Source organism: Crassostrea angulata, chromosome 2 (genome assembly GCF_025612915.1).
Source record: "Crassostrea angulata isolate pt1a10 chromosome 2, ASM2561291v2, whole genome shotgun sequence".
Taxonomy (NCBI): Eukaryota; Metazoa; Mollusca; class Bivalvia; order Ostreida; family Ostreidae; genus Magallana; species Magallana angulata.
In genome coordinates, this window is record NC_069112.1 from 16,174,711 (window position 1) to 16,233,171 (window position 58,461).

General features: G+C 32.3%; 1 protein-coding gene and 1 long non-coding RNA gene across 7 annotated transcripts; both read right to left on the bottom strand.

Annotated features, from left to right (window-relative positions):
- Nucleotides 1–5,388: 5,388 nt before the first annotated feature.
- On the bottom strand, nt 5,389–27,756 carry LOC128173851 (uncharacterized). Of its 6 annotated transcripts, none has more exons than XM_052839530.1 (9): nt 27,569–27,756; nt 27,124–27,189; nt 26,676–26,744; nt 24,858–24,926; nt 24,208–24,527; nt 23,723–24,102; nt 23,237–23,415; nt 20,846–21,763; nt 5,389–6,147 (listed from the first exon to the last, which is right to left on the bottom strand). In XM_052839530.1, the coding sequence occupies exons 1-9, from the start codon at nt 27,612–27,614 to the stop codon at nt 5,753–5,755; spliced, it is 2,442 nt and encodes an 813-aa protein (XP_052695490.1). In that variant the 5' UTR covers nt 27,615–27,756; the 3' UTR covers nt 5,389–5,752. The 6 variants fall into 6 exon arrangements, with proteins under 6 accessions (XP_052695490.1, XP_052695489.1, XP_052695488.1 ...); XM_052839529.1 differs by having other exon boundaries at nt 24,858–24,923; nt 27,124–27,192; XM_052839528.1 differs by having other exon boundaries at nt 27,124–27,192.
- A 6,065-nt stretch (nt 27,757–33,821) lies between these two features.
- LOC128173828 (uncharacterized) lies at nt 33,822–55,453 on the bottom strand. Its single transcript, XR_008242576.1, has 4 exons — nt 55,175–55,453; nt 48,246–48,427; nt 43,626–43,807; nt 33,822–34,382 (listed from the first exon to the last, which is right to left on the bottom strand). It is a non-coding gene; the product is annotated as an uncharacterized LOC128173828 (long non-coding RNA).
- Nucleotides 55,454–58,461: the final 3,008 nt, after the last annotated feature.

The window sequence follows — 58,461 nt, forward strand, 5'->3', positions numbered from 1 at the left end:
AAATTTAAAAGTCTATGGCTTTTTTTTTCTTCACTAAATAATAATTCATTAGTAAACAAATCATATTAAAAAAGGTATTGTTTGATCTGATGGGTCATTTATTGACCATCGAGTCTCCTTAAATTGATAATTTTACCAACTCGGTTTAAAGTGAGACACCCCTGCGAATGTACATGTAAATTCAGAGGTGCTCGCAGGAAAGTTAACAAGACTTCGCCGAGATTTGCTCAGTTCCTCTGACATTTCGAGCGGAAGTATAAGTGGTCGGATAATATTCTCAAAATACGTAAGTACTGGTAATTTTTTCATATCATATCCTACTTTGATTTATGTTAAAACATGAAAGTCTATAAAGATATATGTCTCATATCATCATCTAGAGATTTTTCAAACTAAACGATGATATTCAGAACAGACTTATCGTTCTTCTTCAAACACTCTACAAGTGGTTGAAGGTATATACATTGTATTGCTTAAAAAAATTCTTGAGGCTTTTGGCATGCAATGCCATGCTTTAAAAATTATGGGTGTCTGTTTTGTATGAAAACTAAGTATATCGAGCTATTCTGCATAAAATATTATAGTCTGTTTCACTACTGATGTTATAACGAAGTCAGGCGCGGACCAAAAATTAATCCTAAAAGGACCACCGCTACTAAGCACGTTAATTTTTGCAAAAGCAAAAAAACCTATACATGTAGTTTCTATTGTCATTTTTATTCCTAGAACCCATTTTATCTTCCAATTTATTGAGATAAAAATTAGATTCAATAAACGTCTGGATTTTTTTTTTGACTACAAGTACCTATAGATAATATGAAATAGACTATAACCACGAGGCACGAGTTTAACTGCGAAAGTGAAAGGGTCAAATAAAACCACGTGACTGTTCTAAATTTAAATGACAATAACATTCGCAGGGGTGTGAGAGATTATTCCGAAACACTGTAAGATTATTCTGCATAAGCTTGATTACATTGATTAGTGTTTAGTGTTTCAATGCTGTTGAAGAATGGATTTACCATTTTTTAAAATCATTTTTTCTTTGTAATACAAATGCATCAAAATTTAATATTTTTTTTAATTTTTTTTCTTTTTTTCTTTACGGGTCCAATGGGCCACATTGCTAACGTAAACAATTGTTTTTGTACCATTATATTGCGACATGTTTAAATGTGAAACTCTTCAAACAAATAATCCAAGATATAACAATGCAATAATCATACGTTTCAAGTGTGCTTAAACTTTATTTCAAGTTAATAATTAGCTGTAGATTTATTGTACATTCCAACACAAATTTTCGCTTACATTTGACCTTAATTAAGAGATATTGAACAATTTTGTGTCATTTTAGAATAGTTAAATGTGTATTGCTAGATAACAATGAAACTAAATTCAACCAAATTTACTTGATTGACAACATCGACGGCTATTTTGCACCTTTAAGGTTGACGTTTACTCAGAATGAAGAAAAGATCCATCGATGATAATGAAAAACCACCAATTGTATGTTATAGACCATGGATTGTAGAATTATTTTCACCTTCAAAAAAGTAGGTCAATGTCCTATTTTTTGAGTTAATGGCCATTGAATATTTGTTTGAAAAATCAAAAAAAAAAATCCCATTACACTACGATTGCAAAAATAGACCTAACCATTAGTCATATAGCATCATAGAAGGTTCTGACCACCCACTTTTTCTCGCACTAAAGATATTTATTTCTAAATTTACCTTGAAAAGATGGATATATTGAGAAGTTGGAGTCATAGGTATACTAGCACCCCCCCCCCCCCCCCCGCGCAGATTAGGAATTTTATGAAATTGGGAATAATATTATATGGGTTTTTTTTCTTTTGGCTTGTCAAGATTTCTGAGGATTATTCTAGCCCCCCCCCCCCCCCCCGCCCTCACTTTCAATTTGCTTCAGACGCCCCTGTGCCGTAAGATTATTTTAATGAATAAGTGAGGTAAAACCGACTGAAAAAATGCAAAATTAAATAGACTAAAAAATAAAATCTTAACTTTTAATATTAGAGTACTGCCAGAAATGTCTTAGCGGAAAACAAAATCTGCAAAATTTAGTCCGAATTATCTCTGTTTGCGTAAAAGTCTTTTTTGTTCTAGCCTTATTCCATAATAAAGTAAAAATATCGAATGTTTTGTCAATAATATTTCATTTCATAAATCCTTTATGAAAAAATTTTACTTATTATATTGATCTTTATAACAATCCAAATCGAGAACTAAAACCTTGAGAAAACAACACCTTTAACTTGATTAAAAATTTATCATCACTTGATCGAATAAAGAAAGAAAATGCAAACTAAATTAAAGATTATCGTGTTTCTTACTCTCCTCCAAAATGCATGACATGTGGTGATACAGATAGCATTCAAAATCAAACGTTAAATATTAGTAAATACATAAAAAAGTATCGTAGTATGGTCCATAATATGGTTTTCGTATACAGTTCTTCAAAACTTTAAACAATAAATAGTTGTATGATCTCGCAAACAAAACATTTTTTTCCATTAGTATATCTTTATAAAATTTACTTGATTTCTATATGCTATATTTACATTTGTAAATATGTTTCCTTATATGAACCTATATAATAGCAAAAACGTTTAATTATGTATGAACTATTTCGTGACGTCACATTGATAATAGCACGCTCTTATCGCTTGTCGCTTTGATTATTGTAAACATAAAATCTCTGTAATTTTAACAGTTCTGAACGATTTGTGTTTTTACAAACGTAAATATTTACACTTGCAAATGTTTTCCCTTATATAACACTGTTTGCGCAATCCACTATTATTTCTGCATAACATAATTATGGGTCAAGAGGTCAAAGTAGCGCATGACTAATCTACTACAGTAGGTCATTACTTTTTCTATGTGCTCAAACCAACCGTCTTACAGTGCTGAAACATACCTTGATATCGTAAAACATAATTTAGGCTTAAAAAATAAATGTATCTGTATTTTGTTTTACGAAGTTTTATTTAATCATTTTTCTTAAAAAAATATAACATTTCTTGCGGGGGATAAATGATTCATGTAAGATAGGCAATTAGGCATGTAAACACAATAATGTTTAATGATCCATATCGTAAGGAGGCGTTCTTGAAAATTACAATCGCAATTTGTCAAAGGAGTTAATTCAGTTAAAATTCATTTCTGACATTATAACAAGCCTCGATCAAAATCGCACACGCAATATCACAGACCTTTAGTGTTCAGTCCATTTACGGATCACAGTCAAATTTAACTCCTTGAGTGTTCGTTTTGTTTCGTAAAAAGAACTTAGAAGTTAAAATTACTTTCCTCCGTATATTCGGGGGAAGATCATTATGCTCTTGAATCTGATTCTTCGATATAGAGTTTCCTTTGAAAATGCCTTAGTAGACTACATATGTATAACTCAACTTTCGATCGCTTTGTTTTCAAATTTCCTACCGCTCTGCGACTTCAACAAAAGTGGTACTATTCCGCCATGCTTCAATCTTTTTTTTCAATAGTAAAAGTGAATTCTCTTTTCTGTTTCACTTTATCACATTAAAAAAGTGTTGTTTTGTCAAAAGTAGCGTCATATTTATTTATCATAATAATCAAAAATTTGCAACAAATTGCTCGGTTACAGTAAGAATTTTCATTCTAATAACAGTAAGACATTTCAATTCTTATAACAGTAAGACATTTCAATTCTTATAACAGTAAGACATTTCAATTCTTATAACAGTAAGACATTTCAAATTTTATAACAGTAAGACATTTCAATTCTTATAACAGTAAGACATTTCAAATTTTATAACAGTAAGACATTTCAATTCTTATAACAGTAAGACATTTCAAATTTTATAACAGTAAGACATTTCAATTCTTATAACAGTAAGACATTTCAATTCTTATAACAGTAAGACATTTCAAATTTTATAACAGTAAGAAATTTCAATTCTTATAACAGTAAGACATTTCAATTCTTATAACAGTAAGACATTTCAATTCTTATAACAGTAAGACATTTCAATTCTTATAACAGTAAGACATTTCAATTCTTATAACAGTAAGACATTTCAATTCTTATAACAGTAAGACATTTCAATTCTTATAACAGTAAGACATTTCAATTCTTATAACAGTAAGACATTTCAATTCTAATAACAGTAAGACATTTCAATTCTTATAACAGTAAGACATTTCAATTCTTATAACAGTAAGACATTTCAATTCTTATAACAGTAAAACATTTCAAATTTTATAACAGTAAGACATTTCAATTCTTATAACAGTAAGACTTTTCATTCTAATAACAGTAAGACATTTCAATTCTTATAACAGTAAGACATTTCAATTCTTATAACAGTAAGACATTTCAATTCTTATAACAGTAAGACATTTCACATTTTATAACAGTAAGACATTTCAATTCTTATAACAGTAAGACATTTCAAATTTTATAACAGTAAGACATTTCAATTCTTATAACAGTAAGACATTTCAATTCTTATAACAGTAAAACTTTTCAAATTTTATAACAGTAAGACATTTCAATTCTTATAACAGTAAGACATTTCAATTCTTATAACAGTAAGACATTTCAAATTTTATAACAGTAAGACATTTCAATTCTTATAACAGTAAGACATTTCAATTCTTATAACAGTAAGACATTTCAAATTTTATAACAGTAAGACATTTCAATTCTTATAACAGTAAGACATTTCAAATTTTATAACAGTAAGACATTTCAATTCTTATAACAGTAAGACATTTCAATTCTTATAACAGTAAGACTTTTCATTCTAATAACAGTAAGACATTTCAATTCTTATAACAGTAAGACATTTCAATTCTTATAACAGTAAGACATTTCAATTCTTATAACAGTAAGACATTTCAATTCTTATAACAGTAAGACATTTCACATTTTATAACAGTAAGACATTTCAATTCTTATAACAGTAAGACATTTCAAATTTTATAACAGTAAGACATTTCAATTCTTATAACAGTAAGACATTTCAATTCTTATAACAGTAAAACTTTTCAAATTTTATAACAGTAAGACATTTCAATTCTTATAACAGTAAGACATTTCAATTCTTATAACAGTAAGACATTTCAAATTTTATAACAGTAAGACATTTCAATTCTTATAACAGTAAGACATTTCAATTCTTATAACAGTAAGACATTTCAAATTTTATAACAGTAAGACATTTCAATTCTTATAACAGTAAGACATTTCAAATTTTATAACAGTAAGACATTTCAATTCTTATAACAGTAAGACATTTCAAATTTTATAACAGTAAGGCATTTCAACTCTTATAACAGTAAGACATTTCAAATTTTATAACAGTAAGACATTTCAATTCTTATAACAGTAAGACATTTCAATCTCAATTCTTACAATACTTTTGAAATGATTTTATCTAATTTAGTTATATAATTTACATGGATATTTTTATGTGCTTACAAAGTAATTGGCAGGTGATATAATTATTTCACAATTATCATATATATTATATATTTATAGATTATAAATGTACATGAATTATGGTTTTGTAGCGATTAACAAAAAAAAAACACATTTATAACATTCCCGTTGATAGTCTTCCCGTTAAATAGTAAACCAGTGTTTTTTGGCCACAATAGCAGATTCAATATATTTTAAATGTATTTTTTCGATATCATTGGCATGATGAAATCATGAAAGTTTTTCCTGTGGATATTTTCAATGTCTATGAAGATGTTGACTCATCTTTATTTTTAGCAACTCTGACTATTTGTAAACCGAGTTGATTGACTATCTTGCTAATATTACAAACAGCCGTTTGCCAATTTTTGAATGCAAAAGCAATGCCTAATGGTTTATTTGGTTTTCTTTTGTCTTTGTCTATTACATAAACGCCTGAACCAGAATCTCCTTCAAGAAAAAAGGGATCGTCATCATTGATGTTTTCTATAACATAACAATTGTAACATTCAAAATATACCCCCGAAACCTCCATGTTTAGTGACAGACTGTCGTCCATAAGATATCCATATGTTGTTCCTGTTGTCATCCCTCTTTTGGTCACAATGTCTTCGCCAAGTATCAAATCGTCTTCCGTAGCAACAGTTAATATCTCTTTTTCTATATAAAATAAATAAATATAAATCCTAAAAAGAAATGTGATTCTAGTAAACAAAAACGTTGGTCAGTTTGCAATACAGTTGCATAATCAAGAGCAGTAAGAAAATTGCATCTGTAAATATGCCGTTTGTAGGTCATGAAAATTTTTCCTGTGAACAATTGATTTAAGGATATTTAGGGTTTTATGAGCACTGTCACATTATACCTAAATGGATTATAAGGGATTTTTTTTAATATAACTAAGATAATTTATGATAGTTTAAAAAAAAAACACGTTAAGCGAAATATTAAAAATGCAATAAGGTGATTTCTTTCCTGAAAGAAACGGTACTCGATTTTAATAACGTATATTTATTATCTTATTTTTCTATTTAATGAACGTGCAAAAGTGAATATCTTTAGGAAGTTTCTTTTGATTTACATTTATTTATCTATCTGGCTAAACACCAAACCAAATAATTTAAAACTCTGTAATTGTACATGTAGATATGACTGAATAAAAATAATTTTTATATTAAAATGAATAAAAGATGAGCAATTCGCGACTCTTTCAATGAACATTTATCTTTTTGAAATGTAAAACGTTTGCGTTAAATATGTTGTATAAAGCTACCTGTAAGAAAAATTACCAAAATAATTATTGAATGAATATTTCCTAATTTTGGGTTAGTTCACATTCAACATGCTTGATTCATTTTTTCAAGTTATTTTTTACATGCACGAAACCACAAGGTAAATAAAACGTTTGATTCGATTTACATTGTCACGATTTATTACCATCATTTCTGTTCTACAAAGAAATCTTGAGTTCGTGACATAACATTAAAGCTGACATAAATTCATAAATACGCATTATTTCCCTTTTATCTCCGACTAACGCCATACTAGTTGTTGTGCTCATTTGTCGTCACATACCACTATTTTTACCCCGTGCTCATTGACCACGCAAGTTGCTCTATTCTAAAAACGTACGTATTTTTGCAAAAATTCCGAGGGGTGCTAAATGGGCAAATTCAGTTTCTCATAGGGTATGGATGGAAAGACATTCAGAAAATATCTTTGAAGACGAAATAAAAAGGGTATAAATAGGCTAATGTTTACACCTATTCCAAAGTGAAAGTGGATATTCATGTTGAGGGTTATTTTAGGGGCCCTATCTCAGTCGCCTTTTGATTGATTTTCCTGTAGTTTGGACTAGTGTCATTCTATAGGTATTCTGCATTTGAACTGATTTAAGTCGGTGAAATTTTTTATATGATTTTTTGTGGAATAAAGGAATAAGAGGGAAATATCAGTGTGGTCTGTGCCCTATCATTGTGTGTAGTTAGAATTGCAATTGTTAGTGCTCTTTGCTCTCGTATTATTTATGAATTGTCTTTCCTTGGCAGAAATTGATTTAATTTACTTTTTTCCCGTGCAGGCTCCATTAGCGAATCGGTTTTTTGTAGTTGTAATGTTATTTGAAAATTCCGTTACTATTCTGTTTTCTTTAATTTATATTTTTGTAACCTGTACAATGGGACTTCCGGTAAAAACATAGGTAGTAAAAGGTGCAGCATGTGTTTTTAAAAACACATGAACATTACAATGTGTCAGAAGAAACCGTTATAATTAAACCATAATGGAACATATTCCTCCGCCACGAATGTTTCTACGACAGATACAAATTTACCTGAAGGACTGAGAAAATGGGAGCAGACCATAAAACTATACTTAACAATTGCTCTAAATGGCAGAACCGACGAAGGGAAAAGTTGATGTACTTTTTCAAAAGTTTAAAAAACACTATGCTCCGAAAGAAATTATAGCTGTGTGGAGACATAGACATCATACTAGGGTCCAAGGGAAAACGGAAACCATATACCAGTATGTTACTGATTTAAGAATCATATCCAAGAACTGTAGATTTAACACATTCGCAGATGAGATGTTAAGAAATAGAGTTGTATGTGGTGAACACAAATTGAAAAAGAGACTTTCCAGAAACAATGAACTTACACTCATCAAAGCATTGAGTATGTCGTGCGAATGAGGTGTCACAGAGAAGGATGAAAGACTTACAACAGGAATAATATATATATATAATAATATTTCGGGCTCATTTACCTCTAACAAAGCAATACAAAGAAGACATTTAAGAGGAAATTCAATTTTATGTTCATTTTGTGTTTATACATGTACCAAGCATTCCCATTTCTAGATACATACTTCAAGACATCAAACTAAAAACGGCAAATGATGCTATTTTAAGCAAAGCTATTTGTCTTGTAAAAAGTGGTCGGCCTGAAAAACAAAAATCAGCGACGGAAACCATTACAAGAGTATTGGAAGTTAGGATCAGAACTCACGTGTGTGTAGACAATTTGCCGTTAATTAATAAAAGAATTGTTATTCCAGAAGTATTAGAACCCGAAATTTTGAGATATCTACATGTTAGTCATTATGGAATAGAGAAGACTAAAGCTTGTTCAAGAATTTTGGTTAACTGGATCGGTATGAATGGACACATAACCGACATGATTGTTAAATGTCATTCATGTACAGTTTTAGACGAAAGAACCAAGAATCCAAAAGAACCATTAAATCTGACAGCAGTTCCAGAAGGTTTGTGGCAAGTGCTTGGTTCATATTAAATTTATTCACGTTGAACAATGATAATTACTTGGTCGTTGTGGGTTATTATTCCAAACTTTTTGAAGTAGTCAAGATAAAAACACTAGGAGCAAAACTGTGACCACATATATTAAGTCCATGTTTGCCCGCCATTGTATTCCTTATAAATTGAGAAGCAATAATGGTCTTCAGTATACGTCAAGGGAATTCAAGGATTTCTCCAGAAGTTCGAAGAACATTAAATCCCTATAACCAGCAAAAAAAATGTCTTGTGGAGAAAACCGTTCAAATCGTGAAAAGAATGTAAAAAAAAAAGCAAGAATAAATGGAAAGAATCCATATATCACTTTACTTGAATACCGAAACAACAAAATAGATGTTGAATCTCAAGCAAAACTATTCACAAGCCGACAACTCAGATCAATATTACCACTAACCAAAATTCAACTGAAACCAAAAGCGGTACCAGACCAGACACAAGAGGGAAATAATTCAGAATCTTCAGAAAATTTATTTTGATGTTGAAAGCAGAAAGCTGTTAACATTGTCGTCAGCACAAGAAGTTATATTCAGACGCAGAATACAGTGGCAACCTGGATATATCAAGGAGCAAGTCCATACCAGATCATACAATGTTAAAGATCAGAATGAAGATCAATTTTGATGATATCTACGAAACATCATGCAGGCAAAAGAAAGCAGTTTTTAAGAACGAATCGTTGAACTTGATGACTAAGGTGAAGATACAGTGAGAGACAAAGTAACAAGTGATTCAGAAGTCGTAAAACCCGGACTTACAGAAGTCTTAAGTCCATAAATTGATCAACAAGATCGTCCCTGGCTATTCTAATTAGTGCTATATGTAAGGTTTTCTTGTTGTTTTTTTAGGACCAAGTGTCCCTTGCATACAAACCAATTTAAGAAAATAAAAAAAAAAACAGTGAAAAATTAGATCACATATATAAGCACTATCTGCTTCTTATTTCCTCGACAAAAAATGTCCTCTGCCAACCCAGTGACAGCATGGACATTAGGAAATGGAGTGTTATTTATAGAAATGATAAACGCAATGTTACGTTGTATATCCCATGGATTTAGTATATGTATTCATCACCATACCCAAAAAAAATGCTGTGCAGCTCGACATTTAGGTATATCGACGTCGTACTATCATTTAATTAGTGTTACTTCGATTCTTACACTGAGTCAATAGTGAACTTGAACTAAAAGATGCCACATAATCGGAGTCATCTGTTTAATACTTTGATATTTTACTAGAAAACAGAAATTTATGGTAATATATAATCACCATGATGATTATATAATATATAATCATCCCTTTAATATGATTAACGTGATGACTATTTTTTTCCCATTTTCAACTTTATTTATGTAGCAATATACCTTCATTACCTGCATATGGTGTTTTTGTCTCTCAGTTGATTTGATATGCAAGGGCCTGATCTTCGAACATGGGCATGAACCATTTCTAAAACGAGGCCAGGAACTTACAAACAACTTATTAAAAATATTACGAACAGTGTCTATTGTAGTCTTCATTTCGTAAGTTCTTCCAACTTATAAGAGGTTCGAAAGGTTAAAAATTACATGTATGCGTAGACATTTTATCATATTAGACAAGCAAACTCAAATGCCAAATTATAAATAAAAGAGTGCATTTACAAGATCAATTTTATATTAAAAATTGGCTTTATAGAGACGTTAAAGCCCATTTTCCTTCATTTTTTTACTTGTTTTTTCCCCTTTTAAAAAAAGGTCTACACAAAGAACAAAAGCTCTGTATGTAATGAACGATAGAATATTTTACTGCAATAATAAGCTCAAAATTGCATGTTAAATTTTTTTTCCCGAATTTAAAATTGATAGCTTTAGTACATTATTTAAACCACGTAGTTTTGTATGACAACATTTGTCAATAAAATCGGAGGTGTAAATGAATTGACAAACTGTACAAAAATGAACAGGCAGTGAAAATAATCCAAGCACAAAATCATGCACAATACAAATAAAAAGTCATTCCTCTATATGTAAAGTACTTCCTACACTTGTTATGACATTGGAACGTTATGTAAGACGAAGCACCTGACAAAGAAGGTTTATTATGCTCGGCGGATGTATATTTAGACGTATTAAGAATTCTTCAACAAAATTATATTCAGATGACACCAGTGAATTCGCATTTATTAAGGTCTTCCGTTTCCAACGGAAGACCTTACTATTATTCTGAAAAAATTTCAAATTTCTTATTATTTTTTTTTTCTTCTAGACGCCAACTTTGATCCTTAATATCTCGCTCGTTTGTTCACCGATTGTTTTGAAATTTTCAGGACTGATAACATGCCGCGTGATGTTGTCGTTGCATATTTTAGTTGAGGAAAATCCCCATTCGGTTTTGAGTTATTCCCCTTTTAGTAAAATTTAACGACTTCTTTTGTCCAGGGGGGTTTAGCTATAACGATGGCTGGCAGAGTCTCAAAGATGGGCTGGTTTGGAAGCTAATACATTGAATTTGTGCGAGATATATTTTATTTATTATTTAAATGCAAATAAAAGGGGTGGTATAGATGTTGAAACAAAGGCAAGAAAAAAATTCAAAAAAATTCGCGTATTTTCCGTGTTAGTTTCCTACCTGATAAAAATTTGTTATAACATGTATTTTAAAAGATCTTGGTCTTACCAAGACCTTGCATTCGGTATACAGAAAAAGGGGCTGGCCCCTATAATTAAGGAGTTAGATGCGTCAAAAGTTTCTTGTCAATAACTTGTAAAGGAATAAAAATTTCTAATGCATTATTGAAGCAAAGTTGTAAAGAAATTAATTTTGAATCCTTCCGTGGTATTCAATTTAATGTTTTCGTAATTTATAGCCAGTATTTGCAGAAACAATTGTTGTCAGTTCGGTCCATTTTTGTGGGGGTGCGCACGTTTAGGAGGTTATGAAAGGGCTTTTTGTAATGCACTAACTGATACATGCAGCGCGCAAAAATAATTCTACATAAAATTCTCAGATGTTTTTATTCATATGTACATATTCATTTCATAAAGATGAACGTCTTTGACCTTATTTTTGTTGTTTGTGTGCCCCTTTCTATATTTAGATGCATTACGAGACTCAGGTAACCGATCGATATAAGAGTCGCTAGCTGTATTCAGGCCGTCGCCTTGACGACAGTGCATATGCTTGTAGAGCTGGACGTACACATGTTTAACGCCCCACTGTGTTACTATAACAGAGACATTTTGAATTGTTTCAGTACTGGGAGATGTGTTAATTAAATGGTTCGAATGCATGGTAATTAAACTCAACTTTTCTACAGTACGCATACACGGCCGTCATATAAAGCACAATGTGTATTACTGACATGACAAATGTACGCTGGCAATTTAAACGAACGCGGGATTGCTCCCGATAGAGCAAAACAAAATACTGATTTCCGATGGATATAATATTATCATCGTGGAGATGATTTTAAAAAGTGAACTTAATATTCGTATACGATAATATTTGAATCCAAAGCCGCTATTTTTAAGTAACGGTTATTAGGGATACATGTATTAATTATGACTTGCCCCGCGTTTCACGTTTTTTACTTGCAATGCATCTACAAACGAAAATACCAAACAACCTTCGGCAGCAATTTATAAATAATTTATTACATACTAGTACACAATATTAAAGTGATTATTAAATAAATTGTGCTTTATAATTGTACTCGCTATCTTCCGTGGAAATAATGGCATGGAAAAAATGTTGTTCAATGTTCATCAAAAACGATGTAGCCTTAGCAATCGAAAATAATTAACAAACTTTATATTGATAGATTGACACATTAACAAACATTCAGACCCGCAATGTATTTTTTGCAAATTCTATAAAATGTAGACTCAATAAGTTAATTTTTCCGTTTGGGGTATTTTGAATCACATGTGTACGCTATGTGTACATGTACATATAGATTAATAGCCATATAGATAAACACTTTCAGTGTTGAATTTTTAAAAGATATTTTGTACATGCAAAGCAATCCAATGCAAGGGCTATTAAATTCGAACAATGTACATACGATAGGGATCGAACTGATACTGGTTCTGCTTGTTCTACAAACAGCGAATGAAATGCGAAGTATTAGGGTGTTATTTTTTAAACAAATAAGTATTGCTCTCTTAAAACCTTGCATTACTAAACAAAGTATTTCATCGGAAGCATTATTAGTTACCTTAGCTGCATATATGTAGCTCTCCTTCTGGAAAAATTGAATACCATCCGAAATTTTTCAATTGAAGATTTATTTCTCCGTAAGCAAATACGTGTAGTAACTGATACATGCAATTGTGAAAACCATAGAGGAATGCATAATCTGCGCATAATAACTAACTGCTTGATGCAATATTTCTTTTTTCCAACATGTTTTAAGTCAATGATAATATGAAAATATATGCTTGACTTCATATCGGAAATTACTCATTTTCTTTATTCCCCTTTTCAATAAACAAAACAAACCAACAGACCAAATTGATCCAGATAAATAAATTATCAAAAATAAACCTAAAAAACAAACTACACTTTCATCCTTCACCCACAATATTGCCTTTTCGATATTTGTCATCGTGGTAGATCCGTGTAACAATCTATTAAGTAGGTGCTTGCACGACATAGAACCGGCCCTTGCTGATCAACGTTTTCATTAACACATATAAAGGAAAAAAAAATATTTAGATTTTTTCTTGGATTTATTTTGATGTAAATAAAAAAGAGAAGAAATTAGTTCTATAATATATATGCGATGTAAATCTTTTTCCACGCAATATTTCGTATAAAACAACGAAGAGTAGTATCTTGAAACTTCATTCAAAATTTGATTAGACCTTTAAATTGTAAAATGCTAACATTGAAAATTGTGCCCGATTTCTTTTTTTTTAAGATAAAACTTTATTTAAAAAACTGATTCTTTGAGACAAAATAAATAAACATAATCAGTTTGATATTCTCTAAGTGCAGTTCTGTAGCTCTTAGTCTGAAAAAGAATCGGATGGACGACCTAGGACCCAGATCGTCCATCCAAATTTCTTGAATATTGCCATTTCTTTAGTACGCGGACGCATGTTGGCCGAATACTCACCAAGACTAAATGGTTCGTATTTTAAGTTTTAACTGCGTTTAAAGGTAATATTGGAATTCCGATAATTTTGAAAATGATTAATTAAATAAAAATGGATAAAATTACCGTCAAATTACCGGCATCGGCCTTCCCCATGCGCGAATCAAGAAGAGTAGGGTGAGGGTTCCAGACCCCACCCCAACCCCCGCAAAATTTCTTTCCATTACATGTACAATATAAAATTACAAAAATATGCCTCGGACATCCCCAGGCAAACTCAAATAACCGTCAGACACTCAACCCCCACCCCAGGAAAATGTTTCTTATCTGCGCATGCCCCCTCCCCCCCCCCCCCCCTCAAAAAACAAAATTATTCTTCAGAACCCCCTGTAAAATTTCCAGGATCTCCGCATACATTCTAAAAGATTCATTGGCCCTTGCTTTCGATCAAAAATGCGAGTAAAATGTTTGGTCTTTTTACGTTCATACCGGGCATACCCACTGAGTGATTATAATCGTCGTCCATATTCTGTGTATATTGAGTCAATTATGATGATTCGATAAGTTTCTCAAAATAAAATGCACATACAAAAAAACAACATGCGGCGAATCAAAACTCAGACAACTTTTAAAGATCTGTATTTGCTTATATACATGTACTTTGTTTCTTTTACACAGTGTTTATACATCTAATATTGCACCATGGTCAGGGATCAATTTTTATATTACGTCACAAGTATGACGCAGCTACGACGGAAGACCTAATCGTTGCTTGCAACGAGCTCGTCTCTAGTATTCTTTTACCAATTATAAAGTTTGCTCTTGTATATTGGTTTCAGTATTTTTTCAAAATATTTTAGTGAAATGTGACAAAATTCATGGTCTCATAACTATCTTGAAAAAAGCCACGCTGAAATGTTTACAAAATTCATGGTCTCATAACTATCTTGAAAAAAGCCACGCTGAAATGTTTACAATCGAGGAACATGCAAAGTTAATCAAAAGGCTTTTACAAAGCATTATTTCTGCAAAATTAAAACAGTAACTTTTTAACCCTGCAAGATAATTCATAAAACTTAAGGGAAGCAAAATAATCTGTTGCCTTTCTTTCATATGCATATGTCGTCTATTTTTATGTTTTGGAAACGCTCAAAATATATATGATCACTATCTACAATCGAATTAGGCATTCTGCAAAAGAAAAGGAATGACAACTCTGCAATGTTAAGATCATATCACGTAACATACGACGTTTTCAAGCAGGGGCGAAAATGAAAAAGAGTTGGCTGTTCAACAGTTTGTCTTGATTATTTAGAAAAAATTAAGTACGTATTGTAAATCATTAATGATTGTTATAATGATAATCGTAAAATATTTTGTAAAATATTTATTTTTGTGGATACCATATAAGAGCACGAATATGCAAGATTGTCAAAGTAGTTTCAATCCTGAAGTACTTTGTCTTTCAAAAGCTTATTGCTCTAAACTTTCTATGCATTCATTTTTTGAAATCGTACATTTTATAAGATTGATTTCCTTTAAAATGATGACTCTGTTTATCAGTAATTTCAGTACTTTGATAAAAAAAAATAAAACAAATGTAGAATCCACCTCTAATTGGGATGTTTTGTACAAAGTGTACGCGGGCATGTTATGGCTTCCCGATGGATTTTACATTTGTCTGTACTTTATACGATATGACGTCATAATTATCTTTGACGTCACGATCTGCATTCCTGTCGATAGTTCTCAGGGAATGAATCTTAACGTTAAAAGTCAATCATATCAACCCAGTATAATACCGCATGTTTTCTCTACATAGATGCTGCCGTTAATGATAGACGTACAGATTTCATTCATATTAAAAACCAGTATCAACTAATTAGCAGTTTTAATGCTTCGCTTTAAGTAAAAGACTATTTATAAACTAATGATGTGTAGACTCTTCCCGCTACGTGTAGACCACTGAATGAAGACATTTTAATGCATGTAAAACCAGCTTGGCGCAGGTGAAAGATCAACACAATTTTAGAATATTTTACGTAAAATTGGTAGAGAATATAAGTATCAATGTGAATCGTGCTTGGGAAACCGACGGATTTACACCAATTCTGTTGTAAATCGCTATTGATTGGTAAAAATGTGCATTATTTTGATGATTTTGTGGAATGTTTCAACAATATCTTCCATAAACGAAATATTTATTTCTTTTCCAAGTATACGACTTTACAAAGGATTTATGTATGATTTAATGTCATTAGTCAGGCAAAAAAAAATATGTGTGTTTCCGGTAACATGTCCCCCAAAATTAGGGTAGGTAGGTAGGCAATTACTTTTTTTTACTTGACTTTATATTTTAACTTCATAATAAATTAAACTGGTTTTTTTTTTAGGTAAACTGTATGTGGAAACTCAGGCCTCTCACACCCATTTTAGGTACTGGGGCCAGGGCCGATGGATTGGGAAAAATGCGATGTTTTTATAAAGTTTGGGAATTTTTTATTTTTACACTATACGTACAGTCCCCTGCACAGAAAACTAGGGTATCGGTTTACTGATAGGATTTTTTAAAAATTAATAATTTTTTTAAAAATTATTTTTAAAACTTAACTGGGAACATGTGTGTATAACAATAAGAAGGAAAAATGTGTATTCATAGAGTGTGATACAAATTTCTTAATGAAGATGTAAAATTTGCCAAAAGGTTTTGTGTAATTACTATATATGTCAAATGGCAAAGAAACAGTTTATCAGAATTTTAAAACATAGGTAATCACAGATTACAAAGCTCACCGAGACGAGGCATCACCCTTATGAGACTTCACCTCTATGAGACCACCTTTATCATATTAAATGAAAATCATACTTTATGATCTCGGATATTCATGGATTCTGTTTTGACACAATATCGTATATCATCTGTTAAAAAATTGTATGATAATCATATGTTCATATGTCAATCAATACAATATGTAAAATTAAATATTGCATCCTATCATATTTACAATATATATCATATAATACAATAAAATACCATAATAAATAATGATAAGATATGATATTGTAACGTATGATATGACATGGTATTGTGTTATACGTTATTGTATTTGATCAAATAATATAATATCATAATATATAAAACAATAAAGTATTATATAACAATATCATATTACATAATACATCATAACATTGAATCATATGATATTATATTGTATGATATAGTATGATATTGTATGATACTGTATCATTTTTGATACATAATATGATATTGTATCATATGATACAATATTATTTGGTATAACATTGTATCATATCAAATGATACAATATTATGCGATAAAGTAAAAAATTATATAATACAATATTGTATTATACATATTGTATCAAATGATACAATAATATATTTTACAATATCATACAATACAATTTCATGTGATGTGATAATATATCATATTATAAACCAATATCATATTATACAATATCGTATGATACGATATTATATAATATAACAGTATCATATTATACAATTTCATGTGATATAATTCTATATTACAGAAACTAATATCATATTATACAAAATCGTATGATAATATATTATAGAATATACAATATAGTATCAAAGGATACAATATTATATTTTGCAATATCTGATGTAATAGTATCATGTGATAAATTAATAAATTAATAAAACAATATAATATTATACAATATTGTTTCATAATATACAATACTATACATAACGATATCATGATATAATATCATAACATAAAATATCAAAAGAAAATATACAATATCATATCGTATCATATAACTTTTTATAATATTACATATGATATAATATTGTATCATATTAAACAATATTGTTTCATACCATACAATACAATACTATATCATAGGAATCATGTTATATCATTTTTCAACAAACACATCTGTCTATCGAGCAGGTTTGAGTGAGGTAGGAGATTTCTTTAGCATCCTTGATAATGGAGATCAGGCTCTGCATCTGAAGCAACCTCTGCGTTTCATTTATAATATAGTTAGTCAACTATGCAAGCTATCATCTATAAAACATGTGACCTGTTCCTAAAAAACTAAACCTCATCCAGAATCCGAAACCTACGGCTCAGATTCAGCATTCAAGCCTGTCAGGTGCATCAGTATACATAAGACGCATCTCCATGCAAGTTTGGTGAAGTTCAGACCAGTAATAACTAAGATATCATCATCAGAGGGCACTAGCAATTAAAACCTTAACCTCCTTCAGCATCCGCAACCTATGGCTCAGATTCAACATCCATGCCTGTCAGGTGCATCTTTGTCATAAGACACACCATCCATTCAAGTTTGGTGAAGTTAGGACCTGTAATAACTAAGATATATTCTTTAGCATCCTTGATAATGGAGATCAAGCTCTGCATCTGAATCTTCCTCTATGATTCATTCATGCTACAGTTTAATCAACTATGCAAGTTTGAAAAAGTACTATTATCTATTAAACATGTGACCTGTTCCTAAAAACTGAACCATAGCCAGCATCTGAAACCTATGGCTCAGACTGAACATTCAAACCTGTCAGGTGCATCAGTATCATAAGACGCACCACCCATGGAAGTCTGGTGAAGGACAAGTAATAACTAAGATATAATCATCAGAGGGCACCTGTTTCAAAAACTTTAACCAGCTCTAAAAACCTAAACCTCCTTCAGCATCCGAAACGTATGGCTCAGATTCAACATTCAAGCCTGTCTGGTGCATCAGTATCATACGACACACCATCCATGGAAGTCTGGTGAAGTACGGACCAGCAGTAACTAAGATATAATCATCAGAGGGCACCTGCAAAAAAACTTTAACCAGCTCCAAAAACCTTAACCTCCTCCAGCATCCGAAACCTATAGCTCAGATTCAGCACCCAAGCCTGTCTGGTGCATCAGTATCATAAGACACACCATCCATGCAAGGTTGGTGAAGTACGGACCAGCAGTAACTTAGATATTGCTATCAAAGGGCACCTGCAACAAAAACTTTAACCAGCTCCAAAAACCTTAACCTCCTCCAGCATCCGAAACCTATAGCTCAGATTCAGCACTCAAGCCTGTCTGGTGCATCAGTATCATAAGACACACCATCCATGCAAGTTTGGTGAAGTACGGACCTGCAGTAACTTAGATACTGCTATCAAAGGGCACCTGCAACAAAAACTTTAACCTGGTCCAACAACCTTAACCTCCTCCAGCATCTGAAATTTAGGACTCAGATTCAGCATCCGAGTCTTTCAAGTTCATAAGTAGGTCCAGATGCATCATCCATGCAAGTTTAGTGAAGATAGGACAAGTAATAGCTTAGATACAGGACCTGCAACAAAAACTTTAACCAGGTCCGGACGCCGACGCTGACACCGATGCCGACGCCGAGGGTATAGCATAAGCTCCCCCTGACTTCGTCTCGGTGAGCTAAAAAGTTTTCTTATTTGTATTAATGTAAAATTTAATTTATTTTTGTATTTATACTTTTTACAAATAAATGTTTCTTGATTGTGTAAGCTGAATGACACTATTTATAAAATCAGTCTATGTACTTCTGTGTATTCGGGGTATTAGTCCAACCCTCTGACCCACTTACTACCGTTTTGTAGAGGATCAGTTTAGACAAACATTTTTATCATAATTTTAACCTTAATTGCAGAATTATAAGCTATTAACAGCTTATCAACCAACAGTTATATCAGGATTAAAAGTAATAAACATCGTTTTTCAATTAGTCTGTCTCTGAGGAAATTCTGGCCAAGTTACCGACCACAAGAAACAGTTTACAATGCGGTAGTGTTGCACGTATTCACAGTGTTTTTATGACTGCTGAATATACATGATATATATGTAGAATAAATATGGTTTTCTTTTAGTTACATTATTTATTTTAGTCAATCTATAATTGGGAAAAACACACTCAATTTTGGAAAAAAGATGCCTTTTTCACGTTGGGAATTGGGCCGAATATCGGCCCCAATTAAAGAAAATCGAGAGGTCTGTAAACTCTTATAAGCTCTTCTCCTCCCTCAACAGACATATGAAGAAACATGATAGTGAGCCCCAACATGTGTGCCCTGTGTGTTACAAAACATTTTATAATAAATGGGAAATGACTCGTCATCTCAATAGAACTCATTTAATGCCTCGAGCGTCGATCCTTTGGCTTTGCTTGCTTCAAAATTATGAATTTCTCCGTATAAATTCCCCACAGTCCAGCTAGTACCCAGAAAAGCTATTTTTGCATTAATTTCGGGTGAATGCAGACATTTTTTTACTTAAACCCCATGACAATATGTGATGGATTGGGGTTGTGATACCCGCCATGATGCCGAGTATCTGCCTGCACATGTGAAATCTTTCAAACGCTTGTAAAGACGTTTTTTATTCATTTGTTTCAAGTGTCTTTTTAACTGTGTGTGTTTTGAAGACTGTAGTTTTAGAACAAATTACGGTACATAATCCGGATTTGCAATTAAAAGTGCTAGGGTCGGCGCGTAAAATTAGGATCGGTCGGGTTACCGGGAACACGCATTTTTTTTTTTGGCCTCACCTGCGCCGATGCGATTTAAAAATATCATTTGCAATATTAGGATTCGCCCGTCACGTGATTACAAAGTACATATGACGTCACAAAAATGCATCAAATATAATGTTTACATCGGTGTCAATAAATGTAACAGATTTTTAGAAATACTCCCGGTCAAAGTATTTTTGCGATTATTCAAATAATATTGTTTCCCAGCCGTATTTTAGCATCGGGGCGCCTTAACATTGCTGCGTAGTTAAATTTTGCCCAGTGGTTTTAGAGAGCTAACAGACAGACGGACGGACAGACGTCAGACTACAGGTGATAACAAATATCACTTGAGTTTTGATTCAGATGAACTAAATATTAGTTAGAATTATTTAATTGTTTCAGTTATATAATTATATTTACCTCCATTTCTACTTCCGATGATATTTACGACTGCAAAATCCAAATCTATATTTTCATGTTTTCCGAAAAATGCCTCTACAACTGTTCCAACTCTATAGTATTTATTTCCAAGTTTTTTATCTGATCGATGTTCTATAATATTGACTTCAGGACAAAGATGAGCCATTGTAAAAGATTTGTCGGGGTACAATTTTCCAAGATCTTTAACAGCAACATGTGCTGCCGTAAAAATTCCATCTCCTAAATCATTATTTGGTTCTCTAGATGCATATAAGAATCCAGCAGATCCTGAACTGCCGTCTGATTTTATCCCAATACTACAACCAGGGTCTGGAAGGATTGGATTTTGTGCGGGACAGTTTTTAGGACATCGTCCGAATCTTACAAAGTCTTCCCGTATGTCACAAGGCCATCCTTCAATGGACTCCGGTAGTGGTTTTTCACCAAATGGAATTAGACATTTGTCTAAACAGTACAAAATTATACAAGGTTCCTCTTGAATCAAATTCCCAACTCGTCTCGCTTTGCCGATTTGAATACCGACGACATTTGAATAAAGTGCATAAATTTTCTTTCCGTGATCTTGAATTATTTGCTTTAATTGTTTTCTAGTTGAAGTGTCAGCCGCAGGGGCTTTTCTTTCAAGAATTCTTAATTTTTCAACTTCTTTATTTCTATCTTTGGATTTTTCAACATTTACAAATTCAAACTGTATGTCCTTTGAAAAAAAACAACAGCTCTTTAAAAATATCTCTTTTTTAAATTGTGAATCTTTATCCTCACAATTTAGGAAAACTTTTACAACTTGTTTTTTAGCAACAAAATCTCTATATCCAGTTATGTATTTCAAAATGGATGGATGATTTTGCAAAACAGATTTGTCGCGGACGACTTCCCTTTTCAGCCATTCTTCAATCTCTGATAGTTGAAAAAAATGCACATAATAAGTACTAAAAATAGCATTAAATGATATTAAAATAAGCATTGTTCCTTAAATACGCATACTTATCTGGGAACGTTAATCTATTGAAGAAATACTGTATACAGGGTTATTTTCACCCCGTGTAATTTCCGCACTTCTACACTTGCAGCCACGCAGGGGTGTTAAGGAAGCATATGGGCAATTCAGCGTCTTATTTTGCCATCATATTCAAAATCGTGAAATTAAATAACTATTTTGAATAAGATCAAAAACTTAGTATTATCCTTTAAAATAGATGTCAGTGCAATAAAAAAAGGTAGTACATTACTGCCACATCGATACATTATCACGTGACAACTATAAATAGCTTACGTAAATTCCTTGACATAAAATGAGATAGAACAACACTACCCTGCGGTTTCCAAAATAAAAAAAAACATACCAAGTGAAGGCAAAACATCTCAATTTAACCAAAACCGCTGCTAGAATTCTATGTTCTTCTTAATTATATTGCTATTCATCCGGCTCTCGTAAGACCTTCCCTACTTTTATAAAGTTTGCACGGAAAACGGTATGTTGCATCAAAACAACACACAACATGGGATTCTAACAGCACTTTCCAATTTAAGCATTAATCAAACTAACAATACATATAAAATTTCCAGTTCAATATATACGGGGTAGTGTTGTTCTAGTCGGATTTTTATATCGTAAACAGCCACAGAGGAAAGCCTGGCCAAAAATAAAAGCAAATTTACATAGCTTTTAGCGAATGATTGATAAAACTAACATCTCTTTCAGTATTCTTATGTTCAATTCTCCATAAATCAGACCACAATACTTTATTAGAGTTCTTAGATTAGCTATATTTCTAATATGTTTACAGTGCTTTCCGATCTAATTCACACGACATTCAACTTTTAATCCTGACGTCATCAATGTGTAAAACTACGTAATACAAACTAATTTCTGAGAAAAAATTGTCTTTGGTATTTTTTTATTTGATTTTGGTCTTCTTTTCGTTGCTTGAAAATTTGAATATGTACATATACATAATAGATTTGTGATTTCACGGAATTACATGTAACTCAGATTCCATATGCTTCTTTAACACTCCCGCGCAGTTTCCCCCGTCTTGAACTTGCCCAGACTCAGTTTTGTTTAAAGAGAGACTTTCGGATTCGCGCAGTCTTAAATTCGCCCGCGGATAACGAGTCGAAAGGGGCGAAAATATAACGAGTGCGAATATTTCCCTGTGTACATTAACAAGGTGAGAGAATGACAGTATACTTTGGCCCTCGATCTTCGAAGAAGGATGACAATTAAAATTAACAAAGAACTTTAACCATCTACTTTTATATACATATACCATATACTTTTGTGTGGCATGAATGCATTGACAAAAGAACTCATATTTTTAAGTGTTATGCTTAATGATCATATAAAATGCATTTCAATTGAATTCTTACGTCTGTTTTGGTCAGCTGGGTGCACGAAAGTTCGAAATCTCTCAAGTTCATTTAAAACAAAATTTAAGTCCTTTATTGTTCTCCGACAGATATTATTAACTAACGATGCATTAGCGACAACCGGTACTTGTTTTCCCATTTTTGTTTCGATTGCAGCGGCCAAGGATCGTCTCCAATCTCTAAAATTAACATAATTTACATAAGTTGTTATTTATACACTATTACAAAGTCAAACAACTATTAAAGAATAGTTTATGCAGTTGTCATGACTCAGTATTTATGATGCATTATATTTCTTATGTAAAACGCATCTATAGCTCATCTTATATCAAAATATCAAAATTATCATCTTCTTTTTTTAAAAGACGTATTAGAGATTAATTTTACTAAGCTTTACTTCATAGCTTTGCAAACTTTTTGGTTGATTGTTTGCGAAAATGTTTAATTGTTAACAAGTTTGTTGTTTTGCTAATAATGGCGGTCTACCTATTACTATCCGTTGACAAAACATCTTTGTCTTCAATTGTTTCAAAAACTTCTAAACAAAGTTGTTTTATTTTCCCCACAGTCAGCAATTCGACAGGACAATCTGAAATCATCTTCGGCAGATCCATTGTAAAAGCGTTTATCACTGACTCAACAAAAGTACAATACAACGATATCATTTGGTAGGCTATAAATTTTGCCACATCATCAAATTCTTCGTATTCATGTTGTAAAATGATTTTTTGCTTGTCAATTAAATGTTTGTATTTTTTGTAAACTGTTAGTTTAGCGTCAACCACTGGAAGAGATTTGCTTTTAATCAAAATGACTCTGGTAATGGTATCCTCAATCACATTAAAAAACTCATTTGAAGAGGCATCCTAAAACAAGAAAAATTAAATTCATTAAATTAAGACATTTATATTTTTGGTGTGAATTCATTGTATGCCATTTCAATAACAAATAAACATTATGTTATATCAAACCGTTCTAGATGCACAAAACTGGTCGCCGTCGTATACAACATCTATTTTAAGCACACAAGCTTCAACAGTTGGCAAGTCGTGTCGTTTTGTAGAGATGTTTTCTGTGAGTACAATCCCTTTTGAAAGAGATTGAACAGCAGTCACTAATTTTCTAAGCATGCCACCCTGTATAATTTGCCGAACAAAGGACTCCCTATAAGGATCTGGACTTTCCGGAAACTCCACTTTAAAACATTCCAACAGGTTTTTAAGCTGTTCTGATGTGATTGGTTCAAACCGGGATATCTCTCTTTTAGACCTTGGTATCTCTTCGGGAAATACTTGAAGATAAACAAAAAGTTTATATTAAGTTGCAACAAATATGTCAAGTGCAAAAATCCAATGATAGAACTAAAATCGGACTGTAGGAATAAAACAAATAATTTTAAAACTATCAAATCTTAGACTTTCATAAGCATAAGTAACATAAAAAGATCACAAAGAGGATGCATCACAATGAAATACAGTTAATAATTTAGTTTGTTAGAGACTATGTCATATTGTTGAGTTGGGTAATTTTTTGACCATCAAGTCCTTTAAATTATAATATTCAAAATGACCCAAGTAAAAAGTTCATAGGTACATGTAAAACGTATGGTACGTTGCTTTACCTCCTGTTTCCATTATATTTGTTTTTCCGTTGTCAAGTTCCTCCTTGATATCGCTGCCATCATCATCTGCTACATACAATAATAATACACAGTAATGCAAATGAATTTGTCGACGTCTTATAATTTGACGTATCATTTTGATCACTGAATGTTGAATATTTGTCGATGAATTTTATGTTGATGAGAATATTTCTATATTTTAATATGTCATTATTACAAATATAAGAAACATGAAGTTTTTTATCTGAATATTTGAATTTGTTCAGGCGTATGTAGTAGTTGAAGGTCAGATATCTTGAAACTTTAAAACCAGTGTTTGGGTAATATTTTGGCCATCAAGTCCTCTAAATTATAATATTTAAAATGACCAAGTAAGATAGTTCTCAGGTAAAACATGTACTGTAAAAAGGAAAAATATTGTGCATTACAAATTTTAGCGCCTTCGTCGCCACCGACCTTGAGCGCGAGGTGGAATCAACTTTCTACATTGATGCCTGCTAAGTACACTATTTTAAAATCTGTTGTTCAGAAGAAAATGTTTTTCCATTTCATAACGGGGACTTCACACAGTAATGTTGAATAAAAATAAGCAGGCATGCAAAATATTACATTAACAAGAGTTTAAACAACTTTATTCTGACATTCATAAACTATATCTATACATTACCTTTCCATGCGATTAAAAGATTTTTTTTTTAATCCAACTTTTTCGGGATTCGAACCCAGTCGAAAAATAAGACACGGTTTAAGTCTATTCTATCTGCGTTAATTACCACTGGACTAATCTAGACATGAATAATGAGAGAAAATTTAATGCGTCTTTTTTAGATTTAAAATGTATTAATGTTTTTTTCCCAAAAGTTATTTAAAATATGCCTCTTTGAAACAAAAATCGAAAATGGCAGTTTTCAAGAAATTGTCTTACTCTAAACGTTAAGATTAAATAAAAAAAGTTTTCAAGGAGGCATTTTTTCACAATGATGAGGATTCCCCTTTTATATAGCGGGAATTTTCCACATATGTCTGTGTAACCATTTTCAAATTTATTCATGGTCTTAAATAAGTTAGTACAAACTTCCTTAATAAATTCCTACACTGCTTTATGTACAACGTTGTATGAAAAAAAGATTTACATCGAATTCTGTAACTTTGATTGTTCTATTTTATCTGCAACTCCTTTATGGAAAATTAGCATAGGAACTGCGACACCTTCTTTGGCTTCTCCCCATATTACTTCCATTTAGCGCCTCGATGTGAAAATGTGCCAAAGCTTTGCGTCCACCTTGATATTACATGGTTGATTTATTTCAGGCTCTCTGATTAGCAGATATAAAACTGATAAGACGATACGTGTGTGTGCGTGTGTGTGGTTTTATGTAAAATTGATGTGAAAACATTCCCTCAAGGTGATTGAAGCTCGCTGGTAGTATTCCATTTACCTTACTATAAGTGTTGGTACTCTTCTAGTGTTATCCCAGTCGCTAAACGCAAGTGTTAAACAACACAAAATTCACACCATTGCCAATAAACGATGATTTTTTTTATATCTATCTACTTACAATTTGAACAAAAGTAATTCTATTGTTCTCAACGACCGTTCACAGTGTACGCGAGGAAGAAACCACAGTCGTTGTGTTTACGTGCTTGAGTGACTGTAACCGTTGATCAAACAAGAAGTTAATTTATTGAACCCTTTAAAAATACAAGGTGCATGCGCTAAAATTTGATTGCGCCAATGTATTGGCTCTTTCGTATGCGCTAAAATACGTATGCACCAAATTTTCTCGATTTACAGTAGGTCAATTGTATGTGCCTAACCTCCTGTTTCCATTATCTTCGTTTGACCACTGTCAAGTTCTTCCATGATGCCGCTGTCTTCATCAACTTCTATATACAACAGTTATATAAAGCATTGATTTTTTTAACGTCTTATCATATTTTTACGTATCATTTTGATCACTGAATGCTGAATGTTGAATATTTGTTGATGAATTTTATGTTGTTGAGTTGTTCCTTCATAATATTTCTTTATTTTGAACGTCTTTAAAACAAATATAGGAAAATATTCAATGTTTTTATTTAATATGTTTGAGTTTGTTCAGGCTCAAATGGTAGATTTTGGTCAACTATATATATTTTATTTATAACTTTTAGACCAATCTGATGGGTAATTTGTTGATCATCAAATCTTTTAAAGTACGCTATTTTAAAGTCAAAGTAAGAAAGTTTTCAGGTAATAAAGATAGTAGAGTTGTATTTGCCTTACCTCCTGTTTCCATTATTATCGTTTGTCCACTGTCTAGTTCTCTTATGGTACTGCAGCTTTCAGCAACTACTACATACAACAGTAATACACAGCATTGAATTTGTCGACGTCTTATAATATTTACTATTCATTTTGATCACTGAATGCTGAATATTGAATACTTTTCTATGAGTGTTATGTATATGAGTCGCTCGTCCAATATATTTCTATATTTTGAACTTGTCAATAAAAAGTTTTGAAAATATTCATTTTTTTTTTATCTAAAAGGTTTGAGTATGTTCAAGCTCAGATGGTAGTTGATGGTTAAATATATCATATATTTATAATTTTAAGGTCAATCTGATGGGTGATTTGTTGTATTTCATGTCTTCAAAGTAAAACATTTAAAATGACCAAGTGAAATAGTTTTCAGATAAAGCAGATGGTACGTTTGTATGTTCCTAACCTCCTGTTTCCATTATCTTCGCTTGGCCACTGTCAAGTTCTTCCATGATACCGCTGCCTTCATCAACTTCTACATGCAATAGATCTACAAAGCATTACATTTTTAACGTCTTATCATATTTTTACTTATCATTTTGATCACTGAATGCTGAATGTGGAATATTTGTCGATGAATTTTATGTTGTTGACTTGCTCCTTTATAATATTTCTTCTTCTTTTTTTAACGTATAGGAAAATATTAAATGTTTTTATTTGATATGTTTGAGTTTGTTCAGACTCAAATAGTAGATGATAGTAAACCATATATATCATATTTATATTTTTAGGCTAAACTGATGGGTAATTTGTTGGTCATCAAGTCTTTTAAAGTATAATATTTAAATGATACAACATTAATGTAAAGCATTGAATTTTTTAACGACTATCAAGTTTAGTTTTATGTTTACATGATTATCATTTTGATCACTGAGTATTCTAAATGTTGCGTATTTGTTGGAGTCTTTATGTAGATGTTTATCTTTTTTTTTCTTTTTATTTACCATTAAATTCTTCATGCAATTTACGACTGATATCGCTTCTTTATTTGCTTCAGACTTTCTCCGAAACACGGTACCGACCTCGGAAAATTAAGTATGTTGAATTTACATCGAGATCGAGAGTCGCCATTTTTACATGTAAACAAAGTGCACCACATGAATTTACGGGACTGATGATGGTATTTAAAAGACTATCCGAGGCAAGTGAAGAGAAAATATCAGTAGTAAATTGCATGAAGAGTTTAATGGTACTAATTGTTTTCACAGAATAGCAGTCTAAATAAGGTAAATTAGTCGAAAACTAGCGCACATTTTACTGTGCAATAAATATACAATTTTTTCAATGGGTGGCCCTGTAGCTCCAAGGTCGTCCATCCGAATTTTTCAGGCCGGGAGCTACAGACCAGCAGCTGTCTTAGTATAATAATTAACGTTCTCGGATCCTCAGCGTCAAAGTTTGCTTTCATCCTAAAATGTTTTTATCCTTTAAATTTCATAAATGAAAAAAAATCTTTTTATTGCATCAATACATTTTCCAAAGTTATTGCAATTTTGGTCATGACGAATATAATGGAATAAATAGCGCATACAAGTTGAGATCAAATTAGAAAATAAAAGTTTTACCGCCTTAAAAGCTCGAACCCCTTGTCCTCTAGATAGCTTGCCTCGGTGGAGCAACTTAGCCAATTGCAAGCAGTTTGTTGAATGGCTCAGTGTCATATCAACACTTCAAAACTAATTATATGTAAATTTGTCTTTATAAAAGTTTTATGATACTTTTTTTAGATTTATGGTACGGATAAAAACATTCCGGATAATTTAGAGTTACCGAACATTGCTGAGGATCGGAGATCGTCAAAATGACGAAGTAAGATAGTTTTTTTAACTGCTACATAAAACATATTTTTACATACCATTATGCTCACTAAATCTGAATATTGAATATTTGTTGGAATTGTTTATGTAGATGGGTCGCAGACCCAAAATATTTGTGTATTATTTCGAACATGTCATACTTTATATGCCATGCGTCGTAAGTTCATCTGAACAATTTATTTAATTTTCTTAAACTGCATGGATTATCAAGACTAAGGGACAATCTTAATTTTGGTTTTTTACTCACAGGTTTATCAGCCTGAACGTTTTGCTTGAAATTCTATCTGGCCCCTTTTTATAAAACGAAATTTACATTTTTTTGAAATTGCAATATTCAACCAGTCACACAGTTATAGATGTTGTCCGTACAGATACATTTAAAAAAAATCAAAGAGACTTACAATGTAACAATTATATCAAATTTATAAAATCAAATACTACATTGAAGAATCTCAACTTCGTCAACACGTCTATGAAGATCGCGGTATAATTTGCAAAAGAATATGAGTAATTGTAGTAAATTGACCGGGTTTTAAGTTGGCAATGTAAAAAGGAACATAGAAAGTGTTACCTTTGTTGCATGCAGTATAACATACGAGACATAAGAAGTCTAATTGAAAATGCTATAGTCTGTCCGAAGATATTTTTGCCGCATATTTTCTTGAATTATTCAATACATGTATTTATAAATACCTCTTGATTCAGACGATATTCGTTCAATAGTATGAAAAACTCCAAAGATTTCCCTTTTGAAACGCCCCCTCTAGCTTGGTAGGTTTCAATACACGGCAAAAAATAAAAAGGTCTACTGGGATTTTGCATTGCATCAGCCATATTCAAGCCCGGATGAGAACGTTGAACTATTGTGCGAGGTATTCCTAGTGACTTCCGAATGGAGAAAAGATGCCATCATTCCCCATTATGAATCCCGTAGGAAAACTGTTTTCTTTCAAGTGAATTTTAACGAGGAGAAAGTGATGAATGTATGAAAAAAGTTATCTTGAAAATTATCCCTTTCATCGATATCAATTGCACTTCTCTCACATGTATGTGTATTTTTAATAACAATCGTCCAAATGTGCAGCATAAATATATTAGGACAGACTATAGTTCGTAACAGACGCACATGAATATTGCTTTTAAAATATATATGCAAAACACAGCATTGAAAATTAAGCGCCAATAGTTAGATTATTCAGAAGGCTGAATAATCAAACCTATTTAGGACCATAATGTAAAGTAGCACATGTTTGATTTGTACTAGGTGTTTTAAGGTATCTCACTCCTCCGTTTTTATTTCATTGCACAGATGTGCATTATATTCAAGGTCAAGATCTAGTAAATGAAAGATGCCTACAGGGTTATGAAATTCAAGATATAAATTCTGTAAATAAAACTTCAGAACAATATTATTGTTTCATAAGGTGTACCGGGGCTTATCAAAGAAGGTACAGTTTCCTCCAATATTTGCCCTAAAATTCAAACGTTGTTTAAATCTCATAAAAATACACATACGTCATCTTGAGCATGTGTGTATATAAAGTACCAAGTTATACACTTTTATATAGTTTCAAAAAATAATTATGACTTTAACATGTTGGCATACTCCTAAAATTTGGTCTAGAGGAGGTGGCCAAATATGTAAATCATTAAAATTAATTCTAAAATGTTCAAATGCATTCAACCCTGTGCTGTATGCAGGTGTTGTATTAGGCGAAATGACTGCCCTTAACAATCTAGATGCTTCACCTGTAAGATTAGCCTCCAAAATTCTAATGGGATTGTCTCCGGATCCTTCTTTGCTAATGGTGCATTCCCACTGTTTGAGAGTAATAGCATCTGATACAGAATTATCTATGCCAGGAATATGTTTATCTTTAAATGTAATACTAAATTGCATCAACATTAAGACCAACTCACTGAGCAGGGACATGATTCTCTTGGACCTTGAAGACTGTGTTTTAATAATGCTTACTAAAGCAATGTTATCAGTGAAAAACTGAATTTTCTTAGAACTGAAGGGTCTAGCTCATGTCATTACTGAAAATACAATCGGAACCAACTCAAGGAAAGTAATATATCTCATCACTGTTTCATTCTTCCAATCAAGTGGCTATTCAAAATACATCCAACTATTTTGAAAAAAAGAAAAACAACCACAGCCAAAACGTATAGATCCTGCACCTTCAGGATACAGCTTTACACTCTCCAATTGACCCATTCCTGCAGTGCATGTCCTCCCTAACTGCCTTAGATTAATCCTTATCTAAAAATTTGGGTTAACTACTCCAATTAAGGCATCAAAGAATCTCCTTTTAAATGTCCTGCTACCCCTAACATCTTAATAAAGAAGTTATTTTACCAACTAATGATTCTAGTTCATTCCTTTTGGCCGTCTTTCTATCAATCAAAATTTTTAATAAACCTTTCAATTCTAGAATCTAAATTGATGTAAGAATTCTAATACACCTTTGGACAGTATCAATTTCCAAACCAAGAAAAACAAGACAGGTCACTGGACCCTATGTTTTATCATCTGCCAATGGAATACAAAATTTATCACATTTTTCGCTTTAAAAAGATTTCCATCAAAGTCCTACATTCTCCAGTTTGTTTTCGTCAAGCAAATATGAAATCACCAAAATAATAAACCTGCCGTTTCTTTAACAACCCATTGCAAAAATGTTGAAAACTTTTCAAATATAGCACATGCTATTTAGCAGTCCATTGGTAAACAATTGATTCTTAAACGTCAATCCCAGCGAATCAAAGTCCCATGAATGTATTGGTAACAAACGTAAAGCATTTTAATATCACTTTATCTAACTCAGCTCAGGGCCCTAACATAGCTATCATATCAACAACTGTATCATAACCAGTATATTTGACTGAGCATGTACTTGGATCTATAAAAAAATAATACCCTGTGGTGGAGGGTATGACAAATGAGTTATCATTCTCCAGCCACCACTGGATTTTGGTACTAGGCCTATAGGGGAAATACGAATATTTGGCATTGGAGGATGTGAAAAAGGACCAATTACTCTTCCTTCTCTAATTTCTTTGCATATTTTGTCTTCTAACTGGGCTTGGAGTCGGTCAGCTGATAATAAATGTTTTGAAACAACACCAATTCTAGGACCTTGATAATTAAGGATGAAACCATATGTGAAGCATCGATCTTGTCTCGGGCTGAAAAAAGGACTGCCTATTTGACACATGTATGGACATAGGACATGCAGTGGCCTTGCCCACATTTAAATACAACTGTGGTCATACACGCATTGCTTTTTAAAGCAGAATCCCTAGAAATTAAAAGCGTAGCACTTATCCCAATTGTAGGCCCCTGATGCTGAGGGAGTTTTCGTGCCCACCTACCATGTACATACACCTGTAACCCATAACTCTGAGTCGACTGAAGCCCAAGACTTGGCAGGATCCATTGCAATTTTTAACTGAAATTGTTCATCATACAGAATCCAATCTGCCGACCTATCATTCCCTGTCCTAACATCATGCACATATTTCAGCATGTCTTGAATTTGCTTACATCAACAGATGTAAATACATAACAATGATCAATAATGCATCAGTCAATTTTATAATGGAGGTTATTTTTACTGCAGACCTTGATTTACTGAACATTTGACCATCATTTCCAACAACAAGGACTCTTTCACTAACTGTATCTTTAATGTTGAATTTTTCATCAACAAGGCCAAATCTATATATTTACCCTTTTTAAAGTTAACTTAACGTTATACAGATTTAGAATATTCCGGATTCGGTTTTGTTATTAAAAAATTTTGCGGGGCACGAACTGTTTAGATTTTTCCTAGTCCATGTTCTGAATACCATTTACCATGTTTACAACGTTTCTTAGAAAGAAAACTTCTAGGTTGGTAAGTTTAACATGGAATCTGCTTGTGTATTGTTTTGTGCAGAAACTTATGTTAAAAGTGGCAGGTGACTCAAAATAGATGTTTTACTTTTGATTATGACAACGGAAATAAAAAGAGCCTCTCGAAATTTCATCATACGGAAGGTTTTACGCATCACAAGTCATTACCTATCAATTTACAGGTCATTAAAGCTCATCCGGAAGTTGCACATGTAAACAAACCGAATTGTTTTGGACATTGATTAGTGTCACGTGATTGCGATTTCTGTCTAAAAGTAGTTACAATGGGATAATCAAGAATTTGAATATGATGTTATTCGGTGTCTGTGGTAAGAAATATGTATTTATAGAGAATGCATCTTAATAAATATATAGTTTTTGAAAACATCATGTTTCAATGAGAGGTTTCTGGCTCATGGTGTATGCCACGCTGCTTTATTTACATTCTTCTGCGCTTGCGTAGCTATGAAGCGGAAGGAAAACTCAATATTCTTGTGTTGGCCCAACGCATAAATCTATCTGTCTCTTTCTAATTTGATTTATTTACTTTGTAACACCGTAATTTTTCAAAGGTTCATCCTTTTCATATGATATATAAAATATGTAGAAATCGTGTAAAAATTCGATATTTGCTGAATCATGGGTTTGTGCGTCACCATGTCCCTATAAACGATATATATAAATGTGTAAACATAACTGTTTAACTGTGAAGATGTATTTTTGGTAACATGTTAGAATGTTGGCACTAGTGATAAATCTAAGAATGTGTATATAAATTTCAAGATACAAGTATCATAGTAGCATGTTTCTATTGTATGATAATATCGGAATTTAAGGTTTCTTTTTTGCAAGCGATATTATGTGCACTCTACCATAGGCATACATGACGTACATATATAGTCATTCATTTTGGATTGTGTGGTTTGCTAGTCGTAAGAGTTTTGTAATATTTGCTTATGTACTAGAGCCTAAGTGAAAATATTGTTTACAAGAACACAGGGCATATATTTCCTCGAGTGATATTTGTCATATGCTGAGTGTGTTTTGTTTGTTTATTTATAGCATCAAAACTTAAGTATTTTTTTCTTTGTATTTTCAGCAATCACATCAAGTCACATCAAATGTTGTTACATCAGATTATATCATCATACTAGCTTTTCCATGATTGAATGAAGTTGGGCATTGGCCTCTTCATTGATGGTAGTTAGTACACCCTTCAATAATTATCATTCGTAATGATTCGCTTACATTGTGGCCCAAAGAAATTTAATGAGGTTTATCGGTGTTGGTGTAATACCCAACGTTTCTATGCTAACACTATCCAACACATTAGTACCTTCTGCATGCTCCAGCAGAACAAGATCCAAGGTCTGTGGTACTTCCCCGGGGGCCCGATCCCTCTTCCGTTTTCCTTGGTTGGTGCGCGGCTCGACTTCCACGTGCACGTCGGCCTGTGGCTGACTTGGTTTTCGTTTAGGCATTCTTAATCTTTACAAAAGGGGCTCAAAAAATAAAATAAAACTGTTTAAAAGACAATTTTAATTTAGCACTCCAACTAATGATAACTTTTAACGTGATTTTAACAATTCATACAATGGCTGCATGGCATATTCTACCAGATATCAATCAAGAGCGATTAAATCCGTAAATATATCTTAATCAAATAGTCATCGGCGAAATATTTTAACACAATAATAACTGTTAAGTTAAAATCAACAACTTGTTTGTGTATAATTATAATATTAAACAAATTGACAAATATTAATTCAAAAAATTATCTTCATCAGCTTTTACCGACCTCACTGAAGCTATCGACCGTAAACAAAATATATTTCCGGAAAGTCAACAATGCTCAGAATATTACAATGATAGATTTTGAGAAAGTTAATTATATAAGTACTAGATGAATTTTAGGATTGTAAATTAAACTTGCTTTGATAACGGCACATATTTAAAGATAAGCTGAAATATATGCTATAATTAAACGAATTTAAAAGCATGTAACTAACGGATTAGAAGAGTTTGAGAATTAAAATCAATACTTTCACAGCGCAAACGTCTACTCTGATAAGTAGCATTTGATGTCATGGGAAAATCTTATTTTTAGTGACCTTTTCATGCAAAGTGCTTAAACAACATAAAAGTATATACCTGTAGGAATGAAAAACTTGAGTGCAACATATTTTGCTTTCTCGTGCAATTAACAACTCAAATCTACATGTTGTGTGTACTTTTGTTGTTGAGCTTTTTTTACGTACAATTAAAAAAGAATCAGTCATAACATGCCTAAAATCTCACCAAATTTTCATGAACTTATAACAGTTACGTACATGATTCAAAATTCCGTAAACTAAACAGGTTTGTAAATGCAGTTATTGTACTATTACAGTTTTGATCTTTAGTCGATTAATAAACGATTCATGTTAATCGATAAATATAAACACTGCTAGATAATTACCCGCGCAAGCGCGGGATTTAACACTTTACACATTATTTTGATATAATGCTTAATATGTTGAACCATATATTGGTGCTTCTTTTTGTATATACTTTGTCCGATTTTTCCTTATCTTATTCTTTAAAGAACTATATATGATATTAGTCAAATTTGGCCCCATAATTCGCTATTTTTAAAATGAATCAGGTACATTTTGATTTGTTTTGTTATTTTTTAAAAGAGTTGATATAAAATATGTTTTTCACCTATCTATTTAATTTATATCCACTCACTGGCAGTAAACGACGTCAGAGGTGACGCTATTTTTATGATTAAATAAAAATCAGTCAAAAAAGGACATTTTGTTTTTATCTCTTTTTAAATGGGAAATATAGAGCGACTCCTTGAATAAGAACGAACTTTTTGTCACTTAAAGTATTGGTGTAATACATCTTTGGTGAAATTATTTTGTTTTTACAAGCAGTCGCTAACTGTTTCCTTAAAGATAAACTGCTTCAAAACAAGCCGTTTTATGCTAAAAATGAGAAAATGGCGGGAAAAGGTTAACTATATGTTGTCATACTTTTAAATTGTGGGCACTAAAATCAAATTGAAAATAATGAAAAAAAACTTCAAATGTATATTTGTACAAATAAAACAAAGAAGTACAGTAAAATGACAATGTTCATCTAAGGGGGCCATTTTAGGCTCAAACCATATATAATCCTTTGAAATAAAAAACCAACTGAATTGTTAGATATTTAGAGGGGCGGACAGGGAGGAAAAATCTAAACTGAAATGGATAATACTATTCATGTACGTGGCCTTAATTCTGTTTGTTGCAGCTGACTGAAAAAAAAAAAGTTTTGCTATATTTATTTCAAAACAGTGTATAGGTATTTCGTGTATCTCTCTAAATTTGGTTTCTTAAGTCAATTTCCAATATAATAAGAATTTCAAATAAAAAACTTTTGAAAAACAATCTGGAGAGCGGGGCATCCCCATTAAACTTTCCCGTTTTACGCATAACTTATTTATCCATGTAGACGTAGAATACAATGATCTGTTCATTAAATTATGTTTACAAATTAATATCTAAAGTTTACAACCAATCTGTCGTGGTATGTGAATGTATGAAATTAAACACACTAGTTATGCATTATCATCCATTTGCACGCATATTTTAATCCAAAGTTGTCAGATTCAAAGTAGCTGGTCAAAGCCGATGGTTAACTCGCCCTATACTTTCCACAATAAACTCAAATAGTCAACCCGTTTCTAGGCACCCCGTTCTGAAAAGTTATTTCCATTAATACGAAAATCGTATTGATTGTTCCATTTATTAGCTTTTTGTATTAATTGAAGTCCGATCCAAGGTATTTGCCCGCGATGCATGATGAACTCGTCATACACTGTTCGTCAATCCGCGTTTTTGGTTACCCCCTTCTGAAAAGTTTTATCACATTCTCTCACCAGAGGTCGTGCTTCGTAAGCAAATGAGTATCCAAACTAAAATCGCCCACTAAAGAAACGAATTCACTTATTTTATTTATTTAACATTTGTCAAATCTTAACTTTTATGTATTCTCTAAAAAGGTTCACAGTACATATATTCACTCTTTTCGTAATCATTCAATATTTTTTCATTGCAAGGATATACTTTGATCGAGATTATTCCTTACGTGGATCCGCCAAAACGTGTCCACCACCTTACCCTCATTTTTGCTATTTTGGCCTTGTTTATCGAAAATGAAAGTAGGTTTTTGATTAATTTCACAATAATTACTTATCAGTTGAAATTCATTTATACCTTACGGACATCATCTCACATGTGTTGAAATACCAAAGGCGTAAGCAAGTACTCTGGTGCTGGTATTTTGAAGTTTATATGCAAAATGCCTTTATTTATAAGTAAAGATATGTGTGACATTTACAATTGATAACATGCATGGCGTACAATTTATATTTTCTTTTTTATAGAAGAAACAAGTTCGGATGATACTGAAGTCAATTTTTGTGTGTGTTTGTTACAATGTAGAGCAAAAAAAAAAGTCCGAGAATTGCGAGATTGCTTTAAACTTTGGAATACTGTAAGCAACTGTTTTGCATTCTACTATAAACGACTATTATTTAACTTCTCAATTTTTTTTCAATTGATAATCTTTTGGCCGATATTTGTATTCAATGAGAGAAATAGACAGACGGACAGACAGATTTATTCATCTATTGTGTAACATCGATAATAAAAAAAATTAAATTTAGTGAACATGATAAAATGTCACTATGTTTATTGGCATTGGGGTGGCTTTTATATTTTGTTGGTCTGTCATTGTGTCATTATTGTGTCATAGTGTCATTATTTGATACACTTAATTAGGTGTGTACGAGTATATTTGAACAATAACCACAGACAAAATGTTGCAATTAATACCGAAAAATTAACTTTACCCGTGTTCTGTATTGTGACTATCGTTATAGCTCGCATGTAAGCGTTTTATTGTTTATATGTACATCTTTCTTTTAAAAAAATTAATGAATTGAATTGATTGTAAAAAGTAAGTAAAAGTCGCTTAATCATTGTTAATGTACACCAGTACCTTAAAAAAAAAGCTTAGCTAACTGTCTTGTTGTAAATTTTGTATTTACATCCACCCAGTAAATTCAAAATTTACAACATGACAATTAGTTCATGCAATCCGTGATTTTTCTTAGGTTGCTGAAGATTTCGACCTATCGATAAACTGCATGGTTAGAACTGGACCGAGTAAATCTCAGTCCCGTCAGTTTTTTATACAGCTGTGAATTACAATCAATTTTCATAAGAAATAGAGGGAATCATACTAAGTGGATGTAAATTTAAATCTCTAAATAAAAGATGCCATTTTTGTCAGGATATTTTCTCTCAAATCAACTTTCCACATTTTGGTAAATGTAACTTTTCAGTGAAAAAGTCAAAGCTGATTTTTACAATTGGAAGAAATCTAGAATTGTAGAAGTTATTAGTTTATTTTACTTCAAACAATTCAAGACGATGAAAGGAAGTATAAAAGAAAGAAAAATAATGCAAAACAAAATTCGACGTGCGTGACGTCGTGGCGTTTTCAACCAGCTACTTCAAAGTCGTGTTAAAATGTCTTACTAAAATTGTCATAAAATGCTTACGACACATAAGATCTTGGATATCTTCAGAATGAGTTGACTAATCGGAATTGACAAAAATGTAAGTTTGTGAAATTTTGACTTTTAGGACCCTTTTCCCGTGACGACAGTCATATGATTTTATTTATTTAATCATCACAGAAAGATTATTATTTCGTAAATAAACAACATTCATGAAGAAAATCCATTTAAGTTAAAGAAAAAAAATTGGGGGTGGGGGGGACTTTTTCCGTGTAGTAGGGTTTTTAAGACAAAATGACAGAAACAGCAGTTTTATGTATTTTCAATATACATTTCTTTTTATACTACTTTACATTATTCATATTTTTAACATTTGATAGGTTTGTAACATATTGTGTAGGTTCTGTGTTGAATGTACCGAATTGAATCTATAGATGTTTAGCGTAAAAGCATGCAAATATATATTGTTTTAAGCTAAATTTTGCGAGCATTTTACCTATACTATACTAAAATTTGACATTACTGACCCCCACGTTTTATTATGTCAGAATAATATTGAATAAATATTTAGGCAATTATTTATTGATTAATTATTGATTAATCTTATAAAATTCTATATATTCGAAAAAATTATTTCAATTCAAATTGTAACTATCATGGAAAATGTCTATTTTAAGTGCAAAAAGGTCATATTAAACGTTTCCTACAGCTTCCTACAATTCACAGGATTTTCCCGTATTCTCAGAACTTATTTATTAAGACATATTCTAATTTTGAAACACCGATTAAATAGTTGTTTTAATTGAACTTCGCTGTTTGTTTCAGGAATAAATTCGTTTAAAGATTGCATTTTTGAAAGTGATTTAGTTACATTAAATTGTTATTTCATATTTTTAGAAGAATTGATATAAAATTTATTGTGTACATATTTATTTGCATTCACTGGTAGTACGTGAAATCAGAATTGACGTTATTGTTGTAATTCAATCAAAATCGGTCAAACATCGGCATTTCTCGTCATCTTTGTTCGAATTGGAAATACATGTATAGAGCGTCATTATTAACACAGAAGTTGTTGTATCACCTATTATTCTTGAATAGGTGCATCTTTGATAAAATATACAGTACCGATCAGACCCAACCTAACAGAAAGTAAACCCCAACTAAACCCTGGGTTTACTTTCTGGGTTTACTTTGGGATACTTCGGGTTTACTATAGTGGACCCACAGTAAACCCAGGGTAAACCCAAAGTAAACCCAGAGTAGACACAGAGAGTAAAATCAGTTAGAAGTATACCCCTTAAAACAGACGCTAACTGTGTATTCGGAATATACAAGGGGCAGAGATTACAGGCAGTAGGATGGAAGATAAAAGACGGGTCTACTTCACACTTCAGTGCGTACTGTTGACCTCAAAAGCAATATCCAAGTAAACCCCGACTGGACCCAAATTTTCAAAAAGTAAACCCAAAAAGTATAAGCCCGGAGTTTCGCTGGGGTTTACTCTGGTGTTAGGTTGGGTCTGATCGGTACTCTATTTTGTTTCTTCAAGCAATCACTCATTTTAAAAATGAAAAACAGCCGTTGTATGTTTAAAACGCGAAAATGGCGAGAAAAAGTTGACCTGCTGATGCCATTTCTCTAAGTTTTGGACTTTTGGATTAAATGAAAACTAGGGAAAAGCTCAATATGTACATGTCTTCAAAGAAAAAGAACATTTATGACTATGACGCTAAGTAAAACAAGAGGCCCATGGGCCACATTGCTCACCTGAGCAACAATAGACATCATAAAATCAGCTTTACGAAGTAATATACAATGTACCAAAAAAATGAGCAATGCAGTCTAACAGATCCAGTATTTAAACAAAATATATTTTTTTCACTGGATATTGTGTTTATCATTGATCCCTTTTTATCACAGTTTAGTCATTTCACATATTGGGCAATACAGTTCTAAAGAAGATTTAAATAAAAAAAGATATAAACCTAAAAAAAATTTGTGAAGCCCAAGAATTGTCCAAAGGCCAATGTCTAAGTAATTTTAAAGAATCCAAAAAAAATGTCAGAATGCTTCCATATAAGAAAAACCATATATTTTGAAGAATTTGAATCTACATCTAAGGTTGCTTTCACTAATGTTGCACCTTTTCTAATAATTTTTTTTTTAGAAAAAGATTTTTTCAATATATTCCTTTGTAAAACTTGAACCGGTCCCCACTGTGCCACCACCCTACCGTACCCCCGGGGATCATAATTTGACGAAAGTTGAGTATACCCTATCTAATGATACTTCACACAAGTTGCAGCGTTTTTGGCCAGTCATTTTCTGAGAAGATTTTTTTAAAAAATTCTCTTTATATTCCTATGTAAAACTTTGACCCCGCATTAGGAGTCAACCTTACCCCCCGGGGATCATACATTGAACAAACTTGAATCTGCACTATTTGCTTCCACACAGGTTTCAAATTTTCTTGCCAAATGGTATTTGACTAGAAGATATTTAAAGATCAACTCTATATATTCGTATGTAAAACTCGACCACCCACCCATTGTGGTCCAACCTTACCCTCCGGGATTTGAACAAACGCAAATCTACACTATCTGAGGATGCTTCCACACAATTTCATTTTTTCTGACCTATTGGTTTTTGAGAAGTAAAATTTAAAAATTTAAATCTATATACTCCTAGATAAAATTTCGACTCCCTTCCCCCCATTGTTGTCCCATCTTACCCTAGGGACTACGATTTTCACAACTGTGAATCTACACTATCTGAGGATGCTTCAACACAAATTACAGCTTTTCTTAGCCAAATGGTTTTTGAGAAAAAGGTTTTTGAAATAAAACAGCAAATTTTCAATAAATCCTAATTTGTTCGCCTAAAAATAGGGCGTGGCCTTTTATTTTAACAAACTTGAATCCCCTATACCCAATGATGCGTTGTGCCAAAGTTGGTTGGAATTGGCTATGACGGACGGACGGACAGACAGACAGACAAACAGACAGACAGACTGACAGACAGACGGCGGATAAAAAGTGATCAGAAAAAGCTCACTTGACCTTTTCTCTCAGGTGAGCTAAAATAAAAAGCTTTGACAAATACCTTCATATTTTACTTTTACCCTCGTATTTGATAAATTTAGGGAATACAATTTAATCTCTTGAAACTTTAAATGTAAAATTTAGAAGTGTTGCTCAGCAATCACAATCTTAAAACCACGAGGTTTAAGAATATTAAGAGAGAGAGAGAGAGAGAGAGAGAGAGAGAGAGAGAGAGAGAGAGAGAGAGAGAGAGAGAGAGTCTTTAAAAAAACCCTCTGTTTTCATCCGCAATATAACACTACATCATTAATATTTTCAAAACAATTTTATGGAAACAGAACAGTGTATAACTATCAGTAGGTCTATACACACAAATTAATTTTAGATGAGGTGCACAGCAGCACCTGGACTACGAGGTATAACACAACTGACGATTCATCCAGTCGATTTCAACCTTTGCATAAGAACAAGAAACTATATCAATGATTTATTATATGTTCAAACGTTATTGGATGAAGTGCAGTAAAATGAATCCTTATATTGATTAAAAAACAAAAATGTACTGAGCAAAATGTAAATGTTTTGAAACGTTGCCAAGTAGGCATTCAAAACAATGTCTTTGAAAATTGAAGTTTGAAATATAAAAGTAGCACGATCACGATTTGAGCCAACATTTTCAAATTTTATTTTTCAATTGCTTTGAGTACGAATCCTTTATTTAATTTGTTCTACTTAATTACAAATATTTCAATGTTCATCGAGTTAAAATTTATACAATTTTAGAGCTCAGAACTCCTTGCTGTGTGAAACGCTCAAGCCGAATTTTAGTTCGCATTTTGAATTTTAATTTGGCAAAAACTACAAATCTTTATGTTCATAACAAACGAACAATGAAAAAAAATTCTTCAACAAAACCCTTACTAAAACGTCTTACATGTATAAGCAAAAACAAAACACGAATCTCGTTTCTTTAAAAAAAAAAAAAACCACACGTTTTTGAGCTGCGTATCCTGCATTAAACTCGTTAAAGTCAACACCTGATATTCAAATTAAGCTGAGGCACTCGAAGCCCCATAAATAGAAAAGAAATAAATTTCTTACTGTAAATTGTCGCTTTGCTCCTTCTACACATACAGTACCGATCAGACCCAACCTAACACCAGAGTTAACCCAAACTAAACCCCAGGTTTATTTTTTGGGTTTACTTGGGGTTTACTCTGGGTTTACGTTTTGAAAATTTGGGTCCACTCGGGATTTACTTTTGGTTTACTCGGGTTTACTTTGGGTTTACTTTGAAATTGCTTTTGAAGTCAACTGTATGCACTGAAGTGTGAAGCAGACTAGTATTTTATCTTACCATCCTACTGCCTGTAATTTCTACCCTTTGTATATTCCGAATACACAGTTAGCGTCTGCTGTCAGGGGTATACTTCTGTCTGGGTTTACTTTGGGTTTACTCTGGGTCCACTCTAGTAAACCCAGAGTAAACCCAGAAAGTAAACCCAGGGTTTAGTTGGGGTTTAATTTCTGTTAGGTTTGGTCTGATCGGTACTGTATATTTACTATTTTTACTACCGGTAGTTTTATGTACATGCACGTTGCTCCCTTATATATATTTCACTAAATTATTGAATCTGATTCCAACAGTTTGTTTACTCATAAACTGTTTTGCTTTGTCAATTTCTATTAGTTTTCTATTTTTTTTTAATTCATCTATTTATTCAGTGCTTTATTAAAACTATTTTTTTTAAAATAACCCTTATGGTTTTGTTTAATTATTCATGATATATGCACTTGAGTTTTTTTTAATACAAAATGGCGGAGATTTAATTAAACAATAATGTCCTATTTGACAATGTTTCACTTTCATATTTAATTTGATTAACAGAATTATATTATCTGAGTGTTAACATTTTTGAAACCGTAAATGATTTTATCTTTTCAAATAGTTATACGCCTAAATAGGTAGCTCTTTGATTAAAACATCAGGAAATGAAACAACTTTTGGAAAGCGTATAAACTAAAAATCGAATGCATATATCAAACAACTCGACAGCTCAGAAGAAATAAAACCAGACCCTTAAAACAATAGAAATATTATAAGGTGTTATGTTGTAAAGAACTTAGCACTATATATAACTTACCTGGATTTTTATTCTCTCCTTTTTGCTGAGACTTTAATACATGTAGGCCCGATCATTAAATGATGTATGATTTTCTAGGTTGCCTGCTTTTTATGTCCGACCATGCAATTATAATTTTTCGCGAGGTCACATGTTCCGAATTCTATGCAATTTTACCAGCCAATCATTGGTAAACTGAACACCTAGAAATATATAATGATTTATAAAAACAAAGTGCAGTTGTTGTTGTATTGTTTGTATTGAGGGTCACTTCTGGTTATTTCGAATCAGTTGGGAAACTGGCATAAAACAGTCCAAAAAAATTAATATTCTAAACAAAATAGTTCATCTTACTTCCTTTAAAGTCTAAAATAAAAATAAAAAGTTACTTTAGTTTATGGTTTTCACTACTTTGAATTTATAAATGCCTATATGTATCACCTGTACCCGCTTGTTTGTCATAACTCTTGTATTGGAACTATCATTGATTTGCATAAACAGTTAAACGAAAAAAATAAATGCATTATTGTGGTAAGCCCTGATTGATTCGGGTGTGATCAATGTGTATAAAGTTTTATAAAAATCTGAGATCATGCGTGCCATGACCCTGTAGTTAAATTTTGGTTTTTACAGAGAATTGATGTTAAATCTATATACTCCTAGATAAAACTTCGACCCCCCCCCCCCCCCAATTGTTGCCCCATCTTACCCCTACTTCCACACAAATTTCAGCTTTTTTTAGCCAAATGATTATTTTAAGGAATACAATTTAATCTCTTGAAACATTAAATGTAAATTTAGAAGTGTTGCTCAGCAATCACAATCTTAAAACCACGAGGTTTAACACTTTTAATAGAGAGAGAGAGAGAGAGAGAGAGAGAGAGAGAGAGAGAGAGCGCATTGTAAAAAAGCCCACTCTTTTCATCCGCAACATAACACTACATCATTTATATTTTCAAAACAATGATCTGATAACAGAATAGTGTATAAATATGATTAGGTCTATACACAAAAAGTAATTTTAGATGAGGTGCACAGGTGTACCTTGACTACGAGGTATAACACAACTGACGATGCAACCAGTCGATTTCAACCTTTGCATAAGAACGAGAAATTCTATCAATAATTTATTATTTGTTCAAGCGTATTTGAATGAAGTGCACTAAAATGAATCCTTATATTGATTAAAAAAAACAAAAATGTACTGAGCAAAATGTAAATGTTTTGAAACGTTGCCAAGTAGGCATTGAAATCAATGTCTTTGAAAATGGAAGTTTGAAATATTAAAGTGGCACGATCACGATTTGAGCCAACATTTTCAAATTTTGATTTGCAATTGCTTTTAGTATGAATCCTTTATGTAATTTGTTCTACTTAATTACAAATATTTTAATGTTCATCGAGTTAAAATGTATACAACTTAAGAGCTCAGAACTCCTTGCTGTATGAAACGTTGAAGACGAATTTTAGTTCGCATATTGAATTTAAATTTGGCAAAAACTACAAACTTTTTATGTTCATAACAAACTAACAATGAAAAATTCTTCAACAAAACCCTTACTAAAACGTTTTACAGGTATAAGCAAAAACAAAGCACGAATCGAATCTCGTTTCTTTAAAAAAAAAAACACATGATTTTGAGCTGCGTATCCGGCATTAAATTCGTTAAGTCAACACCTGATATTCAAAATAAGCTAAGGCATTTGAAACCCCACAAATAGAAAAGAAACTAGACACTTGTTGCAAAAGCAACAAAAAGGTCTTCCGTTTTGACATACATGTATCAATTTAACTGTAAGACATTGCTTCTCTTACATGCAAAAAAAGTTGATATGATAATTATTGTGAATGATATATCCAGACGTTACTTACATGTAAAACAACGAGAATAAAAAGAAATCAATTTTTTAAGTACTTTCTGTGACGACCGGAAGTAACGCCGATATAAACAAAAATGTTAACCATTTGTACAATCATAAGTCAATCTTGCCTCAAAGTTTGGTTGTTCACGACTCTGCCAAATCTAAGATCTCTTTGAAACAATATTTTTTGTCTCGGGACCGAAACGGACGAACGAAAGTGATTAATAAAAACAAAAGCTAGTATTTCTCGTACATTTGCTTAATGTACATCACTGTTTATCAGGCTAGATGAAATTCCAAAAAAGTCAGCTAAACTTGTTAAAAACAGGATTTGTTTGAACCCTTCCGGTAAGAACCGGAAGTGACAGTTGACAAAATTAAACCCGTTTAACACATCCCCAATCAAAATTCTATCAAATAATCTATGAAAGATTCGTGTCTCAATCACTTACAATGACGAAAATATTGCGAACATCAAATTTGTAAAAAGAAAAGCTACATAGAGATATTTGAGATATCTCACCGGAAGTAAAATTTATTTGCCAATTTAAAATTATATAGATGACATATGTAAGATTGTATACTGATATTTTCATTTTATGTAAAATGAATAAAACAAATTTTTGAAGGGCTTCCGGTGACGACCGGAAGCTACGCCGAACAAAACAAAATAGTGTAAACACATGTACATACATAGGTCTATCATCCCACAAAGTTTGATCGTTCAAGTCGTTACCGTTTTTGAGATCTCCAGGAATCAAGGTTTTTTGTCTCGGGACAGGAAACGGACAAACGGAAGTGCTCAATGTAAATTGTAATTAATATTTTTTTTGTACTTGCCCTTTGTACTTAATTGTTCATCGACTTTACTACAAATATCAAAGGAAAACAGTTAAACTGATAAACAGCTCGATTTGTTTGAACTCTTCCTGTGTGGACCGGAAGTGACGGAAGACAAAACGAAACCGGTTAAACACATCTTCAATCAAATGTCTATCATTCATGAAAGTTTTGTGCTTTGATCGCTTATAGTTTTTGAGATCTCGTTTGTACAAAATGTGTTTTAAAAAAGCTACCTGAGATATTTGAGATATCTCACCGGAAGTAGAATTTTGTTGTTGAGTTAACATCGCATAGACAATCTATGCATAGATTTTTACTTATATATTTATTTTATGGAAAAAGAATTTTATGCGAAAAAGTAGTTATTTTTGAAGTGCTTCCTGTGACGACCGGAAGTTACGACGAACAAAACAAAATAGTGTGAACACATCTACAGCTATGGGTCTATCATCCCACAAAGTTTGGATGTTCAAGTCTATACCGTTTTTGAGATCTCATTGATACAAGCTTTTCCAACGCGGGACAGGAAACGGACAAACGGAAGTGCTCAATCTAAATTGTATTTAATATATCTTGTAAACTTGCCCTTTGTACTTCATTTCGCATCCAGCACACTACAAATATCAATGGAAATAAGTTAAACTGATAAACAGCTCGATTTGTTTGAACTCTTCCTGCGTGGACCGGAAGTGACGGAAGACAAAACGAAACCGGTTAAACACATCTTCAATCAAATGTCTATCATCCATGAAAGTTTTGTGCTTTGATCTCTTATAGTTTCTGAGATCTCGTTTGTACAAAATGTGTTTCAAAAAAGCTACCTGAGATATTTGAGATATCTCACCGGAAGTCGAAATTTTTTGATGAGTTAACATCGCATAGATAACCTATGCATAGATTTATACTTATATATTTATTTTATCGAAAATGAATTTTATGCGAAAAAATAGTTATTTTTGAAGTGCTTCCGGTGACGACCGGAAGTTACGACGAACAAAACAAAATAGTTTAAACACATCTACAACTATAGGTCTATCATCCCTCAAAGTTTGGAGGTTCAAGTCTTTATCGTTTCTGAGATCTCATTGTCCATAGCTTTTTGTCGCGGGACAGGAAACGGACGACAGGAAGTGAATTTTGAAAAAATGAAAAAAACGCCTAGAGATATTATCATTTTCTATCAGTCCTGAAAATTTCAAGAAAATCCATCCCGCCATCTCTGAGAAATCTTGTGGACAAAAAAAGGAAAAAAAAAATAATAATAAGAAACATTACAATCACTATAAGGTCTTCCGTTGGAAACGGAAGACCTTAATAAAAATTTTACTTTAAATTGTCGCTTTGCTCCTTTTACACATATATTAACAATTTTTACTACCGGTAGTTTTATGTACATGCACGTTGCTCCCTTATATATCTTTCACTAAATTATTGAATCTGATTCCAACAGTTTGTTTACTCATAAAACTGTTTTGCTTTGTCAATTTCTATTTTCTATTTTTTTTAATTTAATCAGTGCCTTATTAAAACAATTTTTTTTTTAAATAACCCTTATGGTTTTGTTTAATTATTCATGATATATGCACTTGAGTTTTTTTTAATACAAAATGGCGGAGATTTAATTAAACAAAAATGTCCTATTTGACATTGTTTCACTTTCATATTTAATTTGATTAACAGAATTATATTATGTGAGTGTTAACATTTTTGAAACTGTAAATGATTTTATCTTTTCAAATAGTTATACGCCTAAATAGGTAGCTCTTTGATTAAAACATCAGGAAATGAAACAACTTTTGGAAAGCGTATAAACTAAAAATCGAATGCATATATCAAACACCTCGACAGCTCAGAAGAAATAAAACCAGACCCTTAAAACAATAGAAATATTATAAGGTGTTATGTTGTAAAGAACTTAGCACTATATATAACTTACCTGGATTTTTATTCTCTCCTTTTTGCTGAGACTTTAATACATGTAGGCCCGATCATTAAATGATGTATGATTTTCTAGGTTGCCTGCTTTTTATGTCCGACCATGCAATTATAATTTTTCGCGAGGTCACATGTTCCGAATTCTATGCAATTTTACCAGCCAATCATTGGTAAACTGAACACCTAGAAATATAATGATTTATAAAAAAAAATGTGCAGTTGTTGTTGTATTGATTGTATTGAGGGTCACTTCTGGTTATTTCGAATCAGTTGGGAAACTGGCATAAAACAGTCCAAAAAAATTAATATTCTAAACAAATTAGTTCATCTTACTTCCTTTAAAGTCTAAAATAAAAATAAAAAGTTACTTTAGTTTATGGTTTTCACTACTTTAAATTTATGAATGCCTATATGCATCACCTGTACCCGCTTGTTTGTCATAACTCTTGTATTGGAACTATCATTGATTTGCATAAACAGTTAAACGAAAAAAATAAATGCATTATTGTGGTAAGCCCTGATTGATTCGGGTGTGATCAATGTGTATACACGTGATTCAATTTCCTCAAACTGAAAGGTGTTAAATTTTATTAATAATGTCTACAAGAGGGAGATAGAGGAATGGTTCTTTCAAAAACGCCGACTGTTTTCATTAGCAGCAAAACAATACATTTTTTATTACTTGGAAAACTATTTTTGATAACAAAACAGCGCAAACCAATCAATAAGTCAATACATTTATAATGATTTTAACCCCGAGGGATAACACGATTGACGATACATGCAATCGATTTTTTTTAAAACACACCAGTCATGTACGAAATACCCTATTACTAATCTCATATTCGCTCAAATGCACCAAAAAAAGTGAGGTTCAATCAATCTTTATATTGATTTAATAAACAAAAGGGTATTGAGCGAAATGTAAATATTTGTATGAAAATGCATTGTAGCAGACGATGGTAATATTGTATAAAGATACAACATTTTTAGATATAGGTTGGGAGAAAGATCAATTGTCCGAGAAGAGAGAATGAATTTAAAAAAGTCAAATGCTATCACGAAACAAAGGCGAATAAAATCAATAATATTACTCTTTTCTTATCTTGAAAAATAAAATTGCTTGATGAATTGACCTTTCGTTTCTTATTTTTACATATTTGTTTTCTTTTCTTGTCCTGTCATAGCAAATAGCATCATTTCCAGGTTTAAAAGAATCTAGAGATAGACCGCATATTTTAATGGAAGGAATAACTTTGAAAGAAGAATTTTTAATACTTAAGATGCAGGGTCTGGATTTAAACTAAACAATACTCACATTTCGTTATTCAATAGTAATAGTATGGAAGCTTCATTTTCGCTTTTCTACCACTTAACATATACAAGTATTCGATTAAAAAGCGAGATACAGAGTTTATACTTTTTGCTATGAAAACTAAACTTAATCTTTTTCGTAAACATACTGCATTTGAAAATACCAAAACAGAACCGTTTAATTTATGTTTACAACAAACTAGCAATGAGAAAAATTGTTCTTGAAACAGAACTCTTGCTATGATGATTTAGCAAAGCACAAGTCTTTCTACTTAACAAAACAGGTGACCTTTATGTCCTGCCTTTAACTCAACGACTGATATTAAAATATTGTCTGATTGTTCGAAATACTAAATTTAAACTTTCTTAACCTCAAAAAAGAAAAGTAAAGTTTATAGCTGTAATCTTCTCTATAAAACATGCTTGTAACGTCCTCAATGATAATTATACTTAGTACAAAGATATCGAAGCTATATTCAGTTAGAAGAGTTTCTAGTGATATTCTATGCCTGTAGTTTTTATTTTAAATACCAGAGATAGAGTTAAAATTGACAAGTTTCTTGAGCAAAATATGAAATTATGTTGCTTATTGTGACGCCATATTGATCGTAGGAGTTTTTACTTAATATATCGCTAAGAGTTGCTTTTTCATACCCGCGAAATTAGGCATTAAAATCGTAGATGTATTGTAAACATTTACTATGGATAATTGTTGAAGAGTGAACCCTCTGGAAAAGAGGATGATGAAACTGATGGTGAAAAAAAGAGACTTATTCCAACTCATATAAACACAGAACTAACAACATCATCTTAAAGGTATATTTTTATTGATTATCCATGCAGGACAAGACAGGGAACGTCAGCAGCTGACGCAATAAAGGATTTGACAGGAAATTTTTGTTACATGTTGTCGTCTTATTCCTTACTTATGTAGCAATATACCTTCATCACAGGCTTATGGCGTTTTTGTCGCTCAGTTGATTCGATACTCAAGGGCATGCTCTTCATATGAACAGTTTCTAAGGCGAGGCAAGCTAATGACAAACAAGTTGATAAAACAGGACTATCAACAGTCTCGTATGAAGTCATCTTTTCTAAAGTTCTATGGTCGATACAACGACCTTGTCAGCAAATACAATCTTCCAATTGGTCGCATGCTGACTGACGTTTTTCATACTAATTTTTAGACCACAATTAGTCATCCAATTATCTACGGATTTTCCGGGCCCCCCCCCCCCCAATTACGACAAAGAGCACACGGCGGGTGTATCCGGTCAGCAGAGGATGCTCACTCTTCTTAGGCACCTGATCCTACCTCTATCTTTTTAGAGGTCTGTGTTGCTCTGCTTAGAATTTGTTTTCCTTTTACGGATTGTTAAGATGGTTGACAGCTTGTTATTGTCGTCATTTTTTCATACACTGTTGTAGAGAATAAGAAGGCAATATTTATCAACTTTTTATTTTGGTTAAAATTTAGTAGTGCGTTATAGAACATGCGGCAATTGCAACTGGTGGAGAAAAATAGACAGTCAATGCCGGTTCGCAAGCACAGATGCGTTGGAAATCATGTTGGAAGTGCAAAATTGATGGAATGCAAAAGTCGAGTTCAAGAAATTAAAGAGTTATCTGATAAAGAGACTCTAGTAGAAGTTTTGGAACGCAGTGGAAATACTACTACTGTGCTAGCCCATATCAAAAGAGACTTGCACGGGACATGAAAGAAACGGTATGATTGCAATTGCATCGTCAATAACATTGTAAAGGACTTGTATGCTGTGAAAAAAAAATAGTAAATGTGTTATACAACACATACAAAAGTGTCTTAAATCTGCTTTTTCTAAGAATGAAGGTGTCAAAACAGGAATGGAAGAAAGCCTCAGAGCAATAGTACCTCATCAGTTTTTGGATTTCTCCTATCACCCAAGATTCTGCGGAATTAAACGCAAACAACAGGAAATATACATTCGCAGAGGCCTACCTTACAAAACATCTTTTAAAGATAACCATCTTAGATTTCAACTTGACAAACAATCATGGAACCAGTCATTAACAATGCAATGCAATGCAATTAAAAATGGCAGATTTAGGATCCAGCCAATAATGTGAACATGCAAACCGAAAAGTTATAATCCTTGCACCTAAGTCATTACACTATGGAAATTAGGAATCCTTGGATTGTTGTGTAGTAGCAAAAGCAGTCATCAATGAAGGAATACAATACACATGTTTTTCTTTTCTTTTTTTGCATTATATTTTACATTTATTCATTGATATTTTATTGTGTATTCCATTCATGAATTTTCTAATTAGGCCATAAATAGATAATATATTTCCAGCAGACATGTCAAAATTATCAATATAACACATTTTGTATCAGTAATTTTAGTGCATTAAATGTTTGAAAACATCATTCACGGTGTCCAAAGAGTGGGAAATCTTGGAGCATTTTTCTATTAATTCCTTTCTTTTGAAAAGCAGTGCAATGCGGTTTGACAGATTCGCAAAATATGACGCATTAGGAACTTTCTTAAGGACGGGCCATGCAAACCACGTGCACTCTCTGGTTACGTCGCGGCTGGACAATGGAAATGCGCTCTTATCCAATATTAATAGCACCTACGTAATCTAACTTTACATAGTTCAGAACATTGCTGCACTGCAAGAGAAAACCACCAGGCTGAAAGACGTCGCAAGATATAGATGACTTAATAATAATATTAAGAAAACAAAACGCATGAGGATAAATGGAAAAAGAAAGATGCCATCAGCCTAAACAGCAAAAACGTTGAGGAGGTGCAAACATTCCTTTACCTCCTAGCCACAAAAGACAAGACCAGAAGGACAGAAGCAGATATAAAGAAAAATGTGATAGAGAAAAAACTGTTTCATGAATGTAGTAGGCTTTCTAAGAACACATTTAAAATATAACCCTTCAGCTAACTTTGATTTATTCATTGGTAACACATTCTTATGAGACTTAAAATCGATCTAAATAAGACAGTTTAAGTGATAGCTCTTAATGATATCACTATGCTTGTAAAAGGTGTAACAAATGTCAATTTTGATACTTTACTCCCAATACGTAAACTTTAACAAATTAATAAATTCTTACCAAAATAATTGTGATGAATTACTAATACAACAATGATTCAAATATCATATAACAAATTTTAACAAATTAAAACAAATCAAATGACGATGGATAATGGGCAGAAAGTCATACCCGTAAGAAGTTCTAAGATGTTATGTCCAGAAAAAGTACTCCTTTTCCTTTCTGAAAAATAACACCCCTCATAACACCGAGATATGTGTTTCCATTTAAAGATGAACTTTTTGAGTGATTTATTTACCTATTTGCGTAAATAGTATATGTATATAAGGTATGAAGGGTATATAATCTCCTCGAATGTGTTTTACCTGTATACATCCATGTGACGTGGTTTTTTTTTAATTTCAATCCTGCCTTTATGTCCACACTATTGAGTTCTGTAAGTTCAATTTCTGTTTCTTTTCATGCAATTGAAAGGATTGTGAATAAAGAAACAATATTACCCGCCTTTAAAGAGAAACCAACGATCTTTTTAACAAAAAAATCGCTCATAGTAAATTATAACAAGAGGCCCAGGGGCCACATTGCTCACCTGAGCAACAATTGCCTTAATTCTGATCAAATTAGCATTACAGTACCAAAATATCTTGACAACTAAGTACAGTAGATCTTGCTAAAAAAAATAGAAAATCTGCCAATTTTTATCCATCTCTTTATTTGGGTAAATACCAAGCCCCTTTTGTTGTTGTACCTGTAAGAAAATTTTTCTCTATTCCAATTTACCCCCCCCCCCCCCCCTCCATTTCGTGGCCCCCCTTTTCTCTAGGGAATCATGGTTTCATCAAACTTAAATCTGCACAACCTGTGCTTTCACACTTAGTACTGAGTTTTGGACCGAAAACTTTCCCAGAATATTTTTAAAGATTTTTCTCTATATATTCCTATGTAAAAATTCAAACCGCCATCACGGCCCAGCCCTATCACTAGGGACTGTGATTTCGCAAACTTGAATTTACACTATCCGAGGATGCCTCTACACAAGTTTAGGCTTTTCTGGCCAAATAGTCTTTAAAAAGAAGATATTAAAGATTTTCTTTATATATTCCTATGTATAAATTCATCCCCCATTGTGGCCTCACCATACCCCATGACTATTATTTAAACAAACTTGAATCTTTACGATCTTGGGATGCTTCCACTTAAATTTGGGCTTTCCTGGCCTTATAGTTTTGAGAAGAAGATTTTTAAAGATTTTCTCTATATATAAAAATTTATCCCCCATTGTGGCCCCGCCCTACCCCCAGGACTTGAACAAACTTGAATCTACATTATCTGAGGATGGTTACAATTTGAGCTTTCTTGGCCATAAAGTTTTGAAAAGAAATTTTTTTAAAGATTTTCTCTATATATTCCTGTATAAAAATTTATCCCCTAATTGTGCCCCACCCTACCCCTGGGGACCATGATTTGAACAAACTTGAATCTACACTACCTGAGGATGCCTCCACACAAGTTTGAGCTTTTCAGGCCGAATAGTTTTTGAGAAGAAGATTTTTGAAAAATACCAACAAATTTTCAATAATTCTCAATTATCTCCCCTTTAAAGAGGGCGTGGCCCTTCATTTGAACAAACTTGAATCCCCTTCACCTAGTGGTGCTTTGTGCCAAATTTGGTTGAAATCTGCCCAGTGGTTCTTGAGAAGAAGATGAAAATGTGAAAAGTTTACAACGCCGACGCCGACGACAACGACAACGACGACAGACAACGGACAAATTGTGATCAGAAAAGCTCACTTGAGCCTTTGGCTCAGGTGAGCTAAAAATTCTTTTCACAAACTAACAACAATCTGTCGATTTATAACCTAAAATAAAAGGTTATTAAAAGTACTAGAATATAGAAAACGATACAGAGGTAATATTATGTAGTATGGAGGGTAAAATAAAAAAATTTGGTCATAATAAATGTTAACTTATCATATGACTCATTTTGTTATTCTTATATATTCAGATTATCATATTCAATGCAAGGTTGTCCATAGTAAAGCTGTTGACTAAGTGCAGCTGTGTAGACTATACTAAGTGTAGGACAAATCACACAAAGTCAAGTGTCTTGAACTACCTTTGAGCTACACCTCTGGCCACTCAGTCATGTGCATCAATATATTGCTATTTTATCGGTTAAAGAGTGTTTATATATAAAAACAAAAATATGAATGACATGTACGATCCGAATGCCTTACTTTACCGGCTAGATTGAAGTCTGACTGAGTAGGTCGCAATAAATAAACCATCCCCTAATTTAAAAAAGTGTCAATCTTAGCCAATTTAGTGCATTGACTTTAAAATTGCGTTTAGGGTAACTGAACCCAAGCACTATCATTAAACATTAAAACTATCGTTAAACAGCTGTTAAACGGTTTAACAATAAACATACAAAAATAAATTCACAGTCCAAAGTTTGTATTTCACAATTTTGTTAGCATTTTACAACCAAATTAAATTTCAAATACTGCCAAATATTCCTTTTTTTTTCAAAATAAAAACAGAATTAATAAAAACATACAAACCTTCAGAGTTCCATAGTTTAAAATTCAACTTCTTGCATAACTATAAAACACCACAACAAAACATATAAGCTAGTAAAATATCAAGGATCAAGTTTTTTAAATGAGTCGTTAACCTGACGTTTTTCAAATAAAGCACGTGAAGCACGTGAATATCATTTTATGAATGTTGAAGTAGAGTCGAACAGCTTTATTCTCAACGTTCTTTATTTGTGTATAATTCACAGGAAGTTTAAATTTGTCATGAATATCCACTTAAAGGGACTTGGACACGATTTGACTTAAAATGTTCAAATTTTATTTTTCCACTTTCAATGTTTATACTGATAAAAATAGAAGGTTTTAAAGCTATGTCAAAATTTGAAAGTCAAATATCAAGTTATAAGCAAGATACAGAGTTCATAGTTCTTTGTTTTGTAAACAAAGCTCGTATATTGTCATTTTTACATATGTGTTGTATTGGTGTAAATTTCAATCAAATGTATCTTAAAGCTTTCTTTTGTTGATAATAGTATTTATTAAGATATTGAGTTAGTTTAAATCGTTTTTACATGCCATTTTGTCTAAGAAATTGTAATTCCCAACATTATATTTTTTGTAAACAACGATAAGACTCGAGCTTTGTTTACATAACAACCAATTCTTACCTCTGTATCTCGCTTGTAACTTGACTTTAACATTCAATATTTTTGTCAATCATTTAAAAGGCTCCAATAAATCATTTTATACATAGAAAATAAAAAAAAAATTGATCTCAAATCGTGTCTAAGTCCCTTTAAGTTGCACAATATATTTTCTTTGTAAAATGCATATTCTTGAAATAACACTGCAAACATTAGCAAGGCCAAACAAAAAGTCTCTCACGATTACTGGGCAAAAAATTGTTTCATAAACTCACCTCAGCCCTTTATATATGATATATACATTTTTCCTATTAAAGTAAACCGCTTTGTATTGACGTTGTATTGGTGAGGTTCCTGGTTGTCTTGATGCCGATAGATATTTTGTTTTATTATTTCCCCATTTTTCTGTAGATGAGATCAGGTGGGGGTATAATCGATGTATGCAATTCAAAAGTATTTACTTTAATAAAGAATGGAACATTTTGACAAAATAAAACGTAACTTTGTAAATGCAACGATACAAATGGCATCATAAACGAGTCCGGCACTTTTACCTCCGCGATATCCAAAAACCACAGTCTAAAAATCATGGGGTGAAGTGTGATCAAAATCTAATTTTCGCTAATAAAAATGTGTATATTTATTAATACAAGACTTAAAAGTATAACTTAAATTAGTAATATTAAAGATAGTGCTTCCACACAAACGTGACGGTAGACATGCATGACTGACAGTGTGTTAAATACTCAACTTATTTTCTTTGATGAATTAGACAACGTTATTAGTGAGAATGAAATGCCTAGGAGGAGTAAGCATCCTCTGCTGACCTGTCACATCCGCCGTGTGCTCTTTGTCGTAATCGGGAATTGTCCTTAAACATTTAAACGATTAATTATGGTCTAACAATTAGTATGAAAAAACGCCAGTCAGCATGCGACCCAGTGGAGGATTGTATTTGCTGACAATGTCGTTGTATCGACCATAGAACTTACGAAAAGATGACTTCAAACGAGACTGTTGATAGTCTTTTTTATCAACTTGTTTGTCAGTAGCTTGTCTAGCCTTAGAAACTGTTCATACGAAGAACAGTCTCTTGTGTATCGAATTAACTGAGAGGCAAAAACACTATATTCAGGTGATGAAGGTATTTTGCTACATAAGTAGGGAAAGTTGACTATAGAAAAATTGAAGTCATCGCGTTTTTCATAAAGTTTTGTGGTTAGGTTACCATCAATGTCCATTTCCAGTAAAATATTAAAATGTGAAACAGATGACGGAGACACTGTGGTACCTTTTTTTTTTTCAATTTCACTGAGATAAACCGAGTCGACGTATGTATGGAAATAACAATTGTTAATTGATAATACGTCGTCCATATACCTGAATGTTCAGTTAAGGGTCACAGTGAATGATTTTTTTTCAAATACATTGTACAAGTTTTTGAATAAATTCTGCTTCATAAGAATACAAGAATAGGTCTGCTAACAATGGGGCACAGTTTGTACCCATGGGAATTCCAACAATATGTAGCAAAGTATACATGTATACTCTTCTCAAACAAGAGGTAATTCCAATACGCGTGTGTCATGCAAGATTTTTACGTGTTCTTTGTATGAGGGCTGTGCTGTAAACTGATAAGTTCGGTGCACCGCGATTCATTACTGTCGTTTCGGTCTACCGATCCGGATTTCGGTTCAAAGTATACCCGATATGATATGCAAAGATGGCCGCCAATAAGACGCCCAGAAAAAAAAAACTCGAACCGTAGTATTTTTAATCAAAATTGAACCGAATCGAATGAAACCGTAATCGTCCCAGCCCTAGGCACCGAAAAGTTTCTACACATAATTTTAAACTTCAAACTTCTGTTTCTTTTGAAGCATTAATTATTACGTGCATATTGAATTTCCTTCTTGTGCATAAAAGCTTTTAAGGGAAAAAAAGATTGTTGGATATTTTAGCAACTAAATATGTATTGCGCCTGATTTTTAATAATGAAAAGTAATTCCGGAACAAATAAGAACACGATGTCGAATCATAGTTTTAAAATACAGGTTATCAAACGTAGTTGTGAATAGGAAACGAAACTATAGCGAAAATAAAAGTAAATAAGCTCACAGAAAATCCTACTAACATTAAAAATGTTAAACTTCACTGAACGCATATCAAATGTCAAACAGGTCGGGTTGTTCAATGTGTTGATTTTAACGAATGCTCTACAAATTAAGCAAGTGAAACGCGTCATAAGTGTTTATTAATTAAAATTTTCCCACGGGAAAATAAATCAAAAGAGGAAAACCCAGACTGCAATTATTTTTTTTTTCATAAAGTAATTTGCTGTCTATTAAATATGACATGGTTTTGTGTTCCTCTCGGTTGTCGTGGTCATAGTAAGAAAAAAAATCTGTACAATAAAGTTTTGCGCAAAATATTCTTTGGTGAGCAGTTTTCTAAATTGTTATAATGAATAGTCTGAAAAACTATTCCATGGTTTTAGACAGGGCATGTCTGTCATCCGGAACTTCAATTCGAAAGCCGCGCGTAGAACACGATCATTATGATTTAATCTAAACTAAAGTAAAAAACTTCAGAAAGTTCTCATGTACATTTAAGTATAACTTATTTCAAAATTACGAAAGCCCATTGAGCTTATTTTCGTAGGTAAAA

Excerpts from the sequence above, each read along its gene's own strand:
- LOC128173851 (XM_052839528.1), bottom strand. The coding sequence starts at position 27,614 with ATGGAAGAACTTGACAGTGGCCAAGCGAAGATAATGGAAACAGGAG. Across the intron at positions 26,745-27,123 it reads GATAATAATGGAAACAGGAG|AAGTTGATGAAGACAGCGGC; the intron begins GTAAGGCAAATA and ends TGTTGTATATAG. Across the intron at positions 24,103-24,207 it reads AGTTTTGTGCATCTAGAACG|GATGCCTCTTCAAATGAGTT; the intron begins GTTTGATATAAC and ends TTCTTGTTTTAG.